This window comes from Dioscorea cayenensis, chromosome 18 (assembly GCF_009730915.1).
Source record: "Dioscorea cayenensis subsp. rotundata cultivar TDr96_F1 chromosome 18, TDr96_F1_v2_PseudoChromosome.rev07_lg8_w22 25.fasta, whole genome shotgun sequence".
NCBI lineage: Eukaryota > Viridiplantae > Streptophyta > Magnoliopsida > Dioscoreales > Dioscoreaceae > Dioscorea > Dioscorea cayenensis.
Window position 1 is genome coordinate 15,463,653 of NC_052488.1, and position 72,089 is coordinate 15,535,741.

The window sequence follows — 72,089 nt, forward strand, 5'->3', positions numbered from 1 at the left end:
TAAGTGAGCTCACCAGCTTGAGGTTGCTATGGGCCAAAGCAAGATTCCATCCTTTGTTGAGTGAGTTTGCTGATCCAAGATTATTGGAACTAAAAAGATAGTCCCACATTGGTTAAAAAAAAAAGAATGCAAGGTACTTAAATAACTCAGAAGGGGATGGTTTTAAAAGTTTTAATGTAATAAGACTCCAAATTAAAAGCATTAATGCCACACCTTTCAATGTAATGGGCCCACTCATGCACTTAAAAAAAATCCTGACAAAAATCTTTAGCATGATGGTGAATCTTGCCAACTGGAAATTGCTTGATGAGGAAGCAAGATTGTTAGAATCTCCTATTATTAGGGCCTGTTTGTTTCACCAGGGTGGAGCCCGAAGTGATTGAAGTGGTGACTTTTGTCCTACTTCAGTCTGTTTGTTTCACCAGTTTTGTGGCTGAAGTGGTGATGTGACACCTCCATACTATCTACAATTCATCACAATTCATTACACTACACAAATTTAATGATAATCATACTATCTAATTTTACAAACTAAATAAATAAGGACCCGTTTAGTGGACATGATAAGAACGATATGATATGATAGACTATCATATCCTGTTGTTGTCCTTTGTTTGGTGTGCTAATAGGATATGATATTCTTATTCTACTGGCCCACTTTATCATGTCGGCCACATGATAATGAATCATATGGGGAAAGTCAGGATAGAAACAGGTAGCATATGATAAAAAAATAAATTTATTTTTTTGCCCTATTATTTGGTTTGTCTCTCTTATCTAGTGTTTTATTATATCTCTTATTTTTGATCTTTTAAACACGATGCTTAGGACAAGAAGCTTGTCAAGAACTAGATAGAACACTAATTTTACTATTTAAATAGAATTTTACACATTTAGAGTGGTTAAAAAGTTTCTCCATCAATCTATGTGCTTGAGCAAATTATTTTTTATCTAAATCTTTTTTTTAATCATATCTTATTTTTAGTTTCTCTAGTCTGATGATTTTTTTTCAAATTGATTTTTATGTGATCTATTTATTTTCTATTAATGAGTTTGTTACTCTAACTTTATGTCATATTGATGACTTTGTGTATGATTTTTTTCCAAGGAAATAAGTATTAACTATAATTTTTGCAAGTTGGTGATATTGCAATTTATATATCTGTGGGCATTATTTATAAGTTATTTATTTTTTAAAAAAATTTAAAATATACCAATAAGTAAATCATTAAAGAAAAAATTTTAAAAAAAAGTCTATTTAAAAAAAATATACATATATATATATATATAACTATATTATAAAGGATAATTTTGTCTATTTACATATCATTCATATCATATCTTGTCATTATCCGGTCCACTTCAAACATAAAATAGGATAACAAAATGTTATCTAATGGTTTATCCTGTGCGCATCAAGCATCTGATAAGATATGAGCTTATCATGCCCATATCCTTTCCTACTCATATCCAGTCCTCATATCATATCCGTCCATATCCACCAAACGGACCCTAAATTAAATAACCAAATATAAATTTATGTATAATTCATCATAATATTGTTAACTTATAACAATATCCTAACAAAAATATCCTAACTACCAAACTTAAGGAGGTAACCTCACCATTGCTCTTAAGTGGTGAGTGAAATTGAACATTTTTGCCAACCAAACAGCAGGAACTGCTGAAGTCAAGTTTACAGAATCTTCACTTCCCCAAACCAAACACATGAAAGTGGACACTGTTGTCCCACTTCCCTTTTCAACCAAACACACTGAATTGACAACTTCAACTGAAAACCTCACTTCCACTGAAGTGCCACTTCTACACTTCTACCACTTCAGTGAGTCACTTCTTAACCAATCAGGCACTTACAGTTCCTTTATTTATCGTTTCCTATTGTTAGAACTTCATTATATACATTTATCTTTTTGTGTTTCTTCCTTATTATGTAATTTTCTCCTATTTTAATTTTTTATGATTTGTTTCCATATTTAGTAATTCCTATTGTAATTTGTAAAATCTATATATATATATATATATAATGATTTTTCTTAACAAAGCCAAGCTATTACATCCACAAAGATCTTGCCCCTTACCTGCATCCCATCTCGTGTCATACAAATGCAACTATGAATCGAATGCTATTTGGAACTAAACAAAAATTAAGATCAGAACACAAAGGATACATTTACTTTTATTTTATTAAAAGTTCATTCATATTTTTATCTTATGAACAAATCATTATAATAATAGAATTAAATAAAACTCCCCAGCCCTTGTAGTAAAACATAATTAATTTAAATATTTAGATTGGGCAATAAGAATGTGTTTGGTTTGGAAGTGAGGTACCGAAGTGATGGAAATCTGAAATGGTTACTTCGGTAAAAGTGGGGAGTTCAGTTGGAGGTATCCACTTCCATGTGTTTGGTTTTGAGGGAAATTGTCACATCAGTGACCACTTCATGTGTTTGGATGGTGGAAATGAAAATTTTGAAAAGGTAGCTTCAACAGTTCCTTGTGTTTGGTAACACCGAAGTGGGCTTATGATCACCACTTCAATGAGAGGGGGGTGAGCTTACCCCATGTTTGTTAGAGAGGTTATAAATTATTTTAAAATGTTACAATAATAAAAAAAACATAAAAATCACCGCTTAAAAATTTATTTAAGTTTTAATTGGTTTATTAATATAAACAAACATTTCATAAAATCGGGTTGATTTTGTCTTTGCAATATTTAAATTATTTTTTATTTCTTTCCATTAAACTCTAAATTTAAGTTATTTAAGTTATTTAACTTTTCTTTTCCTTAATCCAAAAATTAAAAGTTTCGAATGGGTTATCAATATAACAAATATTTCATAAATTGGGTTAATTTTAACTTTGCAATATTAAAAAAAAAAATTTCCTTAAACTCAAAATTTAAGTTATTTAACTTTTTTATTTCCTTAAACCCAAAATTAAAATTTCAAATGGGTTATCAATATAACAAACATTACATAAATGGTTGTTGTTGTATAGTGAAAAATCTTATTAAGTGATTCTTTCTCTTCAGTTTTGTTTACCTTTTGTTTTTTAAAGTTTTTCCTATTAATATAATTGGAAACCATGAATTGAAAAAGGGATAAACAGAGTTTTTTTATCACTGGTTATTATGATTGCATACAAGCAAACACCCACAAAACTTGTATTATTATAAACAAGCAGCATTAGGGTATACAGTGCGCTGCAAATTAAAAGTTTGTACATCATTTAGGATATCCAGCAGAAATACACAGTTATTTATGCCCAAGCTGAACTAGAAAATTGGCTGAAATTCCTAATAATATGAAATAAAATAGCAAAGTTTATACAACGTTTAGGATATACAACTCCATCAGCATGAAATTCTTAATAATCTGAAATAAAATATCAAAGTTTCACTGCAACCATTCAACTGCTTCTCAACATGGTCAGAGAATAACAGTGGAAAGAACAAAGTCAGGGAACAACAGCAGCCAAGTCCTTCTCAACAACATCCACCTCCCTACAAAAATTCATCCTTCTCCTTGGCAACAACAGTGTTTAGGATATACAACTCCATCAGCATGAAATTCCTAATCTGAAATAAAATATCAAAGTTTCACTGCAAACAATCAAATCCCTCTCAGCAGTCAGAGAACAACAGCGGAAAGAACATAGTCCAAGAACAACAATAGCCAACTCCTTGTCAACAACCTACAACTCCCTGCAAAGGATTTCAGTAAACTATAATAGAAATTATGAACATATGATGAATTCACAAAAAATACAATGCCTTCGAATGCAGATATTTTAATTGAAATGATACCTTGTCATAAGTTTGTACGGCATGCAGATCATATCCTCTTTCAGTTCCTCGGTATTGGTGAATGAAAGCAATTCAATTTTGCTTGGCATGGCTCAGGTGGTAGCAATAGCAACAATTAAGCACATTCATTGGCACATGTTCTTCTTGAAAAAAAAAACTGAAGGCCCAAATCCTGATTGCCCCGCCACGCTTGTATAAATCAGTTAAGAAGAAATAATCTCATGGAAACTCGTTTTAAGCTTAAAAATAAAATAATTCAGACACCCTACAATACATCGACATTCATACAATTGAAATAATGCATAATAACACCAATTTAATGCTACCTTGACACTCAATCAAATCAGATGTATAATGGCTGCAAAAGATTAGCATCGAAGTGCCCCTCATTTTTGCCCCGCCAGCACTCCAATTTGAACTTTTGTGTCATATTACAGAACAGTGGGTCAGTGCAATGTCACAAATTGTCTTTCATCATTGTCATCCTATCTTACCTGAAATCCAATCCACAAAAGCCATGTTAGTGAGAGACTAACATATATCCAAACATATATCCAAACCATGCAGAGCAACATAAAGATAAGCATGTCCAGACAAAACATGAATGCAGAAAGATAAAACATGAAATGCATGAACAAATGCAACCACAGCAAGGTGTCTGATGCTATGTTCGCCCATCACAAAACATGAGGCAGTCCTCATGCATGAAATGCACAAACATGCAGTAAAATAACTAATTACTAGAAGCAGGGATCAGTCAAGTGAGTCAGAAGCAGTAGGTGCTGAATCAAACCATCCTGGATAGGAAATTTTCAATCTAATCCTTCCTCAGATCCATGTCCTTCACTATGAATCCTCTTGCCTCAATCTCACGGAACTGCAGAAAATCAAACACCTAAACAAGTTCTTTCTTTTCAAAACCATCAACCTCCATAACCTTCGCATACAAGCTCTCTGTCCAGTGTGTGGGGTTCTTAATGGCAGATGCCATTTCTCCCACCACAACAATGAGATCACCCATCATTGAAGGATTTTTCAAACCCCTGCTTGAGCGTCATGACCTTGGGGTAGATGAGGTGGCAGGGTTGCTTACAACAGGTGGGACAGAGTTCACATCGGCATCATCATCACTTGGCTGTTCTACTGGTTCTTCATCAAAGTTGTTGATATTGTTGCCTTCATGTTCCGAGTTATCCCCCAAATCAGCGAACACAGAAGTCGCATGCACGCCCATTGCATTGTCCTCGCCACATATAACCCGCAATACCTCATAATGTTCAATTGGTTTGTTTATAAAAGGCTTCACTACTGGGTGGGCCTATATTACAATGTCATACACAACAAGGTACAAATATAATCATGCTCTTACCATACTAATATTACCAGTAAAGTTGGGTCATGTTACCTCGATGTAGGTTAAAGCAACCATGGGATCAAGGGTGATGGTCTCCGTGGCATCATCCCAACCTGCGCCACTGAGATCTCTCACTTTCTTTATCTCCGCATACCGTGATTTCAAAGTTCAATAATGATTTTCAACGTTCTCGGCACTGAATTCAATATTGAACCTAGAATTGACAGCGACAGCAGCAAAGACAAATGCTGCTCGTTTGAATGATTTGTCACATTTCAGCCCTTTTCTTACTTGTTCCTATAGAAGTGGGATCAAGAAGCTATCGTATTTAGCCTTCCATCGCTTATGGGGTGCCGCGCTTGCTGCTAAAAGCCTTTGATGACGACTTCTCCATTGCACGCTCAATGTCCTCTATAGTAGCTAGAATTCTATTGGAAAATTGTAATTATGTAAGATTCTTAAATCTATCTGGTGTAAACTGCTATTTGTGTAGAACCATACACATCCATATCTCATATCATGAAATCGAATGAATTATGTAAGAAAATTATGAAACAAGAGATTCATGGGAAAAGAAAAGAAACTGCTGCTAGATTATAAATAAAAGTGAATCATGAAAAAAGAAAAGAAACTATGACACTAGTAAGCATGAAAACAATAGAAGACAGAATAATACTAGCATACCATGGAATTAGGATTCCAGAAAACAAGTGAATTATTGAAAAAAGAAAAGAAACTATGAAACAGTAAAAGCATGAAAAACTTGAAATAACAAGGGAAACATGAAAATACTCAGCAGGTGAAAAAAAAATACTTCAATAATTGAATCATTTAATGATAACATGTAGCCCAGACATGCTAGTCTAACGAAGCAAACCCATGCAGGAAAAAATGCAGCCAAAGCAAACAGGCAACGATAAAGATTTTCGCAATATTACAGTTAACAAGGCAAGCTTATGATAATCACACAAAACCACTATAAATCATCCACATGTCATTCGCTATCTTGTCTCGAAGTTCAATCCATTGCCGATTCTCTTCCCGTTGTTCTCGTTGTGATCGGGGCTGTGATGACATGATTTGCTCATCATTTTGTGTGCTTTCTTCATGCATCAGCATATCGTTTGGGTCAACACCTGCTATATAGTTATGCACTATGCAACATGCAAGAACTAATTTAACTTGTGTCCTGAAAGGGAAGAAAGGGTGTGATGTAAGAATCTTGAAACGATTTTTCAAGATTGCGAAAGCACGCTCTACACGAGACCGTAGCATCAAGTGTCAAAGGTTGAACAATTCCTTTGGATTTGTTGGCGCCCTTCCACTATGTTCTTTCAAGTGATACCTAACACCTCGATACGATCTATGAACCCTTGCATAGTCATATAACCGGCGTCTACAAGATAATACTTCCCTACAATAATGACACCTGTCAATTGTTCGTTCGTGTAATATTTTAATTCACTAGTACTCGGTTTCCTACCTTCTATCAATTTTAATCCTTCAGGTTGTGGTCTTGCTAGTGCATCTTTTAGGACAGTGAGTCATTCGCTGATCCCTCCCAACCCGCCAACACGTAAGTGAACTGTAAATTAGGGTTCACGACAGCCAACACATTATGGGTTGGGCCTTTATGACCACGAAACCGAGGCATTTCTTGAGGTGGGACGGATACATCAATATGCGCCCCGTCTAACAAACCTATACAGTCCTACACGAGAAAAGTATATGAAGGAACACGGAAGGAATGATTAAGGGGAAATTATTAAATTTATGTTGTATGTCAAATTTACTTACTTTGAAGAATGGATACCAATTGGGGTTACATTCAATTTCTGGGTGACAATTGGAGCTAGGGGAATGAACAAAATCATCTCGAATGGCACAAACAGCTCTGAGTACGCAATTAAAATATCGACTAATCATTTCCCCAGATCGAACAAACTGAATTCTCATGGTCCCATTTTTTGTATTATGACCAACAATACGTAAGAACATGGCTAATTGTTCCTCCACAGATATATGCTGCGTGTCCTGAGGGAGGTGCTTGTCATGCATGATCGAGGCTAGATGCATAAAAAGACCTACATCCATCCTAAGATAGCTCACGCAATAGTCAAGACCACTCCTTAAAATACGCTCCATATGTTTTGTTCTACTCAAGTCTCGAAACATGGATGGTTCCTTACTTCTCACTGGCCTAGAGACATGCACATCCTCAATTAGGCAGGCAACAACCACAACAACGGTAATAAACATGGCAACCAACGGCCTTCCACGGTCATTAACAATCCAGCTATCCATCTACATAATTAAGGATAACGTTATTGATATGAACATGCAACTAGTAACTGAATTCGGTACACACTAGTCAAGAAATTGCAAATTGTGCCGGGAAATAAATCAGAAATAAAAGAAATAAAAACAACAATGACAGAAAATGATGTGAAGATGGTTATAAACAAGCCAACAATAACATGCTATGATAAGACATAAAAATTTGCATGTTATGCCAAGATATAAATCAGAAATAAGTGAGACAAAGTGGAGAACACAACAGAATAATAAAACACAACAATTTATGGAACATGATATGAATACCACAACAGAAGAATAAAATAAATTCCCAATTTCTTATACTTGAACAAAAAACAGAAAACTCGTTATAAAAGAAAAATCAGAAATCCTGCATCCAAGGGGTTTTGATATAGGAACTTAGGTTCGTGTTCTCCAAGTCAAAAGTGCAATGCTCTCTGTACCAAAGGTATGAAGTTACTGGACCAGGCCAGGCCTCAAAACCAGTGGCAAGTCAAACCAGTGACTTTATATGAACTATAAACCCTTGTTCAAATTATGAACGAATCCAAACAAAAAAAACAATAGCAGGCTATGATGAAAAATAAAACAAAACAATTTGTGGAACATGATATGAATAACACAACAAAATAATTGAACAAAACATGCTACCATAAGGAATAAGGAATAAGAAATAAGAAATAACACAATAGAGATAAACCAGTATGAACAAGAATAAGAAATAAACCAATATGAAATAAGCCTGTATGCTATGAATAACACAACAGAAATAACAAAACAAAACATGGTACGATAAGTAATAACACAACATAAATAAACCAATATGAACAAGAAATGGAAATAAACCCATATGAAATAAACAAGTATGCCATGAATAACACAGCAGAATATCTAAACAATAAAATGTTATGATTAGGAATAAGATCAAGAAATAAACCAATATAAAACAAGAATAAGAAATAAATATTTATGAAATAAATAAGTATAAAAAAGAATACGAAACAAACCACAATAAAATAAACCAGTATGCTATGAATAACACAGCAGAATAACTAAACAATAACATGCTATGATAAAGAATAAGAAATAAGAAATAACAAAACAGAAATAAGCAAGTATGAACAAGAATAAGAAATAAACAAGTATACTATGAACAACACAACATAATATGTAAACAATAACATGTTGTGATAAGGAATAAGAAAGAAGGAATAACACAACAAAAATAAACAAGTATGAACAAGAATAAGAAATAAACAAGTATGCTATGAATAACACAACATAATATCTAAACAATAACATGCTATGATAAGGAATAAGAAATAAGAAATAAGACAACAGAAATAAACAAGTATGCTATCAACAACACAACATAATATGTAAACAATAACATGATGTGATAAGAAATAAGAAAGAAGGAATAACACAACAGAAATAAACCAGTATGAACAAGAATAAGAAATAAACAAGTATGCTATGAATAACACAGCATAATATCGAAATAATAACATGCTATGAAAAGGAATAAGAAATAAGAAATAAGATAACAGAAATAAACAAGTATGAACAAGAATAAGAAATAAACAAGTATGCTATGAACAACACAACATAATATCTAAACAATAACATGCTATGATAAGGAATAAGAAATAAGAAATACAACAAAAGAAATAAACCAGTATGAATAAGAACAAGAAATAAACCAATATGAAATAAACCAGTGTGCTATGAATGACAAATATAGCTAACAAATAATATGCAGATCTGGAAAAAAGAAATAAGACATGTTATGATAATGAATAAGAAATAAGAAATAAGATATAACCACTATGAACAAGAAATAAACCAGTTGAACAAATATAGCTAACAAATTAACCAGTATGAAAAAAATAAAACAAAAGGTTTTCTTGTAGGTCTGGAAGGAAAACAAGATCCAGAGAGGAAAACCACTAAAAACAGTAGGCACGATCGTATCATCTGCAAAGCTTAAGGGAACAACTAAATAAAAAAAAGGTAAAAACAGACAAGCTACAAACAAAAAAAAAGGGGAAAAGGGGAAAATATATCAAAAATAGCATGGCCTAAAAAAAAACCAGTTGTCACAAGTATAGCTAACAAATAAACCATTATGAAAAAATAAAACAAAAGGTTTTCTTGTAGATCTGGAAGGAAAACAAGATCGGGAGAGGAAAACCATTGAAAACAGAAGGGAACAACAAAATAATAAAAAGGGTAAAAACGGACAAGCTACTAGCATCAAATATATCAAAAATAGCAACAACTAACCAAAAACAAAAACAAAATCTTGCAGATATGCAAGACACTCAAGATCGGGAGAAGAAAACCTAGAAAATCAAAGACAATCATAATACCATCTGAAAAACTTGAGGAAACAACACAATAAAAAAATGGAACACAAAAAAAAAGATAGTACGTCAAGAACAAAAAGGAAAAAAAGAAAAAAAAACCAAATAGCATCGTTCGCATCCATTTCTTGGAGGAAAGATGTCTACCGAGTTAGATATGAATCGCTGGCAAACAAGGAAAACAGAATCACAGCCCATAGAGGGAGGGATGGTGGTCACAGAGATACGGTGATGCTCGGGCGAAGACGAGAGGGAAAGATCAGGAGTGGAAAAGGTGGACAACCCAAGAAGAGACTCGGCGACGAGAGAGAGAGGTCAGGAGTGGAGGAGGCAAAGAACCCTAGAAGATACTCGAAGAGGAGAAGGAGAGAGATTGGAAGTGGAGGCGGAGAACCCTAGAAGGGAGACGAGAGGGAAGAGAGATCGGGAGTGGAGAACCCTAGAAGAAAAGCCAGGAAATGGCCTGGGAATTGGAGAAAGATAGGGGTGAAGTCCAACATATCACGTCACACCACGTGAAGGAAGTGAACGGCCACAAATCCCACTTTGGGGTTTTTTCTCGCGAAGTGGATGGGGTGAAGTGGGGTGTTTTGGAACTTGTCAAATCACCAGTTCAAAGTTCACTTCGGCAAACCAAACACAAAGAAGTGCTTCGGAAGTCACCACTTCGGCGAACCAAACACACCCTAACCAAAAAAAGTTATTAAATCTTATAAGTTAAATATTATATATATATACATATATAGTCTATAAGTCATTTGCAATACCCATATTTATACATTTTTGGGGCAATCAAACACAAATATAAGTCAAGAAATAACAAAAACTACTTGTACCTGTAAAAAAAGGTATAATCACCAAAATAGTCTCTGTACTTTTCTCTCTCTTCCCTCCCTCTACTCAGAAATGCTCCCGACTAGTATCTCTACTTTTGAAAATGTGCCCACTTAGTTAAAAATGCTCCCAACCAGTCCCTCTACTTTTAAAAATGTGCCCACTTAGAGGGACTAAGTGGGCACATTTCTAAAAGTAGAGGGACTGGTTGGGAGCATTTTTAACTAAGTGGGCACATTTTCAAAAGTAGAAGGAATAGTCGGGAGCATTTCTAAATAGAGGGACCAAAAGGGAAGAGAGAGAAAAGTAGAGGGACCAACTAGGGTATTATACCGTAAAAAAAATGTTAAAAGCGATCTACCATGGAATATCATTATGAGTCAACTCAGAACATACAATAATATATCTATTGCGAATGTTATATAAATAGTATTCCAAGATCAACACTGAATTTAACAATCAAATTCACAGAACAAGCTCCGTTCAATATTTCAGACAAAAAGTAACATATAATTAGCTAATACATTCTCCAGAGATAAGTACACATCTGGTCTACATACCGAACAAAGCTCGAGTAACAATCAGAAATACAACATATTTAAGACAATCAGGATACAGAAGTCAAAGATTTCGATCAATGTAGGAACTAATTTGGATTTGTTCACTCACACAGCATTTGCACCACGAGATTCATCTGAACTCTCTTCTGATGTAACTTCTGACCCACCTTCACCATCTGTATCTGACAATGCATTGCTGGTTCTAGTACTCATCCTGCTCATTGCTGCTGTCTTGCTTGCTCTCTGTGATTGAGAGCGTGCACTGACAACACCAGGAGCCACTGGCATCGAAGGAAGTGGCGAATGCTCATCATCATCATCATCATCATCAGATGAATCTTCGCGTTTCACTCTTCTCCGGGCTGCTGTAGTTCTAGCTGGCCGTGGTGCAGGTGTTGGTTGATTCATTACCGACATATCCATCTTAAGGTTTACATCCAATTCTAATGCACCTGGAGTCACAACGTAGTGAAGCAATGCATAAATGCAAATCATCATAATGAGGTTCAATGATTTTCTTCCAGTGTATTAACCACACAGAATGAAAGAGGGAAAGGGAAAAGGAAAAGCGTACTAAATATAGCATCAGCTCGTTCCTGTGACAGTTCTTGATCAGGATGTTCATCAATTGATTTAAGGTGTGCAGCCATATGATTCAATTCTTTGACAAGTTCCTTGTCTGACAATACAGACGCTATCATGCTGTTCAGCAACCCTCGCATGCATTTTACTGCCTCTTGCTCTGATGTTCTAAATTGTAGAGAACCCACTGTTTTGCACAGTGCCTGGATATATGATTTTCCAGCGGCTATCTTCTTCTCAGGGCAGTTTGCCACCTGCATAATAGATTATCATAAACATAAATAATGATAAAGAGTTGCAGCTCTTATCAGCTACGTGGTGTTATTGAGAATTAGACAAGCTATGACTTTGTAACAGGGAAACAGAGTACATAGACAATGAAAACATTATAAACAAAAACTTCTAGAAAACTATCCATATCAATTTTTGCTTGATTTGATCAACTTTGAAATGACTGTAGGATTTACCTCGGTGGCAATTCTAATGGCAAGCCCTTCCTCCCCACTTTCAAATTCAGATGATGGTTGCATTAAGTCAGGACTTCGCGAGCTCTCTACATTGGATCTCACATCCTCATGTTCTTTTGCAAACAAAGGAGTTTGCATCATCTGCAACATGAAGCGTGACACTTGGACGGCACGCTTTCTCATTTTAGAGATCAGAACAGGTGAACCCCCAGAGTTACCATAAATACCCGGCCACATGGACTGCATAACAGGAATGAAAGCTCTGGAGACACACTTCTGCTCAGATACATTTGCAAGGCAACAAGAAGAAAGACAAGCTTTTACTAAATCAAGATGATTGAACAGTTAAATATATGGACAGAGATATTTACAAAGTGGCATAAAAATAACTTGCCTTATGACTGTATGAAAGAGCTGAGTAGTGATCAAAAAACACGGATAAGCATTGCTTCAACCTGTATACAGAGAAGTGGCTAAGGGAAAATTAATGAAAATCTTTAGGCTAAAGATAAACAAATATGCTTGGGGTCAAATGTACCTCTGTAATTCCTTGGTGTCATCACTGAAATACAAAGTGATGAGCCTTTGTAATATCAAAGGATGCAAAGAAATAGACATGCTTGGGTAATTCTCACTCAGAAGGAGGAACTTGGCAAACCCCTCAGCAAGAATAGACCGAACATTTTCTTGATCTTCTGATTCAGTGTTCAGAAAAGAGTCATCTTTGTCAAGCCCAGAAAATAATAGATCTATTAGTCCAATATTAACATCTTCTTTTAGATTTGACACATTTACCAAGTTAAATCCTGTTTTAACATCACTGGACTGCTCAGGGCCTATACTGATTGATTTGTCGAGTTCATTAGGACCATGCCATGTAGCAAGATCAACTAGTGCTTTAGCTGCCATAATGCTAACTGAGGAAGGCCCGATAATAAACGACAGCCGTAACTGCTTTACAAGCTCTTCACTTGGTCTGCTTTCTAACAACCCATAGAGGCAGAGGCATCTTGTGGCCACCCTTTGTACGTCCACGTGAATATGTTTTGCCTGCAAACCATGGAGATATGCTGAATTTATGCATGCCAGAAGACATAAGAAAGCTAATATTTTCAGCTGAACTGAGCACCAATAAGAGATTAAAATAATAATAAAAATAATAACAATAACACCACCACCACTAACCCCTGGAAGCAATAAAGAATGCAGTAGTTCAGAAGCTCCAATGGCTTTTCCTTGCAAGTTCCGTAGTAATTCAGTGGTTTCTAAGAGGAGACCAGTCACTGCAAGGCAATGCATCCATTGCATAAAATCTGCAGTTCTCTCTCGACAAGGACGAGCCAGCTCCTCAATGGCACCAGTCACAACTGCTTCAAATTCTCCAGAGGAAGCATGCACTTTCTTTGCTAATTCTGACACTGCTCTGGCCCAGTCTTTATCTCCACCGAGATTGATTCCGTCCCCTATGATTACCTTGTTTCCATCATCATCAATTTCATATTCAAGAGACCTCATCAAGAGTTCATGGACAAAAACACTGGCAACTTTCCTGTTGCTGGTGTCTGAAAAATCCAGCATCGCACCAAGTAATAATAGTTGCCTGGAAGCAAATCTATAATTCGGTCCTGAATATATAACACAATTACATGGTTTAACTACTTCAGAAAGTATTCAGGTAACTAGCAGCCTGGCAAAATAAAACTTCAAAAACACAAAAGCATAATATAAAGCGAAATTCTTCCATAAAAGTTTATTGTGAACTAAGCACACATAAAGATTCTAAACAAAGTATCAGAAATTTAAAATCCCACCAGCTGAAAGATGCGCTTTCGCTAATCCTACAAAATCAGAAACTGTGGCCGGTAAGACACAGTCTAGGAGGTCATTACTGACTGAAGCTTCTGACGCATACACTTCTGCTTCAGTTCCCGTTGTAGCTGCAGCATCCAAACCCTTGGCCTGAAGGATTAGATGATGCAATAAGAATGGAGATCTGAAAAACATGATAGGCATAATAAAATGTGTACCTCTAGTGGAAGAGAAATATGAACTAACAAAGTTTTTTTTTGTTAGTTTTTTTGTTTTTGTTTCCTCTTGAAAAACAATTGGAGAATCATACTGAATTGCATCAAGTAGTATTTATTGAGTTTTATGGCAATCAGAATATCATCACTGAAACGTATAAGTCACTTCAAGAGTGCTCAAGAAGCAATTTGTGTTTATCATCATCTATGGATTTGCTATTTTAAGTTTAAGACACTTAAGGGTGCATTGGATGGCAAATTAGAATAATGTACGTCAGGTTTAACTTTTGAAGAATATGATCTTATAGCACGATGAACTTTTAAACCAAAACTTTACCACCTTAACCTTGCCTTCTTTTATTTGATTTCTTAATTTGCCACTTTGTGAAATCAATTTCATAGGAACACCACTTTGATAATATGCAAAGCACAAAAATGATAAATATTATACACAAATCAGAAGAGAGATGTTTAAGACTTAAAGTTTATTTAAAAGTCTCCAAAGTCAGCATAAAACCATACTCACAGTAGCAAATCTTCAATAAAGAAAAGCATTGTTATTTTGCTCTTCAAGATAGAATGAAAGGGGTAATTATTAGCAAAACTTATACAATATAACACACCAAGCATAAGTATTCTAATCATAAACAGTATAAAATAATCACTCACATACATCAATTACATTTTTATGTAATAAATTAATGGTAAGATTGTGCAAGTTAATTACATTTAGTAGTGCTCATTTGGTCTGGGCCCAGCCAAGTGTAAGTTAGGTTGAAGTGATCTGCTCAGTCCCAAACCTATATGAGCAACTAGATGCCATCATAATTATGCTAATTAAGTACAAATTTCAGCAACAGTGTTGATAATCTATCCTATATTTGACAACTACTTTAGTGATTAAACATAAAATACATGGCAATCAACTCTGAAACTGGTTAGGCACCTAAAGAGCTGCCAATTTTAACAACATTGGTAACCAATGATAAAAAAATATGAAGTAATCTATTTGGAGAAGAATTATACGTAATATTAGATGATGATGAATTATGATGTTTAAAATTTGAATTCATTGGAAAATTCCTTTCAGGTTTCAATTGATATTTAATCTAATCATTTAGCCTGAGATTTTATTCATAAAAAATGCAAATGAACTGTAGCTTATGTTGATGACTTCTTTTAGCTTCTATTTTGTTGATATGTTTCTAGGTATCTTTGGAAATGAGGTCTTACTAAGGTTACACAACTTATAACCCCTTAATAAATAAATATCTTCTAAGTCATTGACTTGAAAAACTATTACAGATATTTATCCCAACAAATTGTAAATTATCTTGAAGTAAAAAATAATGCTATTCTTATAAAAGGTTTAGCAAACCTAATTTGTAAAACTAATATTACTCTAAACCACATAAGAGTGCTTAGAAAAATATGGGCACTTTACCTCTTGGTTTGTCTGCTATCCTCTTAACGCTATCACAAAACATGATTGGCTAGATCAGTTATTGCAAAAAATAAAGAATTATGTTAATATGATCACTCTTATCAGAAGTGATGCTGATGGCAAAATGGTTATTGTCTCAACTATAGAAGCCACTTTCACCCTTCCATTCTATCTTGGAGAGCAAAATAACAACGTTTTTCTTTATTGAAGATTAAAGATTTGCTATTGTGAGTATGATTTTATGCTGACTTTGGAGACTTTTTCTTAAACATCTCTCTTCTGATTTGTGTCTAATATTTATCATTTTTGTGCTTTGAACATTATCAAAGTGGTATTCCTATGAAATTGATTTCACAAAGTGGCAAATTAAGAAATCAAATAAAATAAGGCAAGGTTGAGATGGTAAAGTTTCGGTTAAAAAGTTCATCATGTTATAAGACAAAGCTAAAAAAGATAAAATTTAAAGCCAACCATCTTCATTAAAAGTTCCAATATTATTGCTTTTCCCTTCTAAATTAAGTTTGTTCATTACAACTATGCATGTTTTCAATCAAAATAAACATGAATTAGCACAATTAAATGTTTTCAATTAACGATTTTAATCCAAGAACTGTCCTTCAAAGCTAGTATGGCATGTAGAAGCTTTATTCTTTAAGAAAAAGGGCCATTAGAAACTCTTGATATGTAAGTATGCAAGATAGCATGACAATAGAGGAAAAGCCACTGCATTTGTTTTTCCCATGTAATCAATTAAGAATAAAAAGGGGCAGAAAAACAACACAGTCAAGTGCTATATTTAAAAGATTATGGAACTCGCAATAATAGTTTATTTGTAACAGTGCTACATACTACATTCAACCAACCTATGTGAAACGCAAATCTCAAAAGCAAGATGATTATTAAAATTATATAAGTTATGAAATTCATGCAATATACCAACTTTTTCGTATAAGAATGTTGTCTTAAAAGTCAAATCCACCCCACCACCCCACCACAAAAAAAAAAGACAGGGCATTTATAATTTTCTTTACAAGTTCTTTAAATGACCATAGGAAGGCAAAGTAATAAGGAAGTAACAAAATTTCAAACAAAATTAAAATTAAAGTCTTATTCCTACTTGAGCTTCAGCTTGCAAATGTTTGCAAACTGCTTTCCAGTATAAAGCAAGTTCCGCTTCCATTAGCTGAAACGAATTATGATCTGTAATGATAACCAGAAACAACAAAGATGGAGTAAGTGATCAAGATGAATTAAAATTCCTCCAAAGATGATGAGAATACTGAGTGTGTAGTCCATACACAATAAACCAACTCAAGCAAAGACCCTTAATATTCAACACCATGTTAGAGTATTCTCCCTTAAAGTAAATTTAATTTTTATATTTAAGGATCCACTTCAATTCACTACCTACAAATTTGGTATATACTTGCCTTTAGTAAGCCATTTGACCAACACAGCAGCTATTATGGTGCACTTGTATTCAAATATTAGAAAATTGTTTAATATATAGGGAACCATAAAACAAGCCATAGATAGAAAGAAAATTTAACTATCTAGGGAAGCTAACATACATGAATAATTTGAAAGAAATTAAGGGCAAATGCACGCATTCTCCTTTCTCACTTGTTCCCATCAAACACCATCTCTTATTTTACATTTATTAAACTCATCATTTTCTATCATCTCCATCTATTTTTTTATGTCGTTCCTTTGCCCATTTAGCCATCCAGATAAATACCTTCACAACTCCATAGGATTACATTAATGTATGATGTAGCTGAAAACAATCTTAATAGACTCTTATCTATGATTGAATCTATTCCCAATCAGCATAAGCATCTTCATTCTTTATCCTATCTTTTCAAATGCAAGCACATATCAATCTAAGTAGTTTCTTCTAGATTTTAGTAGTAACTCTAAGGAATATACCTTTGAATTTCAGAGAAACCCTATGATCATATTATTAAAAAAAAACATGCGCACTTTCCCACATCATACACCTAGTCTTAATTCTGAGTAACATCCTCAATGACCTCATCATCTGCTATATCCCTGAACCTAGATTTTTAAATAATCACTATTATGAATTTCATAAGAATTTACCAAAGCCTCCGCAATTATTTCTAGGTTTACGGGCTACAATGTCTAAAATACAAACTGAAAATGTGTTCAAACTTAAAGATGGTGTAGTTTATATTTTCTAACATCAAGTTAAAACCAAATAATATTTTGACATCTCATAAAATTCAAAAGCATAGTTAAAACATGCAGTTTGATGCAATTGACCTCTAATTCTTGCACTCTTTATTTTCAATTGGCTGTCAACTTGCTTAAGAAACAACTAAGACAAATGTTTCTCAAGGACAACACAGATACAAATTGATAGGATGGTGCACATGAGAAATACCTCTCATAAAAGAAGCTGTCTAATTCTAAGTTCATGAAATGGGTTGTCCATATCACTAATTTCTACCAATCAAAGAAATTTGTTATTCTCAATTTCCATGGTATGGAATTAAGGGCATGGTAGGAATAGAAAATAAGATGATTTTCATGTCATCTGATGTAGATGTGAAACAAGCATTTGGCTGTCTTATATACTAGGACATTTCATCATATTAATTAAAAGAATGAATCATTCGGAACATCAAGTGCATTCATGAGGGAATTCCTACATAGTATCTCACCTATTAGGGAAACAATGGACGATATAGTTATTGATTTTTATATCAGTGAATGACGTGCAATGATAAAAAGGTAATTTAAAAGCTGATGCATGTTATGCGAATCATGTGTAATCTTATTTCATTTCTTGTTTGTAGTGATTATGGAGCTCAAATGTTATGAACTATTATAACACCAATGACAATTCCACTGTCATATCATAGTAACTAAACAAAGATATTGCTCATCTCATCTAGATTAAATCCAAGTACACTATAACTGATCTAAACTTAATAGAATTCCCCTCAATCCAATAACATGATAAATAATTTACCCCTAATCTTTTTTCTCATAACTAATACTAATTTTAAATATCTTTTTGCTATCCCAAATTTTAAGGCAAATAGTGGTGGAGTTCTGATTTTTGAACTTTTGAATTATTAAAAAACAAAGAAAAAATTTTTTCTCTCATCATTCTAATTAGGATAATAAATTAAAGTCTGCATGGAGAATAATTCCTCAAATACAAACATTTTGGTATCTAGATGAAGTAGACCATAATGCCATGAAATATTAGTAATAAAATAGCAGGCATATCCAATACTACTGTATACAGCAATTCAATCAGTAGTTCATTTATTGTTCTAAACACCAGAATTTAGTCCAAGTTACATCTTCCCTATGACTGCCATATGTGAGAACTGGAATAACACACAACATATAGCACAGAATTGAATACAAGAGCATACGAATAATGAAAGTAACAGAAAAGAAGAAAAACTGTAAGCAAACAATCCAGAACTCTTTATACCTTCACTTGTATTTGCTGTTGTTAAACATTGTCTAATACTCTGGCCTTGCACTTTCACCACTCCATCTTTTAAAAGTGCTTCCATCACAGATTCACCCACTGTCTCATAAGTTTCTACATCAAGAAACCTCAGCAGGGCAATGGCATCTCCATTGCAATACTTAGCAAGCCACTCTTCTTTCAGCATCTTCAAGCACTCTTTGCGCACCAAAGAGGACCTATCTGAAAGCCCTCTTTGAATAATAACAGTCCGGAGCTTGATGCTGAAATCCAGATAGAATAATTACAGCTGCATGGCAATAAAAAGTGTGATGGACTTTGATCATTAAACCATATTCCTGAGTTACCTAAGGCTCTGCATTGGAAATTTGATTGCCAAGACACAATATGCTGCTCTACGCACAGACTCACTCACATCAAGTGTGGATTCAACAATGGCCACCGATGTGGCATTGGTAGGTGGCAGGGACAAAACTATCGTTTTTCGAACATCCTTCAAATGCCAACCTATCAGATAAGACACTTGAAATCTAAGAATGAAGATGCAGGTGAAGTAAAGAACATACAACACTTGACTCTTGAGGCAAAGTCTCAAGGAAGAGGTTGACAATGTCCGCATTATCCACATCATTTGCAAATCGAGATAATGCACGAACTGCAAAAGCCCGTATACCAGGGACTTTGTCTTCCAGCCTCTGCTTCATACTTTCTATTACATCATCCCACACTTCATCACTCACTTCTGCATCATCTGGTAACAGCATAATAATCTACAAACATAACAGAAAATCCAAGAAATTAAAAGCCATTATACAGGGAGATGGAAAGGCCCAAAAAACTGAAGCAATAGTAATAAGAAAAGAAATGCAAACTCTTCCACTGAAGAAAGGTGAGTAGAAATTAAAATTTTTAAAAGAGAAATAAAATCATAAACAAACAAGTTAGAGCATTTACAGATGTTCACAAGCATATGTAATGAGTATAAAGAAACCAACTTTTTCTTCAAAAGATAAAAATTAAAATCCTATGAGAAACCAGCTGTGATGAAAATACAAGAGAAAATGGTAGCCACTGAAACTAAACATTTCGACAAATCAAACAATTCAATAGAACCAGCAAAAGGCCTAATTGCAAGTTAAAGAGCATAAAGATCCAATTCAACCAGCAAGCATAGAGAACACGAATCACACCTCGGAGATGATCTGGCAAGCCCGAAACCTAGCGGAACGGTGGGTAGCGCCGGCAGCAATGAGGAGGAACCGCAAGAACTCCTCCAAAAATGCATCACAAATAGCCGGATCCCTAACATTCCTGTGCGCGGCGAAGGCGGAGACGAAGCGAACGGTTCGTTCTGAGCCCGGTGTGCGGCGGGGGAAATCGAACAGAGGGGACAGGGCTCTGGCGAACGAAGGGAAGAAGCGAACCCGAGAAGAAGAAGACGACGAGGAGCGGAGGGCTGAAAGCTCCTTGAGCTTTCGTGAATGGACGGCGTGGGAGAGGCGGCACTCGTCTAGAAGCCGAGCGATCTCGCCGGCGAGGCGTTTCTCGTCGGTCTCCGACATTGATCTCCCTCTCTCTCTCTCTCTCTCTCTCTCTCTCTCTCTCTCTCTCTCTCTCTCTGTGTGGATCAGTCTGGAGACTTGGATCGAATTTTGAAACAAGAAAAATAAGCGGGAAATTGGCAAGTCAGAATTGGGAATCAAGATTGAGACATTGCTTACAGTTGGGGGCGTTAAATAGAGGATTTTTATTTATTTATTTCAAAATTAATTCTTAAATCTGACTTTGTTTCAAATTTTAGCCAATGAATTAAAAACCGGACCGGACCGGCCGACTAGTCACATAAACTATTAAAAAACCAGACCGGCCAGTTCAACCGGTACAACCGGTGAACCGATTGGACCAGACCGGCTAATTTATTAATTTAAATTATTTAATTGGTTTATTTATTTTATAATTAAAAACTTAAATAAAGTTAATAAACTCATTAACTCAGTCCAAATTTTAAAAAGGCAAAAAAGTCACAAAAAAATTAATGCAAGATGCATAAAAATATTAATATATTATGATTTATTATCATTAATTTATTATGATTAACTTATAATTTTACACTAATCAATAATTAAATCGTTAAAGTTAAAACGTTAAACTAAACATTTGAATGGTTTGGTTTTTATTTTTTAATCATTATTGTTGTTGTATATTTGTATATTTATATTTATATTTTATTTAATTTTTTATTTTTCAATATTTGTTGTATGGTTGTATCCTTGTATATTTGTATTTTGAAATTTTTAATTTTATGTAAAGTTGAGATTTTGTGACCTTATAAAGGTAATTTAACTTTGCAATATGTAATTTTGTATCTTTTGTATTATTTTTTCCTTATTTTTGAAATTATTTTTTACTTATTTTTAATATTTTTTTAATTTTTAAATATTTATTTATTTGAAAAAATTAAATCCGGTTGAACTGGTCGGTTCAACCGGTAGGACCGGAACCGGTTGCCTAACCGGGCCGACAACCGGTCCGGTTATTAAAACATTAATTTTAGTTGCTAAATTTATTTAACATATTGAAAGCCATTATATAAAATAAATTTAAAAAAAAAAACTTTTACATTAAATATTTTTTATTTTATGAACCAAACGGCTTTTGTAATTCAACTTGTTTTTATGCATATATTTCAAAATATTTAATAGGATTTTATATATATATAAATACGACAAGAACAGTTTGTCAGGAGCGTACACGGTGATGAAGAATTGATCGTCTGGTCTGCACACACTCACCAGGTGATGCAGAGCAATCCCGCACCACGCGGTCTCACCCAATGACATAAGACAATCCATATTGACAATCCGCTATTGACACTGTGTCTAACATAACTTGAACTCAAAATACTTGAAAATCCTATATTTCTATACCTTTCATAGTGGGGTCAATGCCACCGGATTATGAACCCTTTGTAAAAAAAATATTTAATATGATTGTTTTTGCGTATAAAAAAAAAATTGTTTTCATCTCCATTATCAAGGGTGGAACAAGAAACAAGATAAAAAAAAAACCGTTCATATCAACATTAAAAAATTATAGATATTAAAAAAGTTTTATATTAATTCAAATTTTGGTTGGTATTAATTAACATTTCAATTTAATAGGTGTTAATCCCAATTTAATGTTTGAAATCAGATATCAAATGTATAAATTTAGTAGTTCGGTGATGAGTAAATTTTTTTTGTAGGTCATTAAATTTTGACATATTTTCACTTTAATCATCAAACTTCAATTTGCATTTATTTAGTTATTTAACTTTAATTTGATTTCATTGGATAGTAAATCAAGGGATTTCGGCCTTTTAATGAATGATGTGCTTTTTTTTCGATGAAACTGATACCTCCAATAGACTTAATAATGTGTCATGGGGAGAGCTGACTTGGATTTTCAAACAGCCATGTAATCAATTGGGAATTGAAATCCTTGATTTATTGTACTATGAAATTAAATTAAAGTTGAGTGACCAAATTGATTTAAATTGAAGTTCGGTGATCAAAGTGAAAATGAGTCAAAGTTTAGTGACCTAATAAAAATTTACCCGTTAGGTGATATTAGTGGTATTAGTTTGAAGCTAGTAAGATGATTAGTGGATTTAGTCATTAGTTCAATGAACCAATACACCTTTTGCATGGTATGACTGATGCCGAAGCTGCACATTTGTTTGCTCTAATGTGACACATTTTATTTCTTTAAAAGTCTCTTAGCTCTCTCTCTATATATATATATATGGGGTAAATTTTTCATGTGGTAACTGTGTTATGGCTAATTTCTATTTTGGTCATTGTGTTTCAATTTATTTCTTTTTGGTCATTAGATATTAATTTGTTTTCACCGGTTGGTCACTTTGGGTTTTTCGGCCAAATTTAGATGATGTGGCGGCTGGAAATGCCACGTCACTCTTTTTTTTTTATATTTTCTCTCATCCCAGCTGGAGAGAGGATGCTGACTCAGCTTACTTAAAAAAAAGAGTGACGTGGCATTTCCGGCTACCACATCATCTAAATTTGGGCGAAAAACTCCAAGTGACCAACTGGTGAAACAAATTAATATCTAATTGTTAGAGGGCCCATATTCTTTAGGCCCATATTGTTTCAAAACATTCCTACTAAAGGTTTAGTACCACATTGCCTAGCTACAAGTAATTCATCCACTTTATATATAGTACTATTCATTATCCTTTAACCTTGCTTTAGTGGTTATGCTCTCTTACGCGCAGGCGCAGGGGGGGTGCGAATTTCAGGGTTTGGATTCGGAAATTAGCTTAGCAAAGACTCACTAAACGTGTACACACACACACACACACACACACAGATATATATATATATGCTCCTTCTTAACAATGGTGGTAAGTAAGAAAGCCATCCACCATTGTTACCACCTTTACATTAGAAGGATAGTAACTCTTTGCTATTTGGTCCCTCTATTATACTCAATCTGCCCTTTAGTCCTTCTATTTTAATTTGCCCTCCGAAGGTCCCTATATTATTGAAATAGGAAAATTCAAGTCCATTTCGTAACGATTGTTTCGTTTTCCATTCACTCATGCTGACTTGGCTTTTTACAAGATTAAAATATTATTTAAGAAATTATATTCAAAACAAAAAATTAAATTAATATTAAACCTCCCGCTCTCTCTCATCTCTTGCATCCTATTCATTGTCTTCAACCCTGTGGACTCCTTTTTCTCACCCTGCCTTTAATTAGGATTAGACCGGTTAAAAAAAAATGGAACACAAATCAGATTTTTTTTTTTTTATGACTTCAAGGGATTATGGGTTCATGGCTTCTATTAGGGGTAAGCCCCTAATGTTAATTACCCTGGACATTGTCTCAGGAACCTCCGATTAAGAAATAAGTGTGAATAAAAAAACAAGTTGTAACAATTAATTTCATTTATTTCAATAAATATGAATTCATGGATTTCATTGAAATTAAATACAAGAAATTTGAAATCATCTTGACTTGTGTCCGAACTTGTGTCTTGGACATTTTTTTACATTTTGGATTTGATTTGTATTTCAAGTTCTGGATCCTCTATGTTGATGAGTTATAAACTTGATTTTGACTTTCCATAAGCTTCGGCTTTTATGCTTGTGAAACTTTCTTCAAGTCTTGGCTTGTGAAACTCTTTGGGTTTTTGACTTATGCTGTCTTGAGACCGCCTAGTTCAATTGTCGATTTATATTAATTTCTAAATATTGACTTGTGAAACTCTTTGGGTCTTTGACTTTTGATGTCTTGAGACTGCTGAATTTAATTGTCGATTTATATGAATTTTGTAGTCTTGACTATTTTCATATATTGAGTCTCGACTTGACTGCTTTGGTTTTAATTTTTTTTTGTTTTGTCACATGTCGCTACATATGCCTCATCATCGCATTGCATGCCTCGTTGTAGTCTTGTATGTCTCATTGCCGACTTGCCTCGAGATAAGCATTCTTGTCATTCTTCAGAATAAGTGATTTTGTTGTTGCTTTGAACTTTCAGACATACATATATATAAATGTATATATATACATATATACAAGTCTGGTTGCATACCCTGAAGAATGCCCGAATTTAATTTTTTTTAAAAAAATAACCTCATAATTAGACACATCATTCATACAAATTTTCATAGTGGGACCCACTTTTGAAATTGTTTTGCCACTTCCTTGAGTAACGTCAGCAAACCAAGATTTCCATGCAAATATAAGAAGCAGCATCATACCATGTCCATCCATTCTCCTTTAATCAATATAGCATGTTGCTCTTGGGATGTTTTTTTTTTATATATATATATATATAATATAAAATAATCCCATGTGAATGGTGGGCCCCTTTTATTATTATTATTATTTTTAATTAAATTTTTTTTAACATGCATGCGAGTATACATGCATACATGATTCATTTCTATGCTTATTTCCCTCATGGTGAGACCTGCTTTAATTAAATTTCTTTTTTTAAAATAAACCAGAACATGATGCATGCTTTTCAATTTCTTCTCAATCACGTAATAATTTGCATGTATATTCATGGTGGGCCCACTTTATATATTGTAGAATAATAATGTTTTGAAAACCGGACCGGACCGCGAATCGGCCTCATATTTGGGTCATGGGTTGGTCGGTCCAACTGGATAACCCGTTTCAGTTGGACCGGATGACGTCACATATATATATATATATTTAAAATAATATAAATTATAAATATTTTGTGTGACAATTAAATAACATAATCCTACATAAGTTAATTTGAGATAAAAAAAAAAAAATCCTCCATAGTTTTTCAAATATATATATATATATATCCAAAATATCACAAAAATTTTACAAGTTAACCACATCATCCATACATAAATATAAAATCTACCAAATCAACACCATAGCAAAAACTTAACAAGTTAACCACAAAATCCATACGTAAATATGAAAGTCTACAACACCATAGCAAAAACTTAACTAGTTAACCACAAATCCATACATAAATAATAAATATGAAAGTCTACCAAATCAACAACATAGCAAAAAACATTTTCATCTAATTTCTTAAAAGAGATGTAATCATGCAAGCCAATTTTCTTCATCCAACTCATTGGTAGTCATTCCTTGGACACCAACCATTGTATTATCATCATCCTCAATGACCACCGTATCATCTTCATTGCCACCTAAAAAAATCATAAGAACATTAAACATCAACGACATTAACTATTGTAAAAGTAATAGTTCAAAAACTTAATAAGATTAACCTTTAGATAAGTTGGTTGATTCTTCATCCATTCTTGGTTGCTCTTCTACCATAGATTCCAATTCATCATAATCAAGTTCTCCTTCCGGTTCCTCTTCCACCACCCAAAATTCGGTCTTATCAATGCACTCATAATCAATTGGATCACAAGATCTATCTTTTGAACCCAACCTAGGAAAAAAAATTAAATCAATGTCATATGAAGTATTTTATGAGAGTAAAAAAACACAAATATTTGTACCTATGTTGCAAACGTAGGTTATAATGAACATATACTAGGGATGGGCATGGGCGGGCGGGGACGGGGAGTATCTCCCCACTCACTCCCTCATATTGGGTGGGGATTCCCCGTCCCCGACCCAGTTGAGGAATCGGGGAGGAGGAAGCCCCCACTCCCCACCCCGGCCTCCAACACAATTTTTTTTTAAAAAACAATCCACTAATCTAATGTTTAAATTCATGAACTTAGAATCTTAGATACCAATTAAGACTCATCTTTATTATTAACAAACATGATATTATATTATATATTTTCTAATTTTTATTTTAACACATTTCTTACAAAAATCCAATAATCTAAGGAAAAAAATCCATTAAATTAGATATTAATTGAGACTAATCATTACCAATAACAAACATTGTATTATATTATATATTCTTTTTTATTTTTTTTATTTCAACAAATATATTGTTGTATATATATATATATATATAACATTTCGGGGTGGGGAGATCACTCCCCACCCCCACTCCCCACTACAGTGATCGGGGAATTTTACTCCCCCACCCCCGCCTCCGCGGGGGAGGAAACCGTCCCCGCCACAAACGGGGCAGATCCCCGCCCCATGCCCATCCCTAACATATACTAAGTCATTGAGTCTTTGGTTCTCCAATCTATTTCTTTTCTTGGTATGTATACGTTCAAATACACTCCAATTGCGTTCTCACCCAGAAGAAGAAACAGTTTGACTAAGAATCCTAATTGCCAACTTTTGCAAATTAGGAACATCACAACCAAAGAATTTCCATCATTCATCTACAAAAATATATAGCAATACTATGTTAATATATTGAACAATCATAAAAATTAAAAAAAATCAATTATATGTCATGTAAGTTAAAATAAAGTGATTTCATTCTTACCAGGAGTAGTAGAGTGTTTAAAGCAAGCGGGCGAACAAAAGTCTTTTGTCTTTCCCTAAATATTTTCATCTCTTCCATGAGTTCAGTTGGTTTAAACATTGTTTGTTGCTCAATTACATCAAGTATGCCTCGTTGAACCTCTAATTTTTGGCACAAGTTATGCTCATCAAACAGAAATGCCTGATTCAACCAATATGCCAAAACATGAATTCCAGTACGTAAAGTACTATTCCATCGCTCCTTGATAATGGAAGTGTAAGGCTTGTACAAATGTTTCTTCTTTTTGAACAATTCTTTAATGCCTTTCCGAGCCCTATATTTTCCATCATACACATATCCCATTGCTAGCTTTTCATCAGAATCACAAATCCGTAACAAACGAATCAATGGACCCATTATCTTCACCATTATCAAGCAATTTCTCCAAAAATTTTCATCCAAAATAATTTGTTTTACTTCTCTCCCTTTTTGCATATTAAGAAATTTTTTGAAGTTTGAAGAAACAACCAAAGCTTGTAAGTGACTTCTATGGTCATGCAAACTCTTCAATGCAATAAAAGTAGTGGCAAAGCGAGTAACTCCTGGACGAATAATTTCTGTCCAATTTGGTTGGTTTCTCAACCAATTCAAAACCCATTTATGATTGTAGATGAAAACCGTTATCTTTGAAGCAAGAATGGCCAAGCTATGAATAGTAGGCATTTCAGAAATATCTTTCATAATCAAATTTATAGAATGAGCGGCACATGCAGACCAATAAATATTAACATACTTCTCTGTAATCTTCCTTTCAGCAGCCTTGGAATTTGCTCCATTATCTGTCACCATATGAACTACATTTTTAGGACCAACTATTTCAATAATTTCAGAAAAGAGATTGCACAATGTCTCTGCACTTGTAATAAAGCCTGAAGCATCAACTGACTTAATAAATGATATCCCTTTAGGAGAATATACAAGAAAATTGATCAAAGATCTTTGTCTAGAATCTGTCCATCCATCACCAATGATTGTGCATCCTGTTTCAGCCCAAGTTTTTTAAAAACTATCAATAGTCAACTTTACTTGTTGCTTGCAATCTCTTAACAAGTTAACTCTTAATGCATGATAACTAGGACCAGTATAACCATGGCCCATACTTGCTATCTTGCTAATTGGAACTTGAAAGAAAGGAGAATTAATAGCATTTAGTGGAATGCATGCATGATAGAACCACATCGCAATTGACATATCAGTATCATGCCATTTCTCCTTACTTTGCAAAGAAGCTTTTATACTTGGTTGGGTAGGATCGGCAATTCCATGTGTAAAATATGATTCAATGCCAGAAGAAGCTTTTCTTTTACCTTTGGGACTTGCACTCACACAATTACTACTTTTGCCTACTTGACAAGAAGTGTCTTCAACATCATTACCTTCAAGTTCATCAAAACATCCTTTCTTCTCTTTGGCCTTTTGAACATTTTCTTTCAATGATCCTTGTATCAAAAATTGAACATCTGAAGGTACTCGCTTGCATGAATCAACATTGCCTTTTGATCCAGCAAGATGTTGCTTCATTCTGTTAATCCCTCCTCCTGAATTTTGTTTATGACAAAAATTGCAAACCAACACTCTTTTTCCTTAAGAATTTTGAGCCTCACTTATATATCTCCATGCAATGTCTTTTTTTTGTCGAATATTTACACTAGCAGATTGCACTTCATTTGATGGTGTCGATCCAGATTCATTAGTATCCATTTTGTTCGAATCTTTATAAGATTTTAAAAACAAAAACAAAGATGTTATATAGAAACATGAATGGAATGATAAATTTAAGAAACATTATCTAGGTGCATGCATTTATAAGGCTTGATAATTATAATAGCATGCATGCATTATAATATATATTTAATTATACATATATATAATAACATTATCATGGTATATATTTAATTATACATATACAATTATAATAGCATGCATGCATTATAATATATATTTAATTATACATATATATATATATAATAACATTATCACGGCATATATTTAATTATATATATAAGGATGATAATCTCAATGTTAGTGAAAGCCAATCTCAAAGGCCATTGTTGTCTACAACTTCATGAACTTCATTGATGCATGCTTGTTTATTTAATTTATTGTTAAGTTAATTTATGTGAGTTTGTGTCTAACATTGGAATTCTTATTTTGATGTTTTATAAAAAGTGAGATAAATTCCTCTTTCTTTTGGTATCTTTATGATAAATTTATCTTTTGGATACTAATATTTGATAATCAATTGAAAGTTAAAAAGCTTAGTTTTGGATTGATCAAATGAGAAGCCCTTCAGAAATCAAGGTCTTTTTCTTAGTATGTACAAATGCAAATGTACACTATTCTCCTCAACTAGGAGTATATGTTTACAGTTTAGACATTTTAATGATAATTTTTAAACATAAGTGTTTTTATAAAAAAAAAGAAATAATAGGAAAATTAATATCTAAATGTTAAAACATATAGATGGAAAATTGGGAGTGATAGTAAGAATTTGTAGTAAAATATTAAACATGAGTCTTTAAAGCCTCTGAGTTCAAGTACTTGGAAAATATGCACACACATGTACATTGACTTGTGAAATATTTCAGATCAATACCAATGTAAAAGCAAATGGAAAAGCAACACTTTTAGTATACATTTATGTATATCAAAGAATTATGTATATCAAAGAAACATAGATCAAATGAAGCAATCTTTTTTTCATCCAAGCAAGCAGCAAAGGGACATCAATACCATCTAATACGCAGTAAACATCAACCATCCAATGCAACTCCATCAACATCAACAATTAGCAGAAGCACATCAACAATTTTGATTGAACATTTTCAAAAATGCAAAAACTAAACATCAACCATCCAATGCAACTCAATCAAATTAATATTCAGAACCAAAAAAAAAAAAATTATTTCCATAAAAAAAGTAAAAACTAAAAACACATAAAACATACCGATCGTTCAGATCTTGAACCCCTTCCTCAGATCCACCAAATTCTTCTCTCTAAAATGAAAAATCCATAACAAAAATTAGAAACAACACAAAGAAAATTGAAAAACAACCATTAAAAAATTATAAAATAAAAAATCAAGCTTAGAATTCAGAACATTAAGAAGATAATAAGATTATGGGAAAAATGAATGAGAACACTGACCGGAAGTTTAGAAAAATGAATGAATGAGGATGAGGGCACTTAGGGCATGAGGCTGTCGGCTACTCTTCTGTGAGTTTGGAGTCTCTGGACTCTCTTGACCAAGACTAAGAGAAAAGTAGCATTCCAATTTTCAAAAACAAATAATTCAAACCTAATTCAAAAACCTGGTTTTGCTCAGTTCCGGTCCAACAGGCCAGCTCATCGGTTTTAGCAGGGTTTGACTGGTTCCAAGGTTAGTCAAATATTGGCATTAACCCGGACTGGACTACAGTCCGGTTCCCAGTTTTTTCGGTTGGACCGACTGGTCCGGTCCGGTTTTCAAAACATTGTGGAATAACTCCATGGCTTACTATTTGAAAGCCACCTTAATTCTCCAGCTTTCAGTCCTTGTTCTTTCATTTCTTATGGCTCTATATTCTGAGCACGTATTGGTGCATTATCATCTATTGAAGATTGATAAATAACTACCAATTCCTGTGGTGGCAACATAATCATGTTGCTAACTTTTATACATTTTTGTGCATACTCCGGGATAAGACCATGGATCCATTCAGGAGACGCATTAGATAACTCTTGAGGTATGAAGCGGAAGTTCACACCCATTTAGCAAGTGTGTCTTGAGTCCTTCAATTCATCGAAGAAAAGATGATAACAAGACTCCAATGTTGTGCAATACAAATTTGATGAGTACTTCAAAAGTCTTGATGCTGCTTCAGGAGGCATATAATGCTTCATTCAAGGGGCGTTTTTGCATAGTATATTATGTCTTGATTACTGCACCAAATTAAAACATCCTCTCTTCATGTTATCATATACATATACATGTGTTTTAATGAAATTTTATATAAAGATTTGCATATTAATATTGAAGGGGAGTTTCATATATATACACATGAAAATTTGAGCATCAATGAGAAACATCTACAAATTCCCAGATCCTTTGGATTCCACTGCCATGAGTTTACATACATTGCATGAGCTTTTTTTTTTTCCCTTCTTCGGTGACACGCTATAAGATGGTCCATCAACCAGGTTACCCTTGTTCTTAACAAAAAGACATAGCATCTTCAATTGCTCAATTAGCGATTTGACTAACTCATATAATTGTGGTTCGATTATGATATCTAGAAAGAGTATAGATGTGCCAACACTTGTCTGAGATGGATTTCCACTTGTATTTCATATTTTTAAAGTCAGATCATCACTGTCATGTTTGTCATCATCCTCACTTTCTTGAGATGTCTTGATCACTGTCATCTTCTTTCAACCTCGTTATTTACCACCGGCTCTGGAGACATAGGCCTGGATGGATTTCTCTATGTGCGCCTAGTAGAGAATCAATACGATATCACTGCACGAGAGAAAGTATCTGCGGAGAATGCCCACATACCCTTCTGGAGCATGACAGCGTCGGCTGCAATTGATGAATATTTTGATGAAACTTATGCAGGTACATACACATCACGTGTGTTTGCTTCCCATGCATACATTTTCTTTGATCTTATTTTGTCTTCATCTTCAAGTGCATCCTCTTTGTCTCTTTGAATACCAAAAATATATCATCATCCGACCAACTCTTCCTCACCAGTAACATCTTGAGATGGACCTTGCCAATTGGCTTGTGATCAATGACTAATATTCAAGCCAGTGTGGACAAGCTTGCACTTGTGATGCCAAAGAATACACACAAACTTTCTAGCGTGGTCTTTGTTACAGAGAACTTGGGTTTCTTTGGCTTCTTCATCTTGATCTTCTTTTTTATCCTCCACGAATCTATTCTCCTTCCATTCCCTCCCAGCAATGTCATCTCATCATCCTCATAAAAATCCATAACGACAGCAATGGGTTCCTCTTGCTTCCTCTCGATAGGATATCCAAGACTCATGACGCTTCGACAGTATTCCTAACATCAACGATGGTGCTGATGATAGGATTGAAGTGATTCAGCCATGGTTAGTAGAGATTAGGATTCATGTATAGATTCTTGGAAAGTATTAAGCGATGAGCGGCATCGACAACGGCTACTGGCAGCAACAATAAGCAACGACATCGATATTGTTATCCTCCAACGATGGGCTGCAACGGCAAAAAACAGCAACAGGCAATTCATCTCTCCTTCTTTCTTCTTTTTTTTTATCTCTCTTCTTCCTTTCTTCTTCTTTAGATTTTCACAGAGGGGCGAAGGAGATGATGGTGCTGAGGCTTTTGGCGACAGGGAGATCAGCAATGACCAGGCATTCAAGGCACACCACCATTACTATATCCGACGGGCAGAGGCCTTTTGAGTGTAGGTCCGTAACCGCCATCTCTCGGGAGAGCCTTGCTGAATCTAATCTGAGGCATCTATGTCCTCGCGATCGTGATGGCAGTAGGGTTTTGAATTCGCATCTCCTTCAACAAAATATTCCTATCTTGTGTGAGTTTGATATCTCCAGCATCTCAACAAGCATCTTGGTCTTGAGAATACCTTGAAGACCCTTGGTGTTGCTGATGGTCACATATGTAGAGCCTCCGACTTGTTTAGCACTTCAACATTTGAATTAAGAACACTGGGACATCTTTGCGAAGGTGGAGAAAGCGCCAGCCTAGACCGTTCGATTGATGCTCTCGGTGGCGATGATGGTAGTAATGATGGTGATAGCAACGGCAACAACCTCTTTTTTTTTGTACTGGTATTGGTATGGAGAGAACTGGAACCGTATTCTTCTCTTTCTTGTTTTCTTTCGCTGGTTCTCCTTTTCTTCTTTCCTTCTCTTCATTTCCTTTGCTGGCCTCCCTTCGCCTCTACTTCATCTTTTTTTCCCCTGCTCTGCTCGCTTTTTGGGTCTGGCTCTCTCCTCCCTCCGGGTTTTTTTGGTCAATCTTCGTCGTCCCTCTTTTTTAAAAACCATCAAGTGGACGTGGACAGTTATGAAGATCGTGAGGTTGTGCAGTTGTGAGACGCGTGGGCAACCATGCCTCTCATGTTCTCATGCACCCCCCCCTTTCCCCCTCCCCCCCACCACACGTCTCCCTCTCTCTTAAATATATATATATATATCCCCCACATCTTCCTCTCTCTTAAAAATATATATATATATATATATTACATTATATATATTTTTATTATATTATATACATATATATAATATTTATTTATTTTATTTTTTATTTTATATTATTAATTTATTACCAATATTATATATATTATCATTTTTTATCTGATTTGAATTTTGTATATATATATATATATAAGATGTTTTATTTTATTTTATTATTTATTTTATTTTATTTTAATTTTTTAAAGATATATATATATATATATATTATATATTATTATTATTTTTTTTACTTGATTTGATTGATTTATTGTTATAGATATATTATTGTATTTATTATTTATATATATTTAATTTATTTTAATTTATTATTTTTATTATCATTATTATTATTATTATTTGATTTGATTGATTGATTGATTTTTTAATTTATTATCGGATTTTATTCTATTTTAATTATATTTATATTTTTGGTCTGAGTTGATTTATATTTATATCTTATTATGTATTTTTTTATACGATTTAATTTATTTTATTTGATTTTTTAATCTTCTATCCTTTTTTATTTAATTAATTATTATTTTTATTTTTATTTTAATTTATTTTATTTGTTATATATATATATATATATATATCGCGATTTGTATTCGCGGTTGATCTTGGTATTGTGGTTGCATCAAAATCGGTGCTATAAGCTGATTTTGAAATTTGGATTGCCTGAAGATCAATGCTTTTAGCTGATCCGGAGATTTGAGTACTTTTTTTTTAGATTGCCTTGTCTCGGCGAATCTGAAAATTTAAATATTTAGATCGCCTTGAAATTTGTGTTCTTGGCTGATCTTGGGATTTGAACATTTAGATAGCCTCGAGATCGGTGCTCTTGGCTAATCTTAGGATTTTGGATATTTTGAATCGCCTTGAAGTATGTGTCCTTGGCTAATTCGGATATTTGAATATTTTTAAATCATCTCGAGATCTGTGCTCTTGATTGATCTAGGGATTTGAATATTTTTGGATCACCTCGAGATCAGTGCTTTTAGCTAATCTTGAGATTTGAATATTTAGATTGCCTCGAGATCGGTGCTTTCGGCTAATCTTGATATTTGAGTATTTTGTATCATCTCGAGATCTGTGCTCTTGGTTGATTCGGATATTTGAATATTTTTTTAGATCATTTTGAGATTTGTGCTTTCGGCAGATCTTGATATTTGAGTATTTTGGATCGCCTCGAGATTGGTGCTCTTGGCTTATCCGGAGATTTGAATATTTAGATCGCCTCGATATCAGTGCTCTCGGCAGATCTTGATATTTGAGTAGTTTTTAGATCACCTTGAGATCTGTGCTCTAGGTTGATCTTTGGATTTTAATATTTAAATCGCCTCAGGATATGTATTTTGGGTGATCTTGAATATATCCAAATATTATGAAATTTATTTATCTTATCCACATGTTGTCCTAATTTGATTATGATTGGGTCATATGTGGTTTTAAAATTCTAATTTGATTTGAATTAGGACATGCAAAATTTTTTATGTAAACAAACCCCTCCACCTTGACCTTCTTAGAAAAGAGCTTCCCTGCGACTCCTTCAAACTCAACACCATCAACTGAAGGAGAAGTGCATGAAGCAAAGTCCTAGAGCTCTAAAACTCTTCATCAAATTGTAAAGCCATATTCATCTTAAACAACTCTGTGTCCTCTTAACAGTTCTCCTCAAAATTAAACTCAATGATCTCCTATTCCAACCTACTATAAAATTTGGCACAGCTCCTAAACATCTCAATTAACATAGCAATCTGAAAAACCGTGCTCCAAAGTGTTAATTATGGTTGCAAGAACACCACTCATTACCCCAAGCAACAAAGGTTATTGCCCAAGTGCTGGAGTCCCAATCAAACCATCACCTACTACACATAACCCTACGAACTAAGGCCCTAATCAGGTGGCCAATCACTAGTTGATCTAAACAAATAGGTTGGCATGCCAAACATACTATTGCTCATCCTTCTTTTTCAGCACTTTGAGCATGGCTCTCATTTTCTCTTCAAATTCATTGTTTCACATTATTTCATCTTGTGTTGATGATGAGCTTGTTGGTAATGAGCATCATGCTTGTTATTGCTGTCATTACAAGAAAAACAGCAATTAGCTTGGGACAATTCCCTAGCTAAAATTGTAAAATCCATGGGCAATATTCATTAGCGAGGGTTTTCCCAGGGATTAACTATTGGGGTCGTATCACTCTAACAAGGGAGTTATCATGCGAGAAATGCATGCCATAACACAGCTGATAACAAAATTTTTAACGGCAAGTAAACATGATAAAACCCTAGCGCATGCCAGAACTATGATTAAACTCTAAATAAATAGATAATTAAAAGTTATACCTTTCTTTCGATGACGATTCTCAACGCACCCTTGTTTCCCCGAAATCAAAAGGGACTGCAAATCGTGACTCCCCTCTACTATCACGTACACACAAATGCCTCTAGGAATCAAGAAGGCATACTGGTACCTCAAGAAATAACACTTGTTTCTTGGTTTGAATAGCAAGCACCCGAGATTCAAGAGAAAAGGGGCTGTAGGTGCGGAGGCGGCAGGTTCCAGCGGCGGGATCCGACGGAGGCTACCAAGGGAGAAGAGTGGGTGGCGGTTAGGGTTTCTTAAGAGACAATCTTTTAATCACTTTATCTTTTCTCTCTCTCTTCTTTCTTAGTTCTCATATTAGGGTTAGACCATCTATTTATATTGGAAACTCAAAACATTAATTTACGAAATAACCCTTCACTCCCAATTAAATTAGAAATCTCTTCTTTACTTGGTTAATTAAACCATTTTAATTAACCAAATCGATTAGATTGGATCAACACTTAATAAGACCCAACCCGAATAAGCTATTCGCTCCACCTAATTTAGATTTTTCACCAAAACCCTAAATAGGTGGTCCAATAAATAACAAATACTGAACCTTGATCCCGGCATTCTTAGTGTACAATCCTATAGGTCCATTTAACATTGGCAATGAGCTTAAACAATTTTAACGCTCATAAATCATAATTATTCTTTAGCAAGATAATACGATTACCCAATATTAAATGAAAGTTAATTTCAAGAATTAACGGAACCTATCACAACCTCATACAATCCTTTGCCACTGAATATCTTAATTAGCATAAAGCATGGAGCGAGTCACCCTTATTTTAATGCTAATTAATTTCTTGATCTCTTAGTGAACTAACTAGGTCAAGTAAATGATAACTCTTATCATTTCCCTTGGGCGTGGCCACACACTACTCAGTCTCACTAATCAAGTGACCGGTGATATTCACTCTCTCTACAGAGAGGGACAATCCCTTCACTTCACTCATATCTCTCAGCATGAACCGCGACATGCCCAAACATACTCGTACTTGCTACTCAATTACGAATGACGTTAGTCGTAAGTTAAAGCATGAAAGGATTCATCCAAGATCCATAGTGATTTCAGGTCGAAGGATTTGAGTACAAGAATTGCTTGAGAAAAACACTTATGACTTTACAACCATGTAGTGTTCTCAAGAGTGGATCGATTTAAGTACACTGTTCCCTAACATGTATCTATGTCATTTGATTGATATCCCATATCCTATGACCCATAAAACAAGGTCATCTCATGAAAGACATACTAGTCTTAATTTATTTTCATTCCCATGAAAATAATCGACTAGGGACATTTAGAATATTGTTATAGTTTATGCTTCAAGGTTTTACTATCCAAATCATGCATTTGATAACTTTAGCAGAACCAATATTGAAGGATATTTTATCTTATTAACTATGCACAAAAATAATAATAGATAAAATGATGCCTCATAATAATTATCCAAATAATAAGAGTTCATACAATGTATTGGGGCTAGGGCTTACACTAACATTAACATCCTTGGGTAATAGCCTCATGGGTAATAATTTATCCAGGGATTTTATACTCCCTTGCTAAATAACAAGGAATTACTCCGTGGATAAATAATAAATTCCTTGGGTAATTAATATTAATCAATTCAACAAAGACAAGGAATTTTCTTCGAAATATATTCTGGACAATCTCTGCGTAATTTAAATTAATTTATTTATCATAAACAAGGAATTTGCTTCAAAACCTTTCATGGGAAATCCCTGGGTAATTTTAGCAAGGTATTTTTCATAGGCAATCCGTTGCTAAATTTCAAAAATTTGAAATGTTAAGTCCCTGGGTAATCCCTGGGTAATATTTACTAGGGATTGTTTCCTGGGTAAGTTGTTAATATTTGGATGGAGAAAACTTGAATACCAGAACATGCGGTGATTGATCACCACCAACCCCACTTATAATGGAGATGATAGAAAGACCAACCATGATTAAAGCAATGAGGTTAGTTGATGGAGTTGAGTAAGATTGTGTTCCATTTATTCTTTTGTTCACCGATGATCTTGTACATGCATCTCTTCTCTCTCTACAGCCTATCTTCGCCCTAATTTTTTACTTTGAAAATATTTTTTTAATAATATTTTAATCTTTAAAAAATTCCATGTCAGCATAAGTGGATAGAAAATGAAACAATGGTCATGAGGTGGACTTAATTTTCCCAATTTCAATAATACATGGATCTCTAGGAGACAAATTAAAATAGAGGGACTAAAGAGGCAGATTGAGTATAATAGAGGGACCAAATACGGTATTATACCAAAAAGGTTTTGTGAGGAACCATATAGAAAGATTTTTTTCTAAGGACCAAACAATTGTTTTTTACAAATATTTTCCTAAAAATATAATTTTTTATGCTATATATACTAATTTTTAAAAAGGTAGGGGTCAAACTATAGATTTTTATAAATATTTTCCTATAAATATAATTTTTTAAATATATTCTAATTTATAAAAAACCAGGGGGCCAACCCATAGTCTTTTATAATATTTTAAAAAACATATTTTTTTTATACTATAGGTATGAATTAAAAAAAAAAAAAATGAAGATAGACTATGTCCCTTGGCTCGATTTGGTTCTTATACATAATAGGGTAGTTAGTTATCTCATTCCTCTCTTAAGACAAAGGTTGAGGGTTGAATCCTACTTTGCCCATAATTCTTTTCATAGGAAAAAAAAATGTTATTTATTCTGGCAATTGAATCAATAACGTGAACTCATAGGATAAATCATTTAAAAAAACACGTGGCGTCGTATCCAATACATGGAGCATTCTACTTATGATATTACACACAAGCATAATAATAATAATAATAATAATAATAATAATAATAATAATAATAATAATAATAATAATAATAATAAGAGGAATTGCTCAAAAGGTGCCTCTACCTTTCTTACACGGCAAAAATAATAAGAGGAATTGCTCAAAAGGTGCCTCTACCTTTCTTACACGGCAAAAAACTCCCTTGATTTTTTCAAATGGCCAAAAACTCCCTCCTTTTGAAATGATTTAATTTCAGTCCAACTCCATCCAAGTGGTGTCAACTTGCTATGGAAATGATGGTGATGGCCTTGGTGAAGTTGGAGTTCCAATGCATATGCGAAAAAGGGGTAGTTACTTTTCAATCCCATCACCTTGCTTTTTAAGCCTAGAAATAGGAGAACTGCCATTTTTGGAGGAGTTTCTTCTCCAGATTCTGGCAAAGACAGCCTTTGCCGCTGGGCCATTTTTGGAGGGTGCTATTGCAGGGAGGGAGGAGAAGAGACAAGGAAGGAACCATGCCACCCTTGGTTTTGAGATGTTACAACAGCCCTCCATTTTGAAACAATGCATGATATCGACACCGCCAACGAGTCCCTGGCAAAACTGAAGACTAAGAACACAGTTTCAGGGGATGATGGGAACGATGACGATGTCATGGATAAGGCTATAGTAGCTATGCTAACAATCATGGGCTCTTTTATCGAAGCAGAGCGCAATGAAGAAGCCGATTGTGTGGAAATACACAAAGCCCCTCCTCCAAAATCAAATTTGATTCCCTAGAATAAATGACTAGCAGGGTTTTGTAGCATCTCACAATTACATCAGATGATATTGATTGTTTATTCCACTCAAGTGTTCCTTATTTACTTAAGTATGCATTATTTGTTATAAAGTGCTTATTATTAGCCATAGTATGCATTATTTGCGATAAACTGTTCATTATTACATGGAAGTGTTTATTATATTTTATAAGTACTCCTTAATGTCTGCAAGTCATTAAACCCTTGTGTTTCTTATACATAAAAAAGGCCTAACTGTGAACACACTCATTCCACGATTACTTCAATACATATTGCTCGATTGTGGCCAACCTCATGTGATAGAGGCGCAAGCAAGTGTACTTACCGATTACATAATAAAATGTGCTTGAAGTGCAGAGTGTCGGTCTATAGGGAAGGATGTGAATACTAGTAGTAACTCTAAATCCGAAAATTAGCCTAATGAAGTATGTGAAGTGTGTGAACCCAAAAATAAAAGAAAACTAGAAAATATGGGAAAATCACAGGAGAGAATTCAAGGAAGAGAATGATGTTTGGGCATAGCATTCCTCTAGGGTTATGAAGTACAGAACAATGGTTGTCTAAACATATAATCCTATTTGAACTGAAAGGTTTCCAGAAGCATACAAAACCCTGATTTCTCAGGTGAAGTGTAATTGAATCGGTGCAGAGCTGATACAGAAACCCACAAAATCGCATTAACACTCTATGAAATCTTATTGTGGGCTAATGACAATCTCTTAAATAGGTCCTTAATCCGAATACAGAGTAGAAATGCGATTTCTCCTAAAATCTACTCCACATGATTACAAAGAGAATGGAGATTATTATCAACCCACTCGAAAGGATTATGGCAAACAAAATCTCCTAAATACCCTAAGCAGAGGGCACCTAATATCCTCTCGAATTGAGGTAAGCCTATGCTAGGTGGGAATTTCTTCTCATCATGTAGCAATACAAGATATGAGAGGTAGGGCTTTCACCTAGTTAGCCATCAAGCATCCATTCACACAATTAGACTCAAATAGATATGATTGTAAAGGAGAAATCAATTAAAGCACAAGAGATCCAACAACCAAAGTTACAAAATATAAACCCTAGAGTTCAACTATGCCCAAACACCTACAAATTAGCCCTCTAAGCATTCAAGATACAATAAATAAAGCTAAACATAGATCCATGAAAACCCCTTTGTCAATCACTAGGATGGAGAGTCACCGAGGTAGACTCCACGCACTCCGCCAAGATGAGCTTAATAGCTACGATCTCCAATCCCCTTGAATTCCGGGCCAAATCCCTCTCCAAATATTGCCTAAGATGCTAGAGATTCGACCTTTTTCTTCCTCAATCTCACCTCCACGAATCGCCCCAAAGAAAAGAGAGATAGAATAGATGATGCCCTAAAAATTCTATTAAATTCTATTTATACCCGACTACTTACAAGTTGCTTACGAGTGTAAGGGAAAGGCCGTAAGGGACCTGGGGAAGATAGTCGCGGGCCTAATGGGAATGCTTACAGTCGTAAGCCTCATCCGTAAAGTCTACTGAATATGTTATGGTCCAGCTTATGGTTGTAAGCGCTGGACCGTAAGCTTCGCCGTTTGCTTCTTGCGACTATCCTTACGGGCGTGCACTGTGGTCATAAGCTCCTCTGGATAGTCCTTATGGGCGTAAGCCTTGCCCGTAAAGTCCTCTAAATTGACTCTAAATCCTCCTTACTTCCATAAGCATGCCTGTAATGTCTTCTTAACTATACTTAAGGCAGTAAGGCGAACCATAAGCTGCCCGTAAGCCATCCAGGTTGCCTTGTCCTTGTTCTAATGATGCTGAGAGAGTTCCAACTTCGTCATTTTCGGTCTAAATTACTTCTTTTAGATCTCTCTCGCCTTTAAGCACTTCCCTAAGCCTGTTAATGCAAAACACACAATATTTAGCATCGAATTCCACATTACAGTTCTAATGCATGCCAAATGAGTGTACAAATAGATATGAAATACATGAAAAATATACACTCATCATTGTGACACCGACTACAGCATAATTCTCAAACCCCAAAGGCTTGCGACTCAAATTGCTGACACTCGGCCTGTCGGGCCTCCTTTTTGAGATTGGTGGTCAAATTCGTATGGGCAAGATTTATTGCGTGGTTTGTCATGATTTGGTACTAGGAAGATTGGCCTCCCTTATGTGACCCTATATGTTGCGACCGTATGATAATCATCCACATAACGATGGATGTTTGTATTGGTTTGCATGATTAGTCATCTACTTTTATCAACTACATCTTCTATCTTCTTATGTACCATGGGGAAAAGATATGTTCCCCAACGCTAGCAAGCTTCACGCCGGTTGTACATAATGTTCATCAATTTATACCTATAATGTTGGGTATGATAGTAAACAAGAACCATCATTAATAGGTATGATAATAAACTACGTACGCATAAACAGTTAAGCATGATAATAAACACTAAAGGATGATAATAAACACTTAAGCATGATAATAAACACCTAAGCCTGGTAATAAGCACTTAAGCATAATAATAAACATTTAAATATGATAAGAAACACTTTGGAATGGATAATAAGAACTTAGTATGGATGCTAAATAGTTAAGTGCTGATAATAAACATGAACACATAATTAATAAACACTTTAAGGCTGACACTAAACATATAACTGACATACTAATTACTTTGATATGAACCATGTCCAGTTATCATCGGTTTCATTATCAACAATAGCAAATGCTAAAGGGAATAATCCTTCATTGGCGTCCTTGTTGGTTGCACCCAACAAGATACCACCATATTTGCCTGGCAAATGCATCCCATCTAGAAACAACATGGGTCTGCAACTCCGCTTGAAGCCATCCAATGAAGTGTGGAAACAGAAAAAACCACTTCGAAACCTATCAACATCACTGTTAATGATAATAATGCTACCTAGATTTGTTTTAGTAACCTTACTTGCATACGATATCAACAGATCGTAGCTTACTACATCACTTATGTGTATAACTCCCCTTGCTACCTCTTTACCTAGGCAGGCCTGTTTGTACGGCAAATGAACACCATGATCCCACAATATATCTTGTTGTATATCCACTGCTTGGCATAGAGGTTGATCCCTTAATTTCTTCATCACTTGCCCGCTAACCCATTTCTTTGAAGCTCTAGGATGTGATCATGTGGCGATACCCCCACCAGATGTGTGATCTTCTTCTGTTGTTTTATTCTAAACGTGGGGAGAATACCATCTTTTAAGCCATGAATATTCCACTGACATCCATCAGCGGTACATGGAATGGTAACCCTATTGCGGTTATTTTTAAAGAACCAAAAGTTGAAATTGCGTTTGATGGCAATGTCAGATAGTGTATTCTTGAAATCATTGGCATCTTGGAAATGTTGCCTTTTATATCTTGATAGAACGTGGATACTGTCAATACTTCATTTACCTCAGGCTGGGCTTCTGACAATCTGTTGGATGAAGCATGTTGTGATAATAATGGCTCGCTCACCAAACTGATAATAAATAAACACTTAGTGTAATAAGTAAACAATTATGACGGATAAATAAATACTTTCATAAAGAAACTAAACACTTTTGTGTTGAAAGTAAACACTTCCATACAATAAATAAACACTTACGGCAAACGAATAACAGAAACAAATCAAATCACTATCAATGGAAACTAATGCCAGGACGCGGTTATTAACTAAAGTAATGGTCATCATGTGTAGAACATTGACATACAACTTGGTGCATCAAGCATTGTGGGTGCTAGAAAGTAACCAAGTGGAATGCTACAAATGATATGATATGATACTTATGGCGGGTTTGATGTGCCAGAGGTGCCCTCTGATTTTTCTTGCTCCACCTCTATTAACATATCAACCAAAGTCTTGCTGAATATTTTGGTGAATACTTGATAAGTGCTTGAGTATGAGTAGTATTAAGTATATTTTTCTTACATTGAGCATCACTTTTATTAGATTTTATGGCTCATTTGTGTGTATTTGTGTTCTTTTGTGCAATTAGGGTTGTGGAGACAAATTTGGAAGAAAGGAAGCAAAGTTAGATCATGAACGTGACTTTTGAGGAATTTCTTGTACCGAACAAGGATCAAGGTACAAGTTGTGATCATAAGCATGTGAGTGTGTGCCAACCTCCAAAAATGTGCAAGTGAATTTACAATTGGAGGGGCACAAAGGCAGTTGTTGTACCAGTTACTGTTCATAGCGCGCAAAAAATGAAGAGCCTGGAAATTCACACGCCGTTGTGGAGTTTCCACAGGGGTGTGTGAAATCCCAATTTTAGCCCTTTAAATACCGCTTCGAAGTATCGTTTTGGGGATTTTTTTTTCCTATCTTTTTCCCATCTTTTGGAGAGAGTGCGGCTAAGGCTTGGAGAGGTTTTTATTGGGATTTTAGAGCGTTTCTATGGCATTCGACATCGATTTTCTTTAGAGGTGAGTTATTGGGGGAGCTTTTAACAGCATTGATTCGGCGAGGTATGCCCTAGGCTCGACGGAGGAGTCTTTGGAGAAGTAGAAGCGGCTCTTCAAGACCATCACCATGGAAAGCAAGGGGGTTATCTTTATGGAGTTTTTGCATTCACCTTTGATTTCATCTTTGATTTTGTATTGCTCTATGGAGAGCTAAACTCCTAGTGGGTACTTGGATTTGTTAACCCTAGGATGATTTTGTTTCATTAACTTCTATTATGTTTCCTTTAATTGATGTTTAATTGAGTTTCAATCTTGTGTACTTATTAGTTTGATTTTCCCTTAGAGTGACACTAGGGTTGAGGATTCTTCTAGGTAACCTTTTGAATGAGTGACACTTCATTAAGTTTAGACTTAGCAAGATTGAAGAGGGTTGAGAGGGTGAGTCGAGAGGTAGCGGAACATCCCCTTTCCCCTCCAACGTGATTTATCCTACCTCCATGTTATAAGAGTTCATTGCGATTATGATAGAGTGAAGTGCTAAGAGACCTTCTCCACTGGGCTTAGTTGCGTGAGCGATAGAGTGAAGTGTTGAAATATCTTTAGTGCTAGAGCTTAATTGTGATTGGAGATCTTTCACCTGGACTAAAGGGTTGGATCTAAATTAGGGAATATGGTTTATCACTTGGAGTCCCTAGAGCCTCAAGTAGTCCCAGACAGTATGAGGTGTTGAGAGTATCCCTTTCTGCCGGGGCATAATATTGAGGGCTGGTCACGGTTGACCTTAGGTTTGGGACCGTGTATCTTTGGATCTCCATGACTCATTAAACTTTAATTAGGGAAGCATAATATTAGTCTTGCACTTGAAACAATAGTCCTAGAGTGAGTGTCACACCCACCTCTTCTACTGAGGTAAATGTGGCATCCATCAGTTAAAAATCCAATTTAACTGGAAACTGACATCCCTGTCAAAGAACAAAATTAGAGTTACAGATCTCAATTTACAACTTTACACCAATTACAGGTTCAAGTACATAAATACAACAAATATAATAACTCAAATTTGCGGGTACAACAACTACAAGATCAAGACACCAACAAAAAGAAAGAAAGGGGACCCACTACAATCTTGGACTCAACCCTGACTAGCTCTATACTCGAACATGCAATCTAGTACGGGTTTGCTCCTACAACTACAGCACATTTAGTTGGTCGATAGTGGCTCAATAATTTCAAATAATCAAATGTAGCATACATAAATATATAAAGATCCATTTTCATAGATAGCTTCCAAACTTTCACAAAGATCATAATTTTAGCAAAATACAACTTTAAAGAGCTTTTGAAACATAAATTCATCATAAATCAACATCAAATCAATTTTCGCAGAAAATCCAAATTTTTCTGAGAGACTGGCCCTCCTAAGAGCGACAGCTGGGCTTCGCCCTCTCATCACAATTCAAAATAACAGGTAATATAAAAACCGTCCTCAAATCCACAGCCTGAAAGCTCTCCCCGAATTAGCCGCCGTCGCGACTAGGTTGGGAGCTGCCAAGGTCTTCATAACCTTGACGTTGGCCATTGAAATTCCCGTGTGGTGACCCCGGGTTTCTCACATAAAAAACCCCTTGTCAATGGCTCCGCGCACCTCTTGACCAGGGTAAACTCAGGGTTAACCACTTCGCCTCCCATCAGGACAGACCGTGGAACCCCACACTGTATTGTCGGACTAAAGTCCGTAATCACAATCAAAATCGGTAAAAGATCCACAGTACAATACATGCATAATATCAGTAAAGTCCAGATCCATGATACCATTCCTATACCAGGAATGAAAACCAATTTCACAAACATTACTAGTAAAACAATCTAATATGCGCACATGGTTTCACAAATCATTCCAAATCAAAGCATATGTAGCCATAGAAAAATTAATACATGAATTGAATAATTAAATCATAAATACATGTATTTCTACTATTTGAAAATATATATAATTATAAAAAACAGATGTATCAATACGATCACGATTGTCATGGCACATCAATGACAAATAAATATAAGTATCTTTTAACATTATATGCAATTAAAGATAATAAAATGAAGTAATTAAACCATTATTTCCAAAAATACTAGCCATTAATTAATTATTTCAAAATAATAATAACTATTCAATTATTTAAAATAATAGCCACTACCAACTCACCTGGTCTCCCTTGGGTTTCTTGCTAGACCTGGAACTTCCTCCCAAGCCTAATCAACACCTAACATGAGAAAGAATAAAAATAAATACAATAGACTAATGACCACAATTAAACCCAAAGAAAATACAAGAAACAATAACACCCTCTCTAATTGGGCAACTCACTCCAATCGATTCAAACATGATCTTGCATAATCCAACTAGACTTCAATTGCACTTAAACCAACTCAATTTGGGCTAGACCGTCTTGGATCAACCTGAACCAACCTCAATTCCACTGAACCAAGCTCAAATTCACTAAACCAAACTCAATCTAGCCAACCAGCCTTGAACCAACTCTAATTCTTATACAAAATTTGTTGAACCAGCTTGGTTCAACTGAGCCAAACTTTTCCTTGAATTGCTGGCTCAACTAAACCCAATTCTCTTCCAATTGGTTCAGCCCAAATCCATTAGCCCAACATCAAAACCAAGTCCATTCTTCGCTCTCATTAAACCCAATGAACCCAACCTACTTCAATCCATCCAAACACAACTCAACCAATTTACTCCACCAACTTGGTTTGATCCAATCAAGTCAATTTGGCTAACCCAACAAACTCCATTTCAACCATCATCATTACCATTAACTTAATTAACCAAACCAAACCCTAATCTCGGTGCTACAGTAATGTTACAGTAAAACCGAAAAAATCTCATCTCCATTGCAAGCTAGATTCATCTCAAATACAATGGTTTTTCTAAAACAACTTGAAGTATTCATCATCAATAACAATCAACCATATTTTTCTACTCAAATCCATTATCTTCTTCATCAAATCAACAATATATACATATATACATGCATACATACATCTATTTGTGTAAAATACACCAAGAAAAGTTCATACCAAGTCAAACCATCTCTCCGGCGAGCTCCCTACGACGATCTCCAAATCCTCCCATTTTTCTTCTCATTTCTTCATTCTTTTTTTTCCTCTCGGGTTACTGTAGCACTATGAAGAAGGAGAAGAAACCATTCAATTCTAGAGTTTTCTCTCAACTTAAGTTTCTTTCTGAAATTTACTGTTAGTTCTTGAAAATATAATTTCTTACAAAACAGTTCCTAAATAATTCACCAATGATCCCTGAATTATGAAATAGTGTTGCAAAAGGTCTTTTAAAACTGTCCAACGGTCCCTGGATTATAGCATAGTATTTCAAAAAGGTCCCTTCCGCCTTACCTTTCAGTCCTTGGTTTCCAGAAACATTTCATGTCAATCCTTTTTCTATTACTGTTGAACCCAAAATCTTCTAGAAACTTTTACATTTAGGTCCTTGAGTTTTTTATTTGGGGTTTCTCAACAAAATTACTCTATAGAAAAATCTTATAGTAACTGCAGTAATACACTGAATATATTTTGCAATAGGTATCCAAAGGTTTAGGGTATTACAGTGAACATTGTCCAAGTACCCCATTTTTACCATTGGTTATTTTCTCCAATTACTCTTGTTTGCTCTCTTTTTCCTTTACTTTTATTTTACTTTCATTAATCGTTTGAATCACAATCACCAACTGATTTTCATTCTAGCTAAATAGCACTACTTTTTTCTAGACCCCTATTCACTGTGGATTCGACTACCCACCTATTGGGTACTTTATTACTTCGACAACCCATGCACTTGCGGTACGCACACGTAAGGGGTGTGTCAATACTGCACATTCTCTAGAATTTATCTTTTGTTGTGAACTCAGTGTCTTCTGTTCGTCTGGAATAAAGTACTTTACCTATGCTTCCAGACCCCAGTATGTGCAAATGTTCTTTAATAAAGCCTTCCAGCCGGCCAGCATAGTAAAGTCCAACACATAGACCTCCCTGCTGCATTTTACAACACTGTAAAACATTTCTATTTCAAGCATGCAGCATCAAAAGAAGGTTTAGGTTGGGAACCCATGTAAGTCAGACATAAACTCCACCACAGTAACCTACACCTTGGTGTTGGGTAACTTCCAAATGCTACCATGGCCGCTAGCCAAAAGCTCCACCAAACTTGAAGCTCTCCGCAGACGAGGGAAATTAGTGAAGATGATAAAGAGAGGACCAGTTATGCTTCGTTAGAAGCTCCAAAAAAAAAAATAAGAAAATCAAGGAAATTACCCACATGAAGAAAAACTCCTCTCATATGAAGAATAAGGAGGAAAAGAGAACTCTAGTGCCCAATGGCTTCTCCAAGAAGACAAATGGTGAAGAAAGGTCATCTCTTCACATTGAAAAGAAATGGTTGCCATGCCTTGAGATTGCAAAGGGGCAATCTTGGCATTTCTCAAAAATCCTCGCATCTATGACTAAAGGAGGGAGACGGGAGGGACTAATAGATGATACTTTGGAAAAGGAAGGATTGCAAAGGAATGTGTTTTGTCAGAGGATTTGTCCTGCCATTTTGAAAACGTACAAGGACCACTAAATAATTTACCCTAATAATAATAATAATAATAATAATAATAATAATAATAATAATAATAATAATAATAGGGTGGCCTGAGCTAATACTACAAGTAACTGTAAACATGTATATTCATTATTGTAGTTATCTGCCATTGTCAATTTGACATTGATTTTTTTTCTTAGTGTTTCAATTCTTTCATTACATTTGCTTGTGGGTTTAGTATAGTCTCACACTGTGTTATTAATTACAATCAAAACAAACAATGAAAAATAAATGAAAAGTGTTTGTTTATTTTAATTAAAAAATATTAATTTGCCAAAATTTAACAATTTTTTTACTCTGATATGTATATATTTCAAGGCATATATAGCTATAAATCAAGGTTAACTTAAACTCACCACTCTTCAATATCTAAATTAAACACCATGATATTACTATCTTTACACATCTTTCTTTCAAATTTCATATGATTTTTTCTTCTTCTTATAATGGGTTCAGGTTACAAATTTTTAACAAAGTACTTCTCCCAAGACATAGCTGAAGAAATTGTCTCATCCATAGTTTTAACATCATCTAAATCTCTCGATGTTCTTAAAATTGGCATGGATGGTAAGTTAATTTTTATAGCGAAAAAAATCCTTATTTCTTTCAATTATATAAAATGATTTAAAATTTTCTTTTATTTGTTATAGTTGTAAGAGTTGTTAAATAGTAGTCAAAAGTTAGAGAGTTGGCTAAGTAATTCGAGTTGAAGATCTATATTACTTTAGCATGGAAGACTATGTTAATTTTTTTCATAATTGTGTGTGGAATGGATATTTAGAAGCTATTTTCAAACTTGGCTTGGTGAATAATTTAATAAGGTAAGGGCCTTGAGGCCCTTCACATATATTGATCAGTATAGAACTATTGGGGGACCATACAATAATTCTTTCTATATAGATATCAAAGATTGGCGAGCATGCAAATAATTACATCAATCTTAGTATTAATTCTTAGATTTAGTGTCACCACCCCATCATCTTTAAAAGATCATAAAAACCCAAATACCACATGCACTAATAAGAAATGGCCAAATGCACCTCACTAAAGAAGAGTTTGGAGGGAGATTTTTAGAGGCTACTTTTAAGGGGTAAGTATAAAGATTAAAAAAAATTAAACCAAGATTAAGCTTGAATTATTTTCAAAAATTATAATATTTATAAATTATGTCCATTTTAAGCAATGAAAAAATATAAATTTTATATGCACGTTTAACTAAACTATTGTCCTAATTATTTTTTTTAAATTGAATAGTCAGGTGTTGGTTTGTGTGATTTATCCTTGTTTCATTTGTATGTCTACTTCATATGAGGTTTACATTAGAAATGATTAATTGTCTTTTAAAAAGAAAATATTACAGAAGAATATACATGAGATAAGCAATCTTGAGAATCTAGGCCCTTTAGAGTATGGAAACTGTATACATGTGAATTTTCTTTGGATTATATTAAGCTATGAAAGTGTACACATATCACTTTTTTACGAAGCCAAAAACTACAAATTCAAACAGCCTCATACTCATACCTCTACTGGAAACCTAATTTTTATGGGTGCACATTAATATATATATATATATATATTGATGCCATAATTATTATATATCTATTATAATATTTATATACGTTAATAAGTAGAATACTAAATAAACATAGTTTAAGAAACTAAGGGCTCATTTGGTGGACATGATAGGATATGAACGGATATGATATGAGGACTGGATAGGAGTAGGAAATGATATGGGCATGATAAGCTTATATCCTATCATATGTTTGATGCACACCGGATAAACCATCAGATAGCATTTTTTCCTATTTTATGTTTGAAGTGGACTGGATAATGACAGGATATGATATGAATGATATGTAAATAGACAAAAGTAACCTTTATAATATAGTTATATATATATATATATATTTAAATAGACTTTTTTTTGAATTTTTTCTTTAATGATTTACTTATCAGTATATTTTAAATTTTTTTAAAATAAATAACCTATAAATAATGTCCACAAATATATAGATTGTAATATGACCAACTTGCAAAAATTATAGTTAATACATATTTCATTGGAGGAAATCATACACAAAGTCATCAATATGATATAAAGCTCGAGTAACAAACTCATTAATGGAAAATAAATAGATCACATCAAAATAAATTTGAAAAAAAAATCATCAGACTAGAGAAACTAAAAATAAGACATGATTAAAAAATATATTTAAATGAAAAATAATTTGCTCAAGAATGAAGATTGACAGAGAAACCTTTTAAGCACTCTAAATGCATAAAATCCTACTTAAAATAGTGAAATTAGTGTTCTATCTAGTTGTTGACAAGCTTCTTGTCCCAAGCATTGCGTTTAAAAGATCGAAAGAAGAGATACAATGAAACCCTAGATAAGGGAGACAAATCAAATAATAGGGGAAAAAGGTAAATTTATTTTTTTTATCATATACTACCGGCTTCCATCCTGACTCCCCCTATATGATTCATTATCATGTGTCTAGCAGGATAATATGGGCCAACAGAATAAAACTATCATTTCCTACTGGCACACCAAACAAAGGACAACAGCAAGATATGATAATCTATCATATCCTATCGTTCTTATCATATTTACCAAACGGGCCCTAAATAATTAATATCAACATAAGAGTACTAATTTATATTCCTATATATTTTTAGTGATTAATATTATTATTAGCATGTATGAATATTAATATATATTCCATTAATAAGAAATGGTCAAATGTCCCTCACCATAGAAGAGTTTGGAAGGAGATCCCTTTTGGGTTTTAAACTAATATTAAAATGTTTGATAGCATGCATGCAAAGAATCATATTTGCTAGGGGTATATGTATAAAAAAAATCAAAGTTATGTATAGATATCAAGGTTTGGAGTTGTATTTAATTAAAATTATAAGTATTTAAGAAAATTAGATTTACAATAATGAGCTGCAAATAAAAACCACATTTGAGAATATGGATTACCAAATACAAACTGAGAATTGCATAAGCATCAAATACAACCTAAGTTTTGCAACAATCAATATTTTTTTATTCTTTCATATGTTCTTAGTAAAACTAAAAAAGGGCAAAGAAAGTGAAATAAATTATTTTGGATTGAGATACAAACTAAGGGGGTCTTGAAATCGATGAATTGTCGTAAAGCTCTTTCTAATAAACATTGCAGTTTCTTCGGCCGTAAGAAGACAATTCTAGTATTTTGACCATATATTCTCCAACTAAACCCCTCCTCCTCCTCTCTCTCTCTCTCTCTCTCTCTCTCTCTCTCTCTCTCTCTCTCAATCTTGTCTTTATCGTTGCTGGCATTTTCGTATATTTTATGATCCTATATGAATCCACTTTGTTGGTAGCCATTTTTAACTTCATCATAAATTATGATACTATTTGTAAAATTTTAACAAAATGGTTTCATGATCTTAGACTTTATAAATTTATTTTTTTAAAAAATATATATATATATATATATCTTATAATTAACGGTTTGAAGTAATGAAGATAGGGCTATAAACGAGCCGAGCCGAGCCGAGCTTTGCCTTGTTCAAGCTTGGCTCGTTACTATTTAGTCTAGTTCGAGCTCCAGCCGAGCTTTGCCTTGTTCAAGCTTGGCTTGTTACTATTTAGTCTAGTTCGAGCTCCAGCCGAGCTTTCTTTGAGCTTCATTTTTCATGTTCAAGCTTGGCTCGTTACTATTTTAACTGAGCTCGGGCTCTAATCGAGCTTATTTCGAGCTTCATGCTCGAGATCAACTTGTTAAGAAAATTCGAAGCTTGGACTTGGCTCGTTAGCTTGATTAAGGCTTGACTATTTTTTTATATTCTATTTTTTTATTTAGTAAATTATCATTTAAAGCTTATTTAATGAATCATTATCAAGTGTGACTCAACTCGATTTGAGTTTGAGGATCATTTTAGTAAAAGAATAATTTAAGCTTGTTTATGGAATCATTAAGCTTTGAGTTCAAGTTTGTTAAAATCTTCATTAAATAAGTTAACAAATAATTACAATAATAACAAAATAAACATTGTGATGTAACTATTTATAAATGTTTTTTTTTGTAATATTATTAACGATCCGGTAAATAAGCTTGTTCATGACACTATAAATGATTATATTAATGATTGTTACAAATAAAATTGTAAATGATACTATAAACGAGCTTTTAATTATACAATAAATGAGTTGTTCACAAGATTTGATGAGCCGAACTTGGTAATGTTCAAGCTTGGCTCGTTTATCTTACGAGCTCAATTAGCTTAATGAACTAGCTGACTCGAGCTTTTAACGAGCTGAGCCTTTGAATAGTAGTTAAGAGCCCTATATGTGTGACTCAAATTGACAATAACGACATAGTCACATATACACCTTAATATACACACAATATATATATATATATATCAATGAGCTCACAACCAAGCTTATAAACGAGCTTGTTCATGAGATATGTTCGTGAGCTAAAATGAGCTGAGCTTTCAACTGCTCAAGCTTGGCTCATTTATTAATCGAGCTTGAAAATGATGTTCAAGCTTGGCTCATTTACAATATGAGCTGAACACGAACAAGCCCTTATAGAGCCGAACACCAAGCCGCTCACGAACGGCTCGGCTCAAATACACCCCTAAATGAAGGGCTTCAAAAAAACTAACACTTTAGATGAATTATCAATGATAAAATTGAGTATTATATAATAATAATATGTAGGTTGGTTCTCCGGTGATTAAGACATAGGCATATGTGAATGAATGAAAAAAATGATATGTTTAATTTGGCAAAAAAAATTTATTATTTCAATGAGTATGCTAAAGTCATAAAGAGGCCCTACATATTTTTTCATGTCACAAGTCAATATAATGACCCTTCCAATTGAGCCCTATTTACCTATAGTGTTTAATTAGTGTTCAGTTGTTCTTGTGAATCAAGGTACCATTATTACAATGTTTAACCGTGTTTTTTTAATCTTCTAATTTATTCAAAGAAAAAGTTACTCAAATCACTAATAACCATTAAATATTTTGTTGTAAAAATATTCAATACTGGTAATTTTGGAACTAGTTTATATAATGACCACATGGCTATATTTAATGACATAGCATATCTACATATACTGATAATGCGTGAATTGGTGTTACAATGTCAAATCCGACATATATACTATTAAATTTTTCTCATAATCCTCTCAGTATTTTTTCAGTGAACATAAATAAAAATTAAGTGATCCGATTAATACAAATTCAAGTTGGATGTTTAAAATAAAAAATGACTAGGCATTCCCCTGACTTCGCATTGGAGTTTTGTAATAAATAAATAAATAAGTGCAATTAAAATTTTTTCAATTATTAATATCATAAGTAATAGAAATAAAAACTTAAATGTAATTAATAAAGTTTAAATTTGTTCTTTGAAAAACTATGGAAGCATATTTTAAAAATAATATAATTAAACAACTTATACATTGGAAAATGTTGTATACTTTGGATTTCAAAGGTCTTATAGACATTTAATGCATAAATAAATGAGTACAATTAAAAATTTTCTATTATTAATATCATAAGTAATATAAATATAAATTTAAATTTAATAAAAGTTTAAATTTATTCTTTCAAACAATCTGGGAGAATATTATAAAAATAATATAATTAAACAACTAATATAATGGAATCTGTTACATACTTTTGATTTCAAAGGTCTTATGGACATTTATTTCATAAATAAATAAGTGCAATTAAAAAATTTTAATTATTAATATCATAAGTAATATAAATAAAAACTTAAAATGTAATAAAAAATATTTAAAATTGTTACTTGGAAAACTCTAGGAGCAGATTATATATCTACTTTAATTGTATGTATAGATAATTTGAAAAAATAGATTTAAAAAACTTTTGGCAGAACACTTAACTTGTCTTTTCACTACCTATAAATTAATCCAAATAATAACATATCAGACAATTGTGATATTTGCAATAAAAAAACACAAACAAACAACAAATGATTGAATAATCAAATTAAAAATTATAACAAAACTATGATAAACTAAATACAGGAAAGTACCAAAAAATCCCTCCACAGTTTGCATAATCCCAATAAATCCTTGCAACTATTGGGTTTCCTTATAGGTCCCTCCTTTTTGTTTTATTTACTTTTCAGTCCATTTACACTTAACGGAGGTAATGGAAACTTTATGTGTGATAGAAAATTACAATAATGCCCTTGATCTCAACCACATGAAACCACGACTTCTCCCATACTGTCAACCTGTTGAAATGATGAATATAACCCTATAATTTCTATTGTTGTTATTATTATTATTATTATTATTATTATTATTATTATTTTGTTAAAAATTGAATTTGAAACTTTAGTTTTTTTATTTTGAAGATAATAAATTTTAAATTTATTTTTTTCTAAATTTATAGTATTTTAATTTTGTTTAAAGATTAAAATAGTTTTAAATAATATTTAATTATTATTTTATAAGTAATTAATGGAATTGCTTTTAAGTTGGTTAACAAAACTTATTTTATTTTGCAAGAATACCAATCACCATTAATGATCTATCCCAATTTCTTTGCTTCTTTCTTGTCATGCTACCTTGCTGGTTTTTTTGTTGTAATTTTTTATTAATGAAATTATAATTTATTCAACTTCATAAAAAAAACTTCATTGCATATCTAATTAGACCGTTATTCATAAAAAATCCAAAAATATATATTAAGCTTTTCTACAATTTTGAAGAATTATTGAATTTGTAATTTCGTTTTATTTTTTTATAATTTTGAAAAATTAGTCCATGCAATATATATATATATACACATGTTTACTAACTGTTTAAATTAATCTTAATTATAATTATGTGTTATACATGATGGATACTAATTGTAGAAATTAAGCTTTTCTTAATTTTAATGGTGTGTTATATATGATGGAGGAGACAACGGTAGACTTAAATGTCGAACCTGAGATAAGTCAGCAGGGCTCTGACATAAGTACTTAATGTAAACATTAACATTGCAAGAACTTCAGTATCTATATTATTACTTATCATTTTTTTTTGTTGTTTGTAAGTGACTAATACTGCTGTTTGTAATTATATAATTGGTCGTAAATCCAAAATGTACTCAACAAATGATGCACATCAAATGGAATGTTAGACAATAAAATACGGTAATACATAGGAAACATAAATAATACACACCAAACGAAGGTAATACACAAGAAATATACTCAATATACAGTAAATAGGAATAATACACACCAAACCGAAATAATATACATGAAACAAAACTACTACACACTCAACAGAAATAATACACAAGAAATGGAACTGTTACACACAAGACGAAAGCAATACACAGGAAAGGGAATTAATACATAGGTACCCACTCAACTACATAACAACATCAAAACATACACAATTTGTGGCATTTTAAGTGTGCACATGAAAGGGTGCGCCATTGCCCTGATCATCTGGTTCTATAAGATGATGGACAGTGTGAAAAAACTGTGATTGGGATAGTCACCTCGTATAATGTGTTACGGGGAGACCAGTTTCATAAAGGCGGCGTCTATGGCCCGCTACTGAAATCACTCAAAAGGAAAACAAGGAAGTGTGTCATCTTTCTATGCGAAATGGTTGCTAATTTTGTGTAATGAGTTGTTTCATATGTATTGTAATAGTTTCATATGTATAATACCTAGTATTTGTGTAATATATAAGCTTCATGTGTAGAATCCTTCTTTCCTGTGTATATTCCTAGCGTCTTGTGTAGAATCCTTGCTTTTTGTGTATAAAATGTAATTAATGTATAGTGTTCCACTTTTATGTGTATATTATAGATTAACTATAAATGATATGCTGACGACATTGTATTTGTTATGTATTTGCTTTGAAGTTATTCGAACTTGTGCCAGTTAGTGACAAAGAGAATTGTTGACAGTTAGGAGATCGACAGGAAAAAAAAAGACGAAGCTAGTCAGGACACTGCCACCACCGCCAAGGATGTGGAAGATGCGGAAGATGCTGAAGGAAGAAAGGACAAGGTCAGGTAGGAGACTACCACTACTGTAAACGACGAGACATGGTTGACTTAAACGCCTTTCTAGATATAACTGTGCAGATTTCTAAAGATACTGAGAAGGAAGCTGCTGCAAATGATGAAGTTACTTCAAAACAGTCATAATGTTGATGTATTCCGTATTCATGTGAACAATAACATTTTCATAACTTCAGCTTTCATATATGTACTTATATTTTTTTTGTTTATTGTGAATGAAAATATTGCATATGCAGTTAATTACAAAATCGGCCTTAAATAAGAAATGTGCACAAAAAATAATGCAGATCAATATAATTTACTAAACAGGAAAAGTTAAAGATGCATAGGAAACGTAAATAATATACACAACCACGATATAACACATAGGAAACGGATAGATTATACAACAAACCAAAGCATTACACAGGAAGCGGATTTCTACACAGGAAACGAAAAATAATACATAGTACTCCGAACATATATACCGGAAATGAATTTAATACACAAGTAAAAATAAAACTACACAACAACAACAACAACAACAACAACAACAACAACAACAACAACAACAACAACAACAACAAAACATACACAATTCATGCTTATATTAGACAGAAACTAAACATGGCAATAGTAAAACCAAATAAATTACGTTACCATTATAGATAGAATGTTCAGTCCGCTATGAATACATTACATTATCTACGATTATGTCCACCTTAATGGCACCGGCTACAATGTAAATAGTAGACACCAAAGGCTTGTGACTCGATTCTCTTCCTTCTTGGATGGTCGGGCAGTTTCTTTGATATTGGTGGCCAAATTTAAAGCTCATGCTTGCCGTCAGATGACTTGTCACTGTTAGAAAATTGAGGATATTGGGTTGGCTTATGCCTGATTATGCCATTTGACTGTGAAGTAATCGTCTACCTAAGAATGTACATTTGTGTCTATTTGCATGATCATGGCACATGCATGCTTGCATGATAAGCCATGTACTTCCCATCTTCTGCAGTAACAACCCTGAAACTAGACGACATGTATGGTATGTCAATAGCTCTATATAATGGTCATTCTTTCAATTTCTGTATGACATGTTCAGAAACCCACTTCTTGCTTGCTTTTAGATGTACTGTCGTACAGATGCCTCCACCATAAATGTGAGTTACTTGAATTATCTTCGATTGGAATGTGCCTACATTTCCCTCTTTCGAAGCATGCACTCTCCATTGGCATTCCGGAGCAGTGCACCTTACAGTCACCCAGATTTTATCATTTTTTATAAATGTAAAAATAAAATTTTGTCTTATAGCTGTGCTTCGCATGAAATCTTTGAAGTGTCCTACATTCTGAAATCGTTGGCCTACTTTTATTGTCGACCCATCATGTTTTTGGGAACACCCGGCAATATTGAGCGCCCCAGAAGGAGGATGTTCGAAGAGAAAAGTATTACCATTGGGGTTCATGCTGCCTGAGAAGCACTCCTTGCGTTGCAATAAACAAAAAAATACAAAATACACAGGATTGATGATTACTACACAGGAAAAATGTATTATACACAGAAAATAGGTATAATACACAAGAAATAATTATAATACACAAGAAAAGCTAATAATACACAGGAAATGATAGGAATGGAAAGGAAGGATGACTTAAACACAGGAACTCAACCAAAAAATAACTAGCAATAGTAGTCATTGTTGTATTATGATAGGATCAATAAGCCCGAGTTTCCATCCACAGACCCACTCACTTCGTTGATGGTAATGTTCATGACAAATTTGTTGAAACTATGGTATATATGACACATGCGTTAAAAATATAGGTCAGACTCAATTGGGCAAAGCTTTTGGTATGAGTCAGGCGTTACGAACTTCACTCTCACTTGAGAAACATCAAGGGCCCAACGCACGCATATCTCACCATGACTAACTTCCATGAGCTTAAGACATTGAACTGAAGCACATGTCATTCTCCTTTGTATCGTGCCACAACAAAAAAGTTTCCATTCTTGATGACATCTACATGAAATTTCAAAAAGCTTGTAAGATTTCATAGTCACAAATGCATGAAAAATAAGAAGAAAGTTGTAAGATTCCACAGCCACAGAACTATGAAATATAAGAAGAAGCTTGTAAGTGTCTACAGTCACAAAAGCATGACCATTAATAGGAAGAAGAAGAAGAAGAAGAAGAAGAAGAAGAAGAAGAAGAAGAACTTACGTGATATTTTCAACAGGCAACTCAAACAAGATGAAAAGAAGAAGTTAAAGTTTTGGAAATCCAAGCAAGATGACAAAGAAGAAGTTGAAGAAGAATAAGAAGAATGAGAAGAAGAAAGAGTGTAAAAGGCAAAAGTATCCGACAAAAAATCTTTACTGGAAGATATGACCATACATCACATTTAATGTGATGTGACTTGGAGAGAAAACTTTTGCTTTTGCCTTTTCATTTAGGTATTTGTGACATTTTTCATTAATTTAACTGACAGAAGTAACACCAAGGACTAAAGGAGAGATCTAATTGAAAGTGGAAATATCAAAGGGACTGCAGTGGAAGTTTGAAACTCTCTAGGGACTTTTAGGTAATTTTCTCAACTAAATAAATAATAAAATTATAGACACTTATGTGAAAAACAAACCTATACCAAGAGAGGGAATTGTTATTTATTTTCATTAGAATATGGCTACTATATATTAACACCATAATTTAATTTATTTTATTTTAGGTTTTTCATCATCTTCTACAATTGTCTATGCATCTTACCATAAACCCAATTTATATCATTTAATAAATATGAAACTATTGGTAATTTAAAAAAAAAAAATCCCATGTTGCAATTTAATGTAATACCAAATAAATGTCGTTAATTTTTTTTATTCATTTAATTATAATTTTTTATTAATAACACAATATATTTTTTTCTTATTTTATGTAATACTAAAGTAATGTTGTTTATTCTTTTTTAAACAAATAATTCCAAATAAATTTAGCAAATATTTCAATTTCCAAAAGCCATTCGTTTTAGGTCTTATTAAATGTTTAATATAAAACTGACTTAATGCCATGATGAAATCAATTCCTTTAAATCTTATATATTCATAATGCAATAGGGTGAATTCTTTCAAAAAGAGTTTAAAAATCTTCCTTGAAACCCTCTCTAATCATCCATTTTCATTAGAAAATCTTATTTAATATAATAATATTATCTATTAGTCACCTATATATTTTTTTACATTTTTAATATTTAATATAATATCAAATAGATATTGTTAAATATTTTTAAACCAAAACTTAAAAAAAGGATTTATTTAATATAAAACCACATTAATGGTCATAATGAAATGAATGCCACTTTAAATATATGCAAAATAAAAATTGTAAAATCTTCCTTAAAATCCTCTCTAATCAGATTACCATCCGTTTCCATTAGAACACCTATGATAAAGTCAGTGCAATTAAAATTTTCAATTATTAACACCATATTTAATATAAATGAAAATATTAAAATTATTCCTTCTTTAGTGTTGTTGTTTGGGTGTATTTCCAATTACATGTAATTGGAAATACGACACTTTTAAAAAACTGATGTTTGTTTAGATGTAGTTGCAAGTCCATATGTAATTGCAAATAACCCCAAATCCATTGTCAGTTGTGTTTTGAATTACGGTTAAATCCACCGTAATACTAAATCCAATCTAATTCAAAAGCATCTTCAGCCTTGTTTGCTCATCCCCTTTTGAGAAACCCACCTCTTTCTTCATCATCGTTGGTCTTTCTCCTGTCGCCTCGCCGGAACTATAGCAGTAAAAATACAGAGGAGATAGGCTGTGAAGGACATCTCAGCCTATCATGCTTTTCTCCTATTCATCACCAGAACCGCAATAGCAACAGCAGCAAAACTAAGGAATAGATCGGCCATCAACGACACCCTAGCCTGAGCTGCTTTTCTCCTGTAGCGTAGTCGGAACCCACAACAGCAACAGCAATAGAAATAAGGAGGAGATCAGCTGTGAAGAACACCCCAGCACGTCGTGCTCTTCTCCTCTTCGTCGCTAGAACCGCAGCAGCAATAGCAGTAAAACAAGGGCTAGATCACGTCGCCATCGTGCTCTTCTCTTGTATTTTCTGGTTTGTCTTCTTAGATCTTGTTTAACTGACAACCATTTAACTGCAAAATCTAAACCATTCCGGTGGATTTAGTATTATGCAATGGTTTAGATGCTTGTTGACATGAGTCATTCTCATGTTGATATTGTTTAACTGATGTTCTCTCTCTCTCTCTCTCTCTCTCTCTCTCTCTCTCTCTCTCAATACACACACTCCCTGTGTTAGTATGCCGGTTAGTAACACCCATTTAACTGCAAAATCTAAACCATTCCATGATTGTTTGTAGTGTGTGCCAGTGTGCGTGCGTTCCCCTTAAATCAAAGAACTTCTTCATGCCTCTGCCTGTATTAACTTCTCATTATATTTGACATGATTAACAAGTTTAAATTTCTTTATAGAAAATGTTCCTTCTGTTGGCTGATGTTTTTAGATGTCATATGGACTTGTGGTTAAATATTTTGTTTGTTTTAGTTATTTGTTTGTGGTTAAATATTTTGTTTATTTTAGTTATTTGTTTGTGGTTAAATATTTTGTTTGTTTTAGAGAGAGAGAACAAATCTAGTTGCTTGAACAAATATGGACATATATATATATATATATATATCCTTGATATTCTTGAGTTGAGGAGATGGTAAGAAATCATGTTTTTTTATTTTGTCATTGCAAATTTACTTGAACATGAAACCTAAGATGTGCCAATTTGTTTTACTTGCAGAATTAGGTCAACATGAAAGTGGATGAATCTTACTCCTCCTCGAGATGGCTTCTTTCTAGTGGGAATTTCTTATATGTATGGTTATGCGTATGTTTGACTTTGTGGACTTCTAGAACTTATGTTTGTATGTTTTGACGTTTATGTGTATTTGAAGATTTTTATATGTATGTTTGTAAGAGTTTTTATATGGAGTTTACATGGAGAATTATATGTATTTGTTGGACTTATATGAGTTGTTGTTTGAAATTAATATGTGTTTTTGATTTGCTTTCATATGTTATTGTCTTAAGGTACTTGTTTGTATATAATAAATTTTTGTATCTCATAGTGATGTTGTTTCAAAAATTATAGATTGTCATGCTTGATTTGGTACTAGTTTACTTAAAAGAGAATGAGTTGCAAATGCATCACTCATTATTTTGATCAAATTATACCAATAACAATTGGAAATAGATAAAATATCCATGCAAATGTTTAGAAAGCATATATGAAAAATTTTATACTTACTTTTTTAAGATTAAAAATAATTGGTTTTTAGGTTAGTGCTCATAGTTAAAATTAATTGAAATAATTCCAATAATAATAATTGAAATTCCATATTAATATAAACTATAATAATATGTTCATAAATTAATTTAATAATAAAATTATGATTTTCTTAATGTTACGATTTTTGATTATATATATATTAAAAAAAAAAAAGATGTGAGGGGTAATCTCACCAAACACATTTTTTACATAAAACCAAACACATTTTTTACAAATCCAGATTTTCAAATCCTTCAAACCAAACACAAAATTCTAAAATCCTACATTCCAGATACATCTAAACAAACACTGGATTTGTTACTTCACTGCATTTTCAATTACAGGATTTACAATTACATTGTAATATGAAATCCATTGTCTTTTCAATTACAGCTAACCAAACGTACCCTTGGTAACGTTTGGTTAGGTGCAGTTCAAAATGCAGTGAATTTCAAATTACAATGTAGTTGTAATTACTGTATTTAAAAATACAAGGATTGTTAAATCTAATGTTTGGTTTGATGTAGTTAGAATGCTGGATAATAAAATTTTGTGTTTGGTTGGAGGGATTTGTAAATCTGTATTTTGAAAATATTATTTAGTTGAATATATTTATATGATATAAACACTTTTGGTGAGGTTACCCCACCTTGATTCAACATTAAATTTAATTGATTATAAATACACAATTAAATGTTATTAATCATAAGAAAAATAATTATCCATATATTACTTATTTTAATATATAATTATGTTTTCATTACAATTTATTGTTAATTTTAATAATTATATTGAATATATTACACAATTTATGATTTTTTTAAAGTAAAGTATTGATAAGAATATAAAGATAAAATATTATTTTTATGAAGGTACAGTAGCAATTATCTAGTCTTAAGCCAGCAATTTTCTCATTAGATATTAACAAAACAAAGTAAAAATAATGATTAATGAAATATAATAGCTAACAACCTTCATGTTTCTCACCATCAACAGTGATCACCTTGCCTTGCTTTGATCTCCCCCGTGCAACCTGCACCTACACCAACTTAATTCCCCCAACGTTAACACCTGATCCAATAGTGTCATATAATATACATATAAACTCATTTATATATCTCTTCATCTAAAGTTTTCTAAGCCACTGTAGGGTTTAAAATAAAATGACCAAATTAAGAAGACTAATTTTGTGGTTCTGAAAACAAGCATTTTCTTGATTTATATATCTCTTCACTCACAAATCTTAACTAGAAGGAATTATTACAAAGAGCTATATGTAGGCAGACATACATCCAAAACTATTATTATATATGATTTATATAATATTAATTGTATGCATGAAGTAACTAAGAAGATCATGCATGCCAAGCAATGCATATAAAGAGAGAACAAGCTAATAGCCACTATACATATATATATATATATATTGACCTACCTAACTAAATTAGCTAGTACTCAAACTCAAAACAGTGTTCCATTTTGACTAGTCTTTGAACTGATAGAAGGCATCCCACTCATCTCCTAATGAAGGAGGATAATTCTCACTTGCTGACAAACCTGGCATGTTATTGTCATTAGAATTAGGATTTCCAAATATGTTCTTCATTTATTTTTTTTATTGAGGAATTGTTCAAACCATCCCTCTATCTTTACTCAATGACCATTAAGTCCTTTGACTTTGTCATAACCCAAAAAAAAACCCCTCCTTTATAGAATGTGGACTTGTCAGCCCAACTAACCACTAACGGAGTTAAATTAACTTGTAAATTACTTATTTTCCCTTGGTGGTTTGGATGTTTTACACAAGTGAAGAATTTGCCAGGTGAAATTACTTAATTATCCATGTTGGTTATTCAAGTTTCAAGAGGGAAGTTACTTTCCCATCACATCTTTTCACATCCCAAGAACACTAGCACTTGGTTAATCTTGAAACCATCTTCTCCATCATCTTCTCCATCTCCTTAGTTATAGGTTTTACAGGAGAACACAACACCGGTGCTGGAGACATCACCGGCCTTGTGGTGAAAAAGCTTGTAAGGTTCTTCTTCGCAAACTCAAAAAAAAACACTAGAGAATCCATCACACAACGACGGTATAGGGCGAAACCCCATTATTTCATAGTAAAATTGTGGTTTCGTTCTCTATCTTGTGTTCGATTTGGGCATGTGAGGAAAATTGTAGTATTTTGGGGATTAGTTAAGCTTGCAGTTACATGTTCACCCCCAAAGACAAGATCTTGAAATTCTATGGCAATGAAAGCACTTGATGTATTGTTTATTGATTATGTTCTGTGTTTTCTTCATTTGAATACGGTTGTCATCACTTTGAGAAATTTATGGTGGATAGTGAAGATTTACTTTTGAAACTTGAATGGAAACCTAGCATGAAGCACACGTGATGTTTATGTTATGTGTTACATATTTATTTTCTTGCTTTAGAGTTCACAATTTCATTCTAAATCGCAAGGACATTGTTCTTCCTATTTACCATGGTATTCACCTATTTAAGACCACAGTTGCCTTCTCATGGAAACTGATTTTTTTTATTATTATTATGTAGGAATCAATGACATGCCCAACCAAGCAGTGAACCCGTGAATGGGAGGTGTTACCTAACACCACTCGTGAACACCATACAAAAGCTAAAGGAGAATATGACAAGGAAAATTTGGGAGTTAATCTGACGCACACCATTTGCACATTTCCAGGAAATGGAGGCTATAGTCCAAGAGTGCATTGTGTTAGATTTGCTGATACAAGTGTATGATGAGCAGACTAATACATTCAGGCTAGGTAACAGTCATATCCAATTCAAGCAGCAGGATATGGCAATCGTGTTTGGTCTACAATGTAGCGGGTTGGCTATTGACTTTAGATAGAAGAAGAAACTATGCGAATTTAAGGAGGAATTCCTGCCTAAAGGGGTGGACCGAGCCAGAGACTGCCTTGTGAGGATGTTATTTACATTGGTGATCGAGAAAGATGGCAACAAAAAGGAAAGCTTCGTGAAGTTGTTGTTAGTGTGTATCTTGGGATTCATGCTTTTCCCCACCACCTCATGCTCAGCACCAAGATGGCTAGCACAATATGTTGATGACCTACCAAGATTGCATCAATATTCTTGGGCCCCTGCGGCACATAAGTGGTTAATAGATGATGTGCCGGATGCTGCAGCACGAGTTAGAGATAGGTGTTCTGGGAGGTCTTCATCAATAGGATACTTGCAAAGATGTGTCATTATGTTGAATGTTTAGTTTTATGAGGTTACATGGCAGGAAAGAAGACACAATTTGGAAGATTTCCACGCATCATGTACTATGGCGAGAATAGCTTTAAGAAACAATTAAGCTCGGGGAGCCAGCTGGAGGCACTTATTGGGAAAAAGGTGAGTGGTTTCTTCTTACTCTTTTTTCTTTGATGTCAGTTCCCTTCCTAGTGTCAATTATTTAGGATAACATCATAGAAGTTCACATTATACTCTTCAATGTCAAATATTTATGTTTTTTATGTTTATAAAATGACATTTCTAATTACAAAAACTGATTGTAGTCTGCTATTGAACTATGCGGGATAAAATTTTTGAATCTTAAAAAGAAAGTCATGTTCAACATTGAAAACAATTGATTGTATTAAAAAATCTTAGTTTATGTTATCCCCTGACCATGTAGTTTATGTATATATTTAAATATATAACTGAGTGGTTATTATTATGGCATAGTTCGAGACATTGGTCCCAGAGGGCCAGTTTGAATTTAAAGTTATTGGTTCTGGAAAAGTTGACTATAGGGCCTTGCAAGACAATTTAGTGGAGTCATCTACCCACCCCCAAACTTTAAAATTTGTCAAAAAAAGACACAAAAATGCCACGATAAAGCGAGGGAGATGTCATAATGTAAAAGACACAACTGATAGGTTATACCAGCTAGCATCAGGATGATGAGGAAATGATGAAGCCAAACCCAAAGAATGATGTCATACCTTTCCAGAAGGAAGCATCCCCCGTGCTACAAAAGTAGGAAAAAAACTCCCACTAAAGCGAGCCTGGCGCAACATTGCTGCTGATGAAACATCAGATGAGAACTAGTACGAGTGGCCTCTCACCCGCGCTACAAGGGCAGTAGCAGCTTCTCATTCGGCAACTCCTGCCACACTAAAGAAGTCAGCAGCACCTGTAAAAGGAAAAAAGAAGGCCGCATTACCTCCATCGCAATTGACTGCAGTAAACGAGGAAACAATGGATGATATCGGCAAAGTGGTTGAGTTTGTACAAGTTGGTCCTTGTGAAGCACAAGTTGAAGTTGACACCGGGGAACCCAATATAGCAAGCATTGATATTGGGCTAGATAACATACAAGCATGGAACCATGATATCATCTAGCAAGAAGCAACAACTGCGCATATTGATTCCGATAGTGACATACCTCAACCCCCAACGAACTTTGTACCACCGAAGAAAAGGCCTGTGGGATTTCAAAGGCTGCCCAAACTGCAACAAATGACTCTTTCCATCTTCCTTAACACTCGAATGGATGAGTCAGTCTATTTGAAAAACTTGTTAACTCGTCATATTGATTGGTACTTATTTTTCATTTCAATGTGCATGAACTGTTTACAATTTAGAAAATAACTTAACAGTGTACAATCTGGGGTTTAAGTATAGATAACTCATTATTAGTTATAAATTTAACTTTCATGTGTAAGAACCTACAATAGTATTGTTCTTTTCTTTTATCATTCAATATTGGAAGTATGTGTTTGCAATTAGCATTTCCTTGTCAATATTGGCACATCTATGTTATTTTATTTTGTTTTTGTGCTAAATCTTTTGTTTGAATTAGAACATATATCTGGGCCAATGAATTGGGGCACACAAGTCGTGCCCATTTGTACACCTTGTTAGATGACAAGCAGATAGTACCAGAGGACATTGTTGACACCTTCATCTTGATGGTGCTCAATTTCATGAAGAGAAATCCCGGACAATTTAAGCGGAGGAAAACCATAACTAGAACAATGGCCCTTGCCCTCTCCAAAAGAGAACATTCAACCAAGAACCCGCATAAGATGATGGCCCCCATCTTGCATGACTGACACACCCTTTTCGTGTGTGTACCGCAAGTGCACGGGTCATCGAAGTATTAAAATACCCCGGTGAGTGGGTAGTTGAATCCACAGAGAATAGATGCTCAGAAAGAAGAAGTATTGCTATTCAGCTAGGGTGAAAACCAATTTGTGATTTGATTCAAGATATTAATGCAAAGAAAAGTAAAAGAAAAAAAGAGAGCAAGCAAGAGTAATCAGAGTGGACAATCAATGGTAAAATGGAGTACCCGGACTATACTCACCATAGGACTATTGTTTCAAGTGCAAGACTAATATTATGCATCCTAATTGAAGTTTAAGTCGTGGAAATCCAAAGACACACGGTCCCAAACCTAAGGTCAACAGTGACTAGCCCTCTACACTATGCCCCGACGGAAAGAGATACTCCCAACACCTCACGCTGTGTGGGACTGCTTGAAGCTCTAGGGCTTCCAAGTGATAAACCCTATTTTCTAACCTAGGTTAAACCCTTTGGTCCAGGTGAAAGACCCCTAATCACAATCAAGCCCTAGCACTAAGGATTTCTCAACACTTCACTCTGTTGCTCACGCAACTAAGCCCTAGTAGAGTTCATCTCTTAGCACTTCACTCTATCATGATCGCAAAGAACTCTTGGAACATGGAGGTAGAAAAAATCCCGTCGGAAGGGAAAGGGGACGTTCCGCTACCTCTCGACTTTCTTCAATCTTACTAAGTTTAACCCAAGTGAAGTTGTCAACCCTTCAAAGAGTTACCTAGATAGATTCTTAACCCTAGTGTCACTCTATGGGAAAATCAAATCGACAAACAATGGCTAAATTCCTTGTCTCCAAGATAGTTAACAACATGGAAGCAAACCTCATAAACCTTTATCACAAGATACTTTCCTCCAGCGAAGATCACTAAGTTGAGGAATGACATCAAATCTTTTGTGCAGCTAGAGTTTGAATCTTTGTACAATGCTTAGGAAAGGTTCAAGGAAATATTGAGAAAATGCCCACCTCATGGAATTGTGGAATGGATGCAAATCCATATTTTTTTTTATAATGGGATGAACATCTCCACTAAACAAATGCTTGATGTAGCCTCGGGGGGATTATTGTGTAACAAGCAACCAAGTGCGGCATACACTTTAATCAAAGAGATGGCAAACAATGGCTACCAATGAAGTCTGAAAGAAGCAAACCAGGGAAAACAGCCGGAATTTACCAAGTGGACGTTGTTACCACCTTGGCCGCACAAGTTAAAGCCATCACGAAGAGATTGGATTCAATGCAATTGATTGCCCAAGTTAGTGGACCTTTTAATGATAGTTGGGTTCCTCCACATGAGACCGGTGGCTCTATTGATATGGGTACTGGACAAATTGAACAGGTGGATTTTCTTGCACAAAATCGCCAGTTCTAGAATAACCTGTACAACAACACTTATAATCCGGGATAGAGAAATCACCCCCAACATCTCATTGAGCCAATCAGGACAAGGGAAAGGATAACAACAAAATAGAGCTCCCCCACAGAGCACACAAATGTCACAGTCCTCGTCCTCCTCAATTTCAATTGCTGAACTCACCGGGTTGCTAGGCCAATTTATGAAGAGTACAGAAACTCGTCTTCTGAATCATGAAGAGATAATTAGGAACACAAATGCCATAGTGCAGAATTTTGAGCATAATATGGCTCAAATGTCCAAACTAATCGAGGAGAGGCTTCCGGGGTTACTCCCTAGCAACACTGAGATCAACCCAAAGGAATCCCTTAAGGGTGTTTCATTGAGAAGTGGGAAGCAACTCCCAAATTTTGTTGAAAAAAAGGACGAGAGGGAAGCTGTTGAAACAACTGGCACTATTGACCTTGAGGCCCCAATCGAAGTATAGGAGAAAACAATGGAACAAGGTAAGGAAAAAAATACTCCATGAGTGTATCAACCAAAGCTCCCTTACCCGGTGAAGGTAAAAAAGGATCAACAAGAGAAACAGTATAAAAAATTCCTCGACATGTTCAAGATTTTACACAACAATGTTCCATTTGTTGAAGCTCTTGATCTAATGCCGAGATACGCCAAATTTTTTAAAGAACTGCTCACGAATAAAAGAAAATTGGAAGATGTGTCCTCTGTAACACTGAGTAAGGAGTGTTCAGCGTTGATCACCAACTCGCTTCCTAAGAAAGAAAAAGATCCCAACGGATTCATCATCCCGTGCATGATTGGTGGGTTAATTGATGGAAGGCTCTTGCTGATTTGTGAGCAAGTATAAATCTCATGCCCTATAAAATTTTTCAAAAGCTTGGGCTTGGAGATCTGAAATCCACTTCCATGATGCTATAACTAGCTTACAGATCCATCAGACAAGCACGTGGGATCATTGAAGATATTTTAGTAAAAGTGGACAAATTTATCTTTCCTGTGAATTTTTTCATTTTGGATGTTGATGACAAGGTTGAGGTGCCATTAATTCTGGACAGACCGTACTTGGCCACATCCAAGGCTCTCATTGATGTCAAGGATGGTCGAATGGCACTCCGAGTGGGGAAAGAAGAAGTGATATTTAAACTCTATAACTCTATGTGACACACGATGGATTTTGATAATACTTGCTATTATGTGGATGCTATTGATGATTTGGTTTTTGACTTTGTGCAGGACATGTTTATGAAGGATGAGTTATCTGAGCAGCTTGAGGACGAGGTCATGGAAGAGGGAGTAGAGGAATCACAATGTCTAGAAGTGGCTAGGGTGGATACAACTGTCCCTCCTGAGCCACCAATGAAGAAAGTCTCTCGAGCAGCTCGATGGTGGAAAAAGGTAACCACTAAGAAGAGAAAGCCATCCATCTCATAACCTGGTTCTAATCAACCCAATTCTTGGACCTTCGGTGAGATCAGTTTAATCAATTTACTATTACCATATTCATGCATGTGTATTTCATGTGGTAATGAGAGGTCTCGATGTCACGAGCCTCCTTGAGCACAAAATAGGTACGTCAAGCTAGTGACGTTAAACAAGCGCTTCTTGGGAGGCAACCCAAGTTGTTCTGTTAGTTTTTTTTAATTGTTTGTGTCTTCTTTTGTTTTTTTGTTATTTTTGTTTTTGTTTGATTTTCTTTGTCACCACCTTTTGCTGCAGTCTGTTTTATTGTGGGACTCTCAGTGTGTTTTTGTATTCTTGTAAGAGTTGGAATCAAATTGATTGATCTCGTGTGTTGGATTTGCTTGATCTTGAGAATAAGAACTCCTGGAATTTTTCAGGCCAAGCATGGGCATAGAATGCCCCTGCTTGTCCTACTGATTTTCACTGGTTTCGGTTTTTGAAACTCTTCAGGCCAAGCACGGGTTGAACATGCCTTTAGCACGATCATGCTTGCCCCGAATTCGAACCCTAACCTTGGTGTACTGAGGACACATGTGTCTTGTGCTTGCTCGGTCATGACCGTTCAGCTTCCACCGTTCCACTTTAAAACCTAGCTGCCGGTAGCGTCTCTTCATCCCATTTCTCGGCCATTCATCTCCTTCTCTTTGACTATTGGGTTTCACGAGTTCTATCTTGTTCTTGCCGGGTTTTTATCGCATTCAATCACTATTTTACACCTCAACTCCTATAAGTCCCCGGCATTACCTTTCTCTCAATTGGGAGTTTTCCATCATCCTTCTTTTAGATCTTTGGTTGTTTTTTGTTGCCCTACTATCGACCATTGAGTTCGCTATCCGATTTTCTGTGAGATTTTGGAGTCCTGACCTTGCACTACTCTTCAGGGGAGACGACTGTCTAAGGATACGGTCGTGTTTCAAACACTAGCACGATAATGCCGAGGAAGAGCACGTCCGTCGAGCCTTCTAAGCGGCCCCAATTTGAGACATCCACTCCTGGTGCTAATTACACACCTACATTTCATACTCCGGTGCAGTAGGAGCGCTACACACACTTATCCCGTCATCATTTTGGCAAATTTCTGGAAATTGATTGGGATATTGTCCGAGAGGCTGGACTTGAGGAGAAGGTTCAGAGATTACTGAGTGTTGGGGCATGGTGGCAACTATTCCAGATTAAGACAACACCTACGAGCTGTTGGCTCTCGAGGTGTTGGCTACTTTTGAGTTGTCCCGCGACACCGTTGCATTCCATCGAGCTGATTTCATACAGTTTCAGGTCTTTGGTGCACTACAGCGGATGAGCCTCACGGAGTTTCAGGTCTTTGGTGCAATACAGTGGATAAGCTTTGTTTTGCCTTATCTTTTGTGTTTATGATCTTTCTTTATTTCTTTAAAAAAAGTTTAGTGTTAGATCACATTTCATTTTTGAGCTTTACCTGGGCATGAGTTTCATGAGTAGATATTATTATGTTGCATCGTATCTGCATGATTAACAGTAGTACACACTCAATGTGACATATGCTGATGTCCTCTCCAAAAAGCATCTCTATATGCCTGAAGACTTGTTTTCGGGTTGATGAATTATTTGCTGATACTTTATTTGTGATCTAGATGGGATAATCCCTATTTTACTTGCTATACAAATATTTCTTGAACCCTTCATGCTTTCTATATTTAATAATCTCAGGGAGGACTTTTCATATATGATATCTTTTGGGTATTCTTTACTCCAGTGATGGTTAGTGTTACTAAATCTTTTGATGCACCTATCAAGGTTAGCTCTTTGTCTACACTTTCATCTGTGTTTTATGACCAAGAAATCACTATTGTACTAATAACTTGAATGCATCTCTTGTAGCTCTTATTTCCAACATCAAATACTGAACGACCTTTTTGTATGCTTGGGCTTGGTGATATTGTAATCCCAGGTAAGGCTTTGGTTCTTGGATTGTTATTTCGCTATTATGATTTTTGGATAATTGGTCCTTATTCAAATGGTTTTTTTTTTCTATGATTGTCAGATGTTAATTAGCAGAGGGTTTTGGAATGTAATCTTTACCAACTCATGAAAGATAGAGAAAAACCTTTCTCTGAATTTCGGAATTGGTGCTTTGAAATATTTCCTTGCTTTGTAAAGATGTATTTCTAAATACAAATTATGAGTTTTTGTATACTTTCTATATATAAATATTATTAATTTTAATG

The 72,089-nt window shown here is 34.2% G+C and overlaps 2 protein-coding genes and 1 non-coding gene across 3 annotated transcripts; all 3 read right to left on the reverse strand.

The window, feature by feature from the left end:
• Nucleotides 1-11,141: 11,141 nt before the first annotated feature.
• LOC120281714 (condensin complex subunit 3) lies at nucleotides 11,142-20,937 on the reverse strand. Its single transcript, XM_039288414.1, has 12 exons — nucleotides 20,442-20,937; nucleotides 19,818-20,021; nucleotides 19,599-19,744; nucleotides 19,252-19,514; nucleotides 16,894-16,976; nucleotides 14,120-14,267; nucleotides 13,494-13,933; nucleotides 12,847-13,358; nucleotides 12,703-12,763; nucleotides 12,309-12,584; nucleotides 11,834-12,095; nucleotides 11,142-11,711 (listed from the first exon to the last, which is right to left on the reverse strand). The coding sequence occupies exons 1-12, from the start codon at nucleotides 20,811-20,813 to the stop codon at nucleotides 11,365-11,367; spliced, it is 3,114 nt and encodes a 1,037-aa protein (XP_039144348.1). The 5' UTR covers nucleotides 20,814-20,937; the 3' UTR covers nucleotides 11,142-11,364.
• Nucleotides 20,938-25,853: 4,916 nt separating this feature from the next.
• Nucleotides 25,854-28,743, reverse strand: LOC120282824. Its single transcript, XM_039289668.1, has 5 exons — nucleotides 28,302-28,743; nucleotides 27,184-28,202; nucleotides 26,970-27,076; nucleotides 26,042-26,211; nucleotides 25,854-25,960 (listed from the first exon to the last, which is right to left on the reverse strand). Exons 1-5 carry the CDS (start codon nucleotides 28,741-28,743, stop codon nucleotides 25,854-25,856), a joined length of 1,845 nt encoding a protein of 614 aa, XP_039145602.1.
• A 39,175-nt stretch (nucleotides 28,744-67,918) lies between these two features.
• LOC120283181 lies at nucleotides 67,919-68,025 on the reverse strand. The gene has a single exon (XR_005543180.1). It is a non-coding gene; the product is annotated as a small nucleolar RNA R71 (small nucleolar RNA).
• Between the last annotated feature and the right edge of the window lie 4,064 nt (nucleotides 68,026-72,089).

Bases quoted from the DNA above. Each gene is read 5' to 3' on its own strand.
- LOC120281714 (XM_039288414.1), bottom strand. From the start codon at position 20,813: ATGTCGGAGACCGACGAGAAACGCCTCGCCGGCGAGATCGCTCGGCTT. The intron at 19,515-19,598 runs GTAACTCAGGAA...TCTGGATTTCAG, and splicing joins TTTCCAATGCAGAGCCTTAG to CATCAAGCTCCGGACTGTTA. The intron at 12,764-12,846 runs GTACATTTGACC...CTCTGTATACAG, and splicing joins GACACCAAGGAATTACAGAG to GTTGAAGCAATGCTTATCCG.
- LOC120282824 (XM_039289668.1), bottom strand. From the start codon at position 28,743: ATGAAGCAACATCTTGCTGGATCAAAAGGCAATGTTGATTCATGCAAG. The intron at 28,203-28,301 runs GTCCTAGTTATC...GGGCTGAAACAG, and splicing joins TATGGGCCATGGTTATACTG to GATGCACAATCATTGGTGAT. The intron at 27,077-27,183 runs GTAAGAATGAAA...ATATTTTTGTAG, and splicing joins TAAACACTCTACTACTCCTG to ATGAATGATGGAAATTCTTT.